This window comes from Cygnus olor, chromosome 5, assembly GCF_009769625.2.
Source record: "Cygnus olor isolate bCygOlo1 chromosome 5, bCygOlo1.pri.v2, whole genome shotgun sequence".
Taxonomy (NCBI): Eukaryota; Metazoa; Chordata; class Aves; order Anseriformes; family Anatidae; genus Cygnus; species Cygnus olor.
In genome coordinates this window covers 58,594,782-58,666,870 of record NC_049173.1, presented here as the reverse complement: position 1 = coordinate 58,666,870, position 72,089 = coordinate 58,594,782, and the positions used below count along the sequence as shown (strand labels likewise).

The following is a 72,089-nucleotide window of genomic DNA, read 5'->3' as shown; positions in this document are numbered from 1 at the left end:
GATTGCAGAGCTGATCTCACATTGAAGAGTATTTCTCATTATAAATTACCTTTTCCTCTACAGTAAGTTAATAAAATGTAAAGGTTGCATCATGTATGACTAGAATCCTTTTCTTATACAATTGCTTTTTATCATACTACAGAATCACGATACTACCATTTTGACCTTACACTCTCAGTGGCATTAACTACGGGAAGTGGGTCTTCACTTTGTTCGAGGTAATACTCCATGAATCTGCTGCTTTACAAAACACTCTAGCTCCTTCTGGAAAAACTAAATAATTGCAGATTTTTGTTTAGAAAACTTACTCATGACAAGATAAATAACCTATTGCATTATCAACAGAAACAGACATTTCTGTAGCAGCAGTAAAGAGCCTTAGAAAACCCTAAATAACAAACTCTTCCTTCTTTTGCCATCAGCCCCATTCCTCAGCCTCTCGAAAGAGTCTAACCCCATTAGACTGAGAAGAGTTCAATAAAACAACAAGTCATTACCTCACTTAATGTTCCTATTAAATATTTACATTTCTAATCTTATTCAGCTCTTGAACAAAATTAATACTAGAAATAATATGTAAAAGTTAGTTTTAGCGAGCAAAAAAGAAAATCAACTCTGGTTGTATTAAGAGAAACAAAGATGAATTTGGCTAATGAAAGTATAAAAACAAGGACAGGAAACAGAAGCTACAGTTTCCAGAAAGTAGATCTTCAGAAACAGCTTTTCCTTCCCTTTTTTTCTGCTCCTATAGCTCCTTATTGTCCTATGAAGAGCCAGCCAACAGCCTCATAAGCCAGTTAAAAGGCTTTTGGGAACTATACTACAACACAGGAGGAGGTAAGACCAAAAAAAAGAAAGCAAAAAATATTGAAGAAAGGAAAGAAATGAAACATTTTAATACTTCCAGGAGTATGAGGGTTAAAATACAAAGGGAATTTTAAAAGCTCCTTATAAATTTCTGACCCCTGTACTCACAATTTACACTGTTAAATGTCACATTAAACAACATTCAGTTGTAGTTAGGGAATATAGTTATTACTAATCTAGTCATGGAATAATGTCAGTTACACAAAGGTTCAGGAAACTAGTTTAGGCAAATGCTTCTTTTATGCGAAGCAAAAGGAAAATCTTCTATTGCATTATAAAAAATAGAGTTGCATAAACTACTGAAAAAACTAGCATAAACTTTTCCACCTGACACGCACTGTAGTGGACAGAGGAAAACCCACAGGATGCTGGCTGAGTAGCATCTGGCAGAAGGGCAGGGACAGGCAGTTCAGGGCAGTAGTCCTCAGGGGGCACAGTGACTTGCAAGATGAATACCTTTCTGCAGTCTAAGAAAGTCAACAACTGATATCCAAAACTAAGAACAGCTGAGCACAAAGCGGTTTTTGTTCTCCCTCCCTGAGATGACTGCCAGTAAACCAGTATTCCAAAACAAAGAGTACCACTAATTTTTAAATGCATTTGGATTGCCTGGTCTGAAAGAAATCTGATTTAAATATAATGCTGATCACCTAGATTCCAAAATAACTTAAGTTCCTAAAGCACTTCAGCTTCAGAACTCACTGTGGAAACTGAGGCTCAACAACCATATATATATATATTTAAAATTTATATATTATTGGACATAAATATCTGAACAAAAACTTTTGATGTGCAATGCAAGTGTTACAATCATTTTAGCTTTCCCTATCTCTAGTAGAAATACAGCAACTCTACTGCCTCAACCTTTAAAATCAGAAGCCACGAAGGATGCTATGATTATTGCTGAAGGCATGTACACTCCTTTATTTCATCAATATCACAGCAGCTTAAATAAAAATTTAATCTTATTTCAAAATTGCATAGCTGTGGTGACCAAACATTTCCAAACCCAATCCAAATAGCCACGTAAAATCTAGCTTGGATTGGATTTACTCACAATGAAAGTTGCCTTCAAGTCATCATATCTGGACTGATTGCTAATTTGGTGTTAATTAAATTTCTAATTTGAGGTTGGTTGAGTTTGGCAAGTTTCTCCATTTGCAGTAAAGAAACAATTTTGACAGTGTACCTCATAACTACTAGAACTAGATTTTTCCAGATGACTCAAGGAAATCACATGACAATAGGATCCTCTAGTCACTCAACATAACTTATTATTGATCTTTTTACCATTCGTATTTAATAAGCATTCTATACGGATGATCTCAGTCTTTATACAACATCACCATTTTGGGAAAGAATACTCAGAGATATAGATGAAAAGGTAAAATCACCACCTAGAATGGAACAGCAGCTGTAAAGGAATAATCCAACATTTGCATTACTTAAGTTTCAATACCAATATTTACCAAATATATATTGAGAGAATCCTACCAAACCTGTATTTTGCATTGCTTTTCTGTAGCAGTAGGAACTATTACTGGATTGCTGGCAAGAAGGTAGGTACCTCTTAAAAGAATAGCTCTTGTTCAGCCTCTCCTTAAAACACATACCTAGTTAATATTTAATGTTTCTTTTTATGTCACGAAAAGAAAAAAAAAATAGCTAAGATGCTGCTCAGAAAAGTTGTTCATCTTTACATTCCTTGACCATGGACATTCTTAGGTGATAAATCCAACCAATACAGACTGAATTTTCTGGTTAATGGTAACTTATTGGGATTAACAACGAAGGGTAGGTTTTTTTAAAATATCAAACTATTGATTTTTCAGCTTTGAAACATTACTTTAACATAGTGAAAAATACAGTAAATGACTGAGATTGGTTATCTAAATGACTAACAAGACTATAGCAAAAAAGCACGCCCTGGACTTTCTTACTATAATAATGCTAGCTATCCACAAAACATCGCATAAAAGGTAGAAAGTATAGAATTCATTTCTGCATCAGATCAGTTCAAATGAGTTCATGACTGCTGACCATTCGAGATTTATGAGAGGTGAGAAAGCAGACATGATCAACCAAGGCAAGGAGAAGTCAAAACATGGAAGGGTGGAGGAGTTCTTAAAACATTCAGGTCTTCTAATGCACTTCGCACATTGTACCTGCACTTAGAATAGAACAATTCAAATGGACCTTCAAAGACCACCTTGTCCAACTGGCTGACCACTTCAGGGCTAACCACAAGTTCAAGCATTTTACTGAGGGCATTATCCAAGAGCCTCCTGAACACTGGCAGGCCTGGGGCATCAATCACCTCGTTAGGAAGCTTGTCCCAGTGTTTGACCACCCTCACAGTAAAGACATTGGTTCCTCATGCCCAGTCTGGCCCTCCCCTGGCACAGTTTTGTGCTGTTCCCACGTGTCCTGTCATCAGTTAGCGGAGGAAGAGACCAGCATCTCTTTTTCCATTTCTCTTCCTCAAGAAGTTGCAGAGAGCAACAAGGTCACCTCTTGGCCTCCTCTTCTCCAGACGAGATAAACCAAGCATCTTCAGCCTCTCCCCACAAGAAATGCCTTCCAACCCTTCTACCAGCTTTGTTGCCCTCCCCTGGATGCTCTCAAGGTCCTTAACATCTGTTTTACATTGTGCAGCCCAGAACTACACACAGTATTCAAGGTGAGACCACACCGATGCTAAATATAGTGGGAGGATCACTTTTTGAGTGTGTGGCTAGGCTGTGTTTAATGCACCCCAGAGTGCAGTTTGCCCTCTTGGCTGCTTTCTGACTTTAAAGTGTTTAAAGCTGAAGAAAAAAGTGAACGTGCTGCTTTTATAAATTTCCATAATAGTTACATTACATATTTGAAACTTAAGGCAAAGGTGCACATATCATACTAATGTTTAAATGTTTGAAGTCCTATATCATACTATAAACATTTATTTTTGTTTCTGGTCAATAAAGATCACAAATTCACAAGGTGTGTGTTAGGTATTATCTAAATTATTTCAATAGCAATCTGGGAAATATCAGACCATTAAAAAAAATACTAATCACTTTTTCAGCTTCAACACAAGTATGGTCAATTTCATTTAATAGCAATAAGAAATCCTTAAATAAACACTGTTATTGCAAGGTGATGGATTCTACTATTAGCATTTATTATCCTTCAAACTCATGTTCTGGGATTATAGCTTCTTTAAATAATCGACCCAGTACTTAAAATTTCAAAAGTAGGCACTTAAATACTTGGATTTGAAAATGCTGAATATCTCGAGGTGCTCTTGCCTGTGGATGCACGTTTCAGAGTAATCAGAACATTTACTGATGTGAAAAAATTATGCCAGCCTTTTTAGCTCCCTTCTTTGTGCTTTAAACAGTATCTTTTTCTACATAATTTTTATTTCTGATTTCTCACTTAGGAAATGAGATAAAGATTACACATTGTAATACAACACTACTTCAGTGTGTCTTCATAATTGCTCATAGAATACTTGCAAATATTAAGTAAAGAAACATCTTGATGGAATTTAATATTTGCTCTTAAGATTTTGTTTTTAATCAGAATTTTAATTTTATAGTTTCTCAGGACACAGTGAACATTTATAAATATGGAACACCTAAGCAAGCACTTTTAACTAGTGATTTCTGGAACACTGAGATCCCATTATATATATATGTATATGTATTTATATATAAAAACTATTAAACATTTTTTCAAATCCCATCTCGAAAACACACCCACTTATATTTCATTAAGGTCATAAATACTAAATCAGATGTAAAGAACAGCTCAAAATGAAACTTCCCAGAGAGCCAAAAATACATTCCTTTGCACCAAACTTTGTAGCATACCTTTCTGTTTATACTGTCAAATTACAAAAATCTATTTTCTGTAACTTAGCTGAACAAGCACAAGGATCTGTGAAGTATCTCTAACAAGCATGTTGCTAATCCAAACAAATAATGACAAACCTGCAAAGTCTATTAAGAAAATAGTACACATGCTGTGTAATTTTCATTATGAAAAGTATTGTTTTGAGACTTCTAATAAAAATGAAAACATTTTGAGGTTTGTAAGACTCAGATTCTCAGCTTAAACTCAGCATGAAAAGTTCCTCAGTAGGCACATCATTTTCAGAATAACACTGAATTTAGTTTGCGACAAACTTTAAGACAATAATTATGCAAGTAGCTTTTCAACTTATATATATGACATCCTCTGCATTTCTTGTGATTGCAAAATTTAGATGTGTACATAAGATCTGATATAATACAAAAGATTTTTCTCTCTCCAGAGATAGCTGTCTTTCCTCTACACAAACTCAATGAAAATCTCTTCTTGAAATTATTTTGGTTCATTAAATTAAATTTCTATTAACATCCTTTTTTATTGTTGCTGACAGTCATTCTCACCTATGCTTAATGCTCTTTGTTTTAAAATTTTCTACTCCTTCAAACAGATTAAGGGATCATCTTAACACTTTGTATTTATATACACACACATCACCCCTTCTGATAAACAGATAATCTTTGTAACACTGTGTTAAATGGCACATTTTATTTCCTTTCCATATTAGAAATAAGAGCTTCCTGCATACTCCCTGCTCAAATTACATGGATTTTCTTTAAGATTAGGGCATACATTGTAACAGCAGCATATAATTTTCCTGCACAATAATTTTTTTTCCAGTTGAAAGGTATCCTATAATATCATCAGCATCAACAGGAACAGACACCTGATTTTCAGCTAGACAAAGCTTATGTGTTCGGTGACTTTATTCCCTGTGAAAAGCAGCTTTCAGATACGAAGCACTAACATGAAAATCTGAAAGCAATCTAGCAACTCATTCTTTGACCAGAAAATGCTAGACCAAAATGAGATGAAAAAAAACGTATCAGTAATAAGATTGTGTAATTTCTGATATTTGTTAATCTAACTTTATCCTCTGCTAATTTCACGCACACTCAGAAATGGAACATAGGAATTGCCCTTCCTGAAGGCTGTATGGATTCCCTGAAATGGTAAGTAAATGCATTCACTCAAGTATTGAGTGCATACGGTTTCATTTGTTATGGGGTTATTAACCAATTCCATCATCAACTCGTTACAATTGATAAAAACAAGTTATATTTCCAAAAGTAACCATTTTAAAGAGAATTTGTCCTTACAAACTTGAAATTCAACCATTTTTACTTGCTTACTACTTTGTATATTAAGGTCACTCCTGAGATGTAACTGCAAACGTAGTTATCTTTTGGATGACATATGGCAAGATCCCCAACTCTTTGTAGCTCTGGAAAGTTACATCTGCCTGCTCATTCAAGATGCTAAGCATACATGTGTTGACAAACACAGAAAATAGCAGATGGCAAAAAGCAAATGCTCAATGTGAAGCAGTGGGGATCATCTGAAGAAAGATTAGGCTCCGACATTTGCCATTTTATTTTTAAACATAATTCTACTGTTAAAATAAAATTCCACCATTTATTATGCTTGATGCTACTGAACATCTGTGACCAGAATACTCCCCACAACAGAACGAATGTTATATTAACTGCAATTAGTATATGAGATGTTACTTGCTTTATGAACTTTTGGACTTTTAACATAATTAGCACAGTACAATTAGGTTAACTTCTGCTGCTACACATAAGCCAGAAAGCTTTCTGCACTGACCAGATAATTTATCACAAAATCTTTAAGCAAACCGTACACGGCAGCGCTCATCACTCACCCCGGCTTTCTAAGCTGGAATTACTCTGCTAAGCCTACCTGCTCTGCTCTCACCACCATACATAAAAATGTCTGGAGCAACTGCACATGGACCTGTCCTCTGCCCCCACCAATACTACTACCTCCAGTAGCAGCTTTAGAAAAGAGTAAATGACCATTTTGTGAGTCAGAGGTGTGCAGCCACTAAGAGCTCCAAGTACAAGCTTTGCTAGAGGAGCAGGGTAATTACTTCAGATGAACAGGACACCACAGGTAAGTTGAGACATCCAGTACTACACTAACAACGAACAGGGGATGCCCAGGGAGTAGTGTCAGGATAGGATAAACATACAGTAACACTTCCCTTATATATTGCACCAATATTCAGAAGTCCACAGCTCATGGCTTTCTAGATCAGAGCCAATATTGTTGTGCTAACATACCACAGCAGACTTTTCTTTCAGGAACTAACACCTTTTTTAACCATGGAACCCTCTGGACTCAATCTCCGTGGCAATGACTTTCCTGCTGTAACTACGTATTGTAATCTCCCGTCAATCCTATAGTCAATGACTTTATTAGGTACATATAAACAATTCTTTTATTACCACCACTCAGACTGTATCTTTACAGAAAAAAGACTGACTGTGCTAGATGCTGCATCAGTAAACAGACCAACAAGTAGTCTGTAGTAGCTCTACTAAAAATAATAGGTTGAACAGAGACAGGATGTATGCTATCAACAACTGACAAGCAACAGATCTGCCTTGAAGAAAACACCTACAAGTCTGGAGCAGCATGGCTTTTTAGTCAGAAAAACAGATCCATCATTGACAGTGAAAAAATTTTGAGCCAGGCAATGTAAGAGAAAAAAGAAAAGATCTTTTTCTCTAACATTCCCCAACAACTTTTCAAAGAGCACTGGCCATTTAGTTTGGAAATTCACAGATTTTAAAGAAAAGCTTGTAGGTTAATCTTTCAATCTTCTAGAGATACAGGCAGCTGTAGTTGCAAATAGAGTGTCGTAAACACCAAGAGTTCTCACTTCATAGGCTTCCACTAACTACATGACAGTATAGTGATGTAACACTGAGGGTCAGTTTCATGTGAGAAAAGACATACATAGTTTCAGTTCTGCTCTACTTGGTGGCAAACAACTCTGAACAACACTTCATGTACAATTTTAATATCATTATTACATATATTCACAGTTAAAGAAATACATTAATTCCATTACAATATTCAGCTGAAGTTAACCACCTATCTGAACAGAAAATGTATTTTACGCTGTGGTTCCCACTATTGCTTTCATCAAGGACAAAGAGACTAATACTAATATTTTGTTCACATTTTACCAGTAACTCCATAAAACATTAGGAGGTCTGAAAAAACAACTTAGTTCTACTCGTGGCTGAAATTGAAGCTTCCAAAGCACTCTACTACATTGATTTTTCTAACATTTGATAGTGAGTACCTCTATGGGCCTGCACACATTTTGTGATATTTAGAAACCTAGGACTCTAAGTACACAGATCAGTTTCAGACAAAGTTCACAAAGAAGTCAGTATGAGTAACTGAGAAAGAATAGACGTACGGCAAGATTATTCAAGCAATTCATCTAAGAATAACAGTATCAAAATGTGTTCATTTGGAACACGTTTCCCATCGGTGAAACGACCTTTAAATACAGTTTTCACAGGGTCTAAATAAAAATAAATAAAAAGCACGAATTTATTTAAACTTTGCCAATTCAGGGGAGACCAAGTTCTGTTATTCTCTTTAGCTCACTTAAAAAGCCCAGCTTCCTACCTCACTCATTCTGACACATCAAACCAAGCATGATTAGGCATGCAATTGCACTTTAAAGCCTTGACAATAGTAATAGTCTAGTTAGCAGCTACCTAAAGGAATATAAAAAAAGTGAGTTCTGCTCACCTTCTTTCTTCTCTACCAGGTTGCCAGTTTTCATTAAGCTTAGGAATTTAATTATCTTGGGACTTCTGTTTGTCTATCAAGTTTGGTTAAAAATTGTCAACAGTATCAAAAATGCATGCCTAATCTTGCTCTTAAAGGCAAATTCAATCATCTCTGGAGCAAAAAGCTCATGAAAGACAGAAAAAGTTCATTTGAGAAAGAGTAAAACAGAGGAACCAAGAATAATATGAAGTAATCTTGTAGAGCTCTTAGATTCCTATACATGAAAACCGAGAGGACAGCAAAAATGAAAAGAATTCACAGTATACAGTCTTAATGCACGACCAAAACCATGACTCTACAAAAATGCACCAGAAGCATTCAAAGAAAACCTAAGTTGATATTCACATATTTTCCTCCTATACATTTTCTATTCCATTACTGAAGACTATCAGAAAAAGTGTTTTTGCTCTTTGAACCTGTCTTTTATATATTCAAGGTTTTCATTCGGGACACTGTAACTACAGGTGTGACAGCCATACCTGTAGTATGATAAGTACCTATAGTACCTGTAGTATGATAAGCACATTTCATGACTATGTGCTACAAACAATCACTTTTTTTTTTTTTTGACTTGCACATCCAATGTGCATTGGATGAATGAGTATTTGACTTAGTTCATTCATGACTGTTTAGGAAAGCTGGAAGACATGTCAGAATTTTGGAAACTGAGCATCTCAACCTCTGTTTGTGACATAAATTCCGGATATTTATTAAACCATCCTCGGTGAACCAGTATTACAAACTCACTCCGATTAACCACATTTATACAAAAAATAAAAATAAAAACAAAGCCTACAGTTATTATTTTATGGTTTCTGAAATTCATTTTTGTACATCTCAAATAATAAAAACATACTTACTAACAAAGCAAGTCTTTGGTACTTCCGTTTTAGTTCTCCTGGACTGTCGGATGGCTTTGCACCCAGGATTTTGTACCAGTCCTTTTGTGTTATCCTTTCAAAGGCCATACTTATGGCTTTGAAACTATTTTCTTAGTGCTGTAAAAATAAATAAATAAAATTACAGTTTGAAAAAGAAAATTAGAAGAACAAGAAAATATAACAAGTTACGTGACCATGAAACACATTACAGCTCTCAAGCACATCTACCACCTTATCTGAAAATCTGCAGTGCAAAAGCCAGCTTACTAGTTCACATGGCCCATTCCATCCCACAGGGTACATGTCATATGGAAAGTAGTTTAAATTACGCTGAGTTTCCTGTCCTAGTTTTAAGTATATCATGTTTTTAGAAGTTGTCCACAGACTCTTTTAGAATTGATTGAACTGCAAGATTAGAGTTTAATCTTGCAGTTTAACTGTCCTAACTACTTTGAACCTATCTGTGCTTCAGGTACCATACACTTTGTATTTTTAAATAATGCTGTAATTAATATATTGAAGAGTAAAGTACAGAAGAATGAGCCGTTTGTCGATCCTCGAATGAGATACATGCAAGATAAAAACATCTATGTCACATTTTGCACCAAGATGTTCACAGTATGACCCCTCCTTCATCCTGCTGCGTCAAAGTAGAAAACGTATAAAAATTAACAAACAAAAAGCCCAACACACAGAGAACGAGAGGATATCAAGCTAGACCAGGCCCCTAAACAAAACATCTCTAATTGGGCTTTTCTTTTTTTCTTTTAAGAAAGAAAAAGACTTTTTTTTTTTTGTTGTTTGTTTGTTTGTTTGTTTCCCCCTGCACTGCAGCTCCCCTAAACACCCTGCGGCACCTCCCACCACACCTCAGCCCGGCTCTCGCGGGAGAAGGGCGCACGTCCCCCAGGCCCCGGCCCCGGGCAGCGCCTCCCTGCCGGGCAGCCCCGCGCCCCCTTTCCCCCCCCCGGGACCGCCACAACACCTTTAGGAACGCGGGGCCGGGCTCTGCAGGACGCACGGAACCGGCCCCCAGCAGACGGCCGAGCCCTGCCGGAGCCTCCCCCCCACCGCCGCCGCCGCCTCAGCGCAGCCGGGCGCCGAGGACCCGGCGCGACCGTCGGGCACAAGCGGACGGCGGCGCGAGACGCCCACCCCCTCAGCGCCCGCCGCGCCGCGCCGCGCACCGACCTGCCCCGCGCCTCCGGCCCCTCCGCACCGGCTGCCGGTGCCCGGCGCCGCTCGCCCGTCAGGAAACAGCTTCTGAGCGCGGCGGGGGCGGCGCGGCGGGGCCCGCCTCGCCTTGTTTCCGCCCGGACATCGGCGGCGTAGGCACCGGCAGGAAGCGGAGCTCAGGCCGGGCCCGACGCTGTCTCCATGGCGACACTGGCGCTGCGCGGCGGGCTCAGTAAGTAGCGGCCCCGGCCGCCCCCCAGCGCCCGGCTCCGGCCCCGGCCCCGCGGGGGTGCCGGCTGCGAGCGGCCCCTGTGCCCGCCTCGCCGCCACTGTCCGCTCAGGAGCGCGCCCCGGGCGCCCGTTGCCTTCCCGCCGCCCTTGCCCCTGCCTCACGGGCTGCCTGTGGGCGCAGCGGGTGTCTTTGTGGGAAGTACCTGCCCCAACGGGAGGGATGAAGGTCCCCCGACCTCTGTTGGTGAAAAAATTCATCTCGGAAACGTACCCTTAATGACGCGAAGATGTTACCTCGTCTGTAAAAAGCTTAGGTGGAAGCTGTAGCCGTAGTGTTTGTACACCCTGCTAGCCCTGGTTAGCAAAATACCTAAATATTGGCACAAACTCAGCTCACGTGATACCTTTTATATGCATGGCGTAACTTCTTTGACAAAATTTTTCTTCACGGTATTAAAACTAAAGCAACCTTTTGTCAGTTTGCCCCTCTCGATGTTACATTTTGAGGTGTTGTGAGGGTTGGTCTTTGCTGATCATCCTGTCTGGTCTTAATGACTTTTGAAGCTCTTGACTAGTCTCCAGACAATTTGGTAATCTTTTATTGCTACAGATATCCAAATTAAGTTACTCCAAGATCTGTTAAAATCAAATTGGTATTGAGGAGAGAGCAGAGCCAAACTCCTACCTATTCCTTTTGGTAGCTACCACCTGGTAAGCCTGCATATAGCTAAACCCAGCCATAGGTTTTGTTGATTTTTTTCCCCCTTCTGTTGACAAAACAAAGCCAAGTAAGTGACATGGTAAGTGTGAGAAACTTACCGTGAAAGCCTGGGATGAAAGGAAATGGACATGGAAATTATGCAGAAGGTCTGGGACTGCTGTCCCAAAATTTGAAGGTACAGGAGATACAGGACCCAAGTCTGTAGGATGGCAAGCTTCTTTTGTTGCTTACATACGTTAAATTATTATGCAAGGAAATATTAATCTATTAATTAATCTATTCATTTCACTGGAGTGGGAGGCCTAAATGTCATTAGTTTTCTTCTCTTGTTTATTGTTAGATAATATATGTGTAGGTTCTTTTTTTTTAAGCATTTTTTTAGAATATTTAACATTTTAATAGATGCTTTTTTTCGAACTGACGTACAGTATTGTCTTTTGTTGTGATAGCAGTACAGAGAAATAATTTTTTTAAGAAATTAACTGCACTACCAATATAATAAAAGATGAGGGCAAATGATGAATGGGCCCCTTCTTACCTAATTCTTGTCAGAAACAGCTGAAACATCCAGTCTTTTTGATATTTTTTTTTTTTTTTTTTTTTTTACTTTCTGAAGACAATTGGTATTTTCCAAAATGTTGTACAGACTATTGAAGCAGGTTTTTTTGGCTTTTTTGTTTGCATTGGTTTTATATTGCTATATGTGTGTACAAAAGAGATGCATGTAAAAAAGAATAAGTTATATGAAAATCAGAAGGCGGGTTTTTCTAAAATTATTTTCCATATAGAACACTTCTTTTGCCTTACACAGTAGTGCTTTAGCATCCAACACGTACTAACACAAGCAAGCACTGAGTATATCTTTGTTTTTTGTTAAAGTCTTGCACAGATAGATGTTTTCTCTTAAGTAGCTTTTCTAGTTGTTCTTTATTTTTTCCAAATTTTTATATGGCAATTAATAAGTGCAATTAACTAATATGGCAGCTAATGATACAATATTTCCCACTGGGGTCTTGCCAATGGCCTAATGTTTTCATTCTGACCAGCTGAGTACATTCAGAAGATTTATTTATTTATTTATTCTTCCAAATGAAATTTTCTGTCAGGGCTATGGTAGGCAGCTGACTCAAATGAACAGGCTAAGCGAAGATTCCAAATTCTGTCTCTTGGAAATGATTGTTTTGTCTGTGAGAGAGAAAATAATTTGTTCAACTTTGGTAATGCTAGGCTTCTTTTTTAATCTTGATATTAAAAATCATTGGAAGAGGATCAATGTATTGATCCAAAACGGATCAATCAGGAGAGCTGAATGTTAAGTTCTTCTAGAATTTGTTTTAATTGGGTCAGATTTGTCAACAGGAAAAAGAAAAACAAAGTTTTGTCTCCTGGGAGATGTGGATATGATAGACTAAATGTCATAATGATGTGAACAAATGAGATGTAACATGCACTGAAAATATATGTTTTCCATTAAATTTCCACAAAAATGATTGAAAACGTCTTGGGAATTATTTAAGCAATTTACAATATTGTTTAAAAAGGTACATCTGGGCACACTGAGTACAGTCTTTTGTCGTTCATTAGCAATGTATTTAATGAGGGTTTTTTTAAGTGATAGATAGTTAAGGTAACAGACGAGTGACAGATTGTTTGTCTTTAACGATTTCCCTATTTCAGGCCCATTACAAAGCAATTAGAAATCTGACAGCATTTTTACTCTGCATTACTGATCATCTAAAGTGATGAGAAATGAGAGGTGATGAATATTAATTGTATATTTTCATATGATTATCATAAATTATTACCTTGTCTAGTGTGCTGCAGGTGAAGTAAACAATGGATGAAAATTCAGTCAAGTTTGATAATTTGAAAGATTTTATGACTTAGATTTTAGTTTTTGTCTTTAAAGTGTGGTGTCAATCAGTTTAAACCAGGCACTGTTACTGAGGGAAAGACAAAGATACCTTTCCTTCCTTTGCTAACATGGTCAGCATGGCGTTTACATGTCCTGTGCCCTGTTCCAAATTATTTGACTTTTTTAGCATGCCCCACTTACACTGGAGCTTTATCTATGCCTGTCTGACATTTTCCATAAATATTTATTTAATGTTCGACCATTAAAATGATATTAAAAGCCATGCACTTGACTGAACCAAGAACCAGCTATTTTCATCTTTTATCACTCACTTGGTAAATATCCCTTGTAATGTATCACTTGTTTGCGCTGTGCTTTTTGTCTTAGTGGACCTCAGCCTCCATCTCATTCCAAAAATGCGAAGCGTTCATGTGACTTGTTTGTTCAAAGTATAGACTTTTATTCAAATTTTGCTCTGAGGATTAAACCATCATTCCATAGTAAACTGACATTACAGAATCTTTCTTGCTTCTACACATTAATGAGACTTCATAACACCCTTATATCACTCATCTCGAAGGTTTAAAGGTCGTCACTGCTTTCTTTTTAGACGGGGAGAAAGGAGGCACAAAGCTTGAAGTGTGAAAGTAACAATGAATTTTTGTGTTCTGTTTTGGAATAAAGAGCTCCTATAGCTTATAGTACTTATCTTTATACTGTATCTCTTATGTTCAGTGCAATTTCAATTGCAATTAATGGAAAAACTAAAAGAACAGATCATAGATGTTCCAAATCAGCTATCTAGAAAGTGTGGCTACTAGTTGTTTTTCCTGGGAGATTTTTGTTGATATGACTTATTCAATATCACTTTAGAATTTTGAGGCAAAGACAAGAATGATATCCAATTTATCCAGGGCAGCAGACCTTAGGCAATGAGACAACTCTCTCTTTTCCTGCATCTCCCTGCATGTTTCTGGCTCGTTGAAATGAGTGAATTGGAGAATTTACACACAAAATAAAAGAGATTATACAGCTAAGTCTGTCAGAATCCGTGTACCTAAAAATGTTGGATAAGAACTGCACGTGCACAGTTATATTTTTATTGTTCTCAACTCTGCAAGCTTGCTAATTTAAACAAATTGTATTTGAAAAATTATATTAGCGTTACTAGTGTGATATTCTAGCTTCCCAAGTTGCTGTATTACTAAATAAGAATATGGACTGGATTGTTATCTTGTGGTGACAAACCTCACAAGAAGCTACTGTCTTAACTGGTTTGGTCTGTGAGCATAAGAACATAAGAGTTGCCAAACTGGGTTAAACCAAACACCTACTTTGGTTAAACCAGGCGCTGTCTCTGACAGTGGCATGCCTGTGGTGGATTGAAAAGGTAGAGCAGCAGAGCAGAGAATTCCTTCACATGTTAAATCCTTCAGTATATGATTTTTTTATATTAAAAAATTATTCCATGGGCCAACAATATGTAGTTATTAGTGGCCTACAGGAATTAAGGGTCTAGTTCATCCCTCAACTAACATTGCTTGGTTAGACATTGTCAGCGTGGTATATTCAAACCTCTATCTTCATCATGGGCTTCCTTTTAGACATCGTCATGCTGTAAAAGGCCTAATTCCAGTACTGATTGTCTGCAAATGGGAAAGACAGCACGGCTAGACTGGACAAATACAATGGTGTCCTTGCTGCTGAGGCTTCATGTTCATTTTAATCTATGTTATATGTAGCCAAGGTCCAACTTCATTCAAGTTTAAACTGCACATACCTAAAAATCTTTTTTTTCCCCCCCATTTGTGTGCCAGTAAGTGGCGTCGTAAATGTTTTCGTAGTCTGTCATTTTAATCCCATTTAGGTCATGGAGGCTCAGTAGAATTACTTAATGAAGAACTGCATCATGCTCCTTGCAGTTCTAGGACAGGCATACTTCTCTGTGGTACGCATTGCTCTCCATATCCTTCTGCAACTTGGACAGGAAAGAGAGCCATTCTGTGCCTTTCCTTTTTTCATGGCTGATACAGAACAGTTTTAACACTCATCCGCTCTCAGTATTAAAATTGCAGTTATGCCTGGTTTGCATGTGGATATTTCAAATAGAAGGACCCCTTTTCTGTTGTCCCTCTTGTACGTATGTTCGTGTTCTGCTTAATCACATGCTGCTAACCATGTACATAAAGCCACACATTATATCATTATTTCTTCTTTTTTAAAAATTCCAATAATGAAAAGACTAAGACTCTTTTTCTTGCTATAACTTGATTTTTATTCTGATATGCTTAAAACAAATGTTCAGATGTTTGAAGAGCCTTACCAGTAACAGGCATGTTTAATGTCACGTTGGTTACTTGTTAATGCAAATTGCAGTACATCTAAAGGCAATGGAGGAACAACTGTGGTGTCTATAGTGCTTGCAAACATGACAGATCGACAGTATTTCACAGTTTATGTTAACAATAGTTTCTTGAGAAATGTAATTATCAAATGAAATATTTAGCTTTGGTATTTAGATTATTCATTTTATTTTAATTGGCTTTTTCTGAGATAATTGGGTATGTTTCCACATATTTGTTAAAAAGGGGCACAGGGCTAATTGGCTCTTTGATTATATAGCTTATCATACTTTTGATTAACATTTTTCCATTACATAAATTTTTTAAAGACTAAACTACATTCCAAGTATAGTGACAAGTTATAAAATGGCTTTTAGCAGTACAGTAAAGAATATAGTTGCTGTAATTCAAATACCATTTCATTTTATATTCCTGTATTACCCAGAGGTTTTAGTCCTAGCTTAAGCAAAGCTTCTGGTGTCTTTTCAGTTTCAACTGCAAGATACAGTTTGAAGGTCCAGCTATGCTGTTCTGATGGGTAGTTGCTGCTGAAAGTTGGAGGGCAATGAAATGGCAACTATTTTGCATAACTAGTCAAAGGGATCAGTTGATATGATTAAGAGGTTTTGTAGCTGTTTTCAGGGAATGGAAACAAGGGAGCAACAGAGCAGTAGCAACAGAATCAGTAGCAACAACCTTGGTTTATCACCTACCTGACCATTATAACTTGGTATTATTCCAAGTACAATTGTGTATTGTCTTTCTTCAAAGAGGAGAGATTTGAAGCTGTATCAAGTACTTTGACAACAGTATCCAATGCAGAAGGAATTGGAGAGAAAAAGTCAAGCAGGATCTGGTAGCTGCCAAGGGTGACATAGTTGGGAAGATGAATTGTATAATGAGCTTTTTCCATTTTTACATATATAAGGCTATAGTTTATTACTAAGAAAGATAAGAAACCATCTGTAGTTTGAGTTTAGAGCAGATTATGTTAGTTTTGAGTATTTTATCAAGAAAAAAATCTTTTTCCTTGCAAAGGAGCATGGTAAAATCTCCTCTTCCTCCTCTCTTATGAGCAGACTGTCTTATGACTGTCCAGCATGGATCAAGAGCCTTTTCTTGGCTTTCTTGCCTGCTCCAATGTTGAACAGATGAGAGTATATTTTTTTCTCTGGCGCAGAGTCGAACACTCTTTTCCTCTTTACCCTCCCTCCTGCCTGTCCCAGAACAGAGTGTCTCGTCTTTTCTTTGGCAAGCGCCTACTCTCTCCAGGCGTGTAGGGGAACAGAGTTTTTCCTTCAGTGTAAATTACCTGCTAACTTGAGTACCTGCTTTCTTGGATCCAAAACTATATGAAAATACAGCAATAAATGGGACAGGAACAAACTGTTGTACAAAAGATACACAAAAGAAGAAACTTCTTTTTGAGGTGCTAAGGGAAGAATCTGCAAGAGAGTAAATGTTGTTACCTAGTGCTAAAAAGGATCATTTCAGCAGCTGTACTTTGAATTAATTTGTATACATATATGTGTATATAATCCTCTGAAATTTGAAAAACGGTAAATGCTACACCTATCTTCCAAAAAAACATTCAAAAAAAAAATTCAGGAAACAGGTTGACCAGCATCATCTCAGTACCTGCAAAGATTACGGAGCAAGTCCACACAGAAGGCATTTTGAAGCATAGGAAGGAAAAGAAGATCACAGTCCTTTATACTTGTAAAGAGCAAACAACAAAAATCTAGTGAGTGTTCAGAAAAAATACCATATGGCATGTGCCACATGGATGCACAACCTATATTGGCAAAAGATGTGTGAGTAAAGCCATTGCAAGTTTTCACTCGTCATTTGTCAAAGTAAGATGTTTAATTTGCTACCATGTGGTAAGTTGTAAAAATATAATTGAGTAAATATTTTCTTAGCATCAGTCTGAGTCTAAAGATGATGACAAGGAAAAACATTTAAGGTGTTTTTATACCTTCTAAATGTAATATACTCTCAGATTCAGTCAGATAAAGGTAAAAATATCTAAAAACCCTACAGATGTGTTGATTTTCAATTTTTGTCTTTCTCTAAAACTTCAGTCTTTTTCGTGTTTGTTAATCTTTCATACTGGATCCATCTACAGCTGACTTAGTGGTACTGGAATCTTAAAAATAATTGTCTTCTCATGTTTCTTCAGCTAGATAGTTTCTTCACTTAGATACCAGTTATACCTCATCAGTCCCATGGCAAACTGGAATTAGTTATGGTGCTAATAATTGACTTCAGTCAGGAGGGTTCACTGGATTTTTGTACCAATAGAGGTTTTACTTTCATGTTTAGTTTTGATAATTTGGCAATTAGTTTTGGTAAAGTTTGATAAAGTTTTACTTTACAAATTGCTAGATACTGCACGTGTGTGCTGAAGGGAAGAAATCTTGTTGTGCCTGGAAAGCGGCGGTCAGGGTGCAGCGAGGTCGGCTGCTGCCTGTGGGACAGGAGCTGGGCCGAGCGTGATGGCGGGCCCAGCTAGCATCCCACTCATCCGGCAGGCCTGGGTTGAGGAGGCAGGGACAAAGCCAAGCCAGGAACATGGGGCACCAGATCAGGTCTGGTGACAGGGTCTGTGGCAGCCAGTCAGCGCCAGGCCTTGCCAGAAGGCATCCCTGTGGGCTGGGGCCTGGGCCCAGGTCAGCAGGGCCCAGGGCCAGGCCGCACTGCAGTGCAGGTGGGGCTGCAGCTCAGGCCAGGCCAAGCAGTGGAGCTTCAGCTGAAAAGCAGCTCCCGCAGGCAGGGGGGTCGGCCTGGGCTGGGGCCTCCCTGCAGAGCTGTCTGGCAGCTCCCTCAGAGGGAAGGAGGAGCTTCCCTCAGCTGCGCCATCGCAAAGCTGGCCCCGAGCCCAGCCAAAATCCCAGAAGGGGGATGCAACCAGGCCCTGTGCAGACATTTAAGGTCCTGAGGTGCTGCTACCCCTTTTTCTCTGCTTCACAGAGAAGTGCAAAAGCAGATGGTAGGCATTTGAAGGTCTGCAAGTATAAGTTACACCCAACTTCCGACCTTTTACAGCTTTTTATTTAACTTATTATCTACCTAGCTAGTAAAACTGTGCTATGATGACTCGATTATCAATTTCCTTGTGAACTCTTACTTTGGTTGAGGAAATGTACACTTATTTTTCACACAGTTTTCTTTTCCTTAGCATGGAAACTTAATTCCTCATAGAGTATGTTTTCCCTGTTCCGCATACTGAGAGAAAATCCCATTTCTCTGGTGTTTGAGGTGTGACGTGAAGTATACTGGGTGCTGTCTAGTTTTCATGGATAAGAGAGATGAGACAGTGAATGCTGTCAGATTCTTGTGGTATCCAAAAAGTATTGTATAAACATTTTTTTTCTGCATTAGGCATGAGTTGCCTAGTCGAGCAGTGTCGTTTTCTTTCTTCTCCTTGGGGTACTGGAGGAAAATATTTCATGGCTTTCATGGTCTGGGATGACAGGGTTTCAGTGGGGGAGGTGAAAGAGAAAGGAGGAGCAGTTTCTTTCTATGCATCAATTCAGAGATCTGGGATAAAATTTTCATTCAAGCCTTTGGCAAAATTCCCAACAATTTTAGTGAGATATGAGTTTCACACACAGCACGTATTTATTCTGTTGTTACTTGGGATGTGCTCCTTTGAGAACAGGTTGTAGTTTTCTAATAAACTGTTATTGGAAACATTACTGCAAGAGGAGATTTGGCTTTCCTAATAAAAGGAAAACAATCGTCACTTTCTATTGCCAGCTCTTGTATGAGTTGAGAACAGTTTCGTTTACTTGGCACCACTCAGGCAGACGTGAGGTTTGCAGCATTATTTCCTGAAGAAGGTCCTTCCCAAAGTGATACAGAGTATGTATATAAAGCTAGCCCTTAATGGGTGAATGATTGTGAAGCCAGTTTCCTACACATATTAAATGTACAAAACTGTTAGGCTTTGCTTTGCATCATATACACAATATATACTGTGGTACAATAAATTTGCATTTAGAATTTTCACAAGTTTTATCATGATGTTAATACAAGCCTGTACCAGCAAATGTTTCAGGATTGTAATACTTGAAACATCACATTTTCATATGTCAATATAAATAAATATTAATATGGTTATCTGGAGCATACATGCATGTAATGGAACAATAATGTAAGTGCAAACAAATGTGAAATATGGCTGGAGAAAAATACTGTAACGATGCAAACAAATAATGAATAAATATAAGATATCCTTAACCCCTCCATTATGGTCAAGATCTGATATTACTATTATTTTCATTTTTAATACCTTGTAGATAAGTAAAATGCCTTTGCCATGTAGGTAGTGCTTTTCTTGAGAAATCTAACACAAAGTGCAATTACAAAAATAAAAATAATAAGGTAAATTTACATATGTAAATTTTAATGGGAGAATATTAAAGTAAATAACTATATCTTTTGAACAACTACTGAAAAAAATATAAAGCAAAAAAAATGCTTGTCAAATATGCAGTATAAATAAATAATTTAGGTGAAAATGGATGACTAGATATAACAAAGAGACAACCAAATAATGAAGGGCTAAAGGGTGGTTGTTACATCTGATGTACTTCATTGTATATTGTAAGTAATTGCTATCCATAAAAAATTCCATGCCTTCTGTATAAGAAAAAGAGACAATTTGACAGGCAACACTAGTACTAAGCGACAGCAAGTACAAATCCTTGGCAACTGTCATTATCCTGCTGTTGAATTCACATCCAAAACCGTGTGATAACTTTGACCTGTATAGCTGTTACTGAACCAACGTCTGTTAAACTGACTATGGTTTTGACTTAGGCAAAGAATATTTGCCATGTCCAGATTTATGTCTTAGAAAAACTGTATGGGCTATTTACTTTTCTTTAGTATACTGTTGTTTCCTCTCTAAAGAAGAAATACTGAGAAATGTGCGTTATTTAGGTAATAATGAATAATTAGAAAATTTCACCAGAGTAGAATAAAAATTTTGATCTCTTGTGTACATATATATATATATATATATATAAAATCAGCACGTAGGACTAACTGAAAGTAAAATTTCCTTTTTTAGTCGTCACAGAAAGACTGTAGTGGTTTGTCCATGAGTAAGCATCAGTTTAATTGCTTTTAGATGGGAAAGAAAATAGTTGTTAGAGCTCTTTAGGTTTTTAGTTTTCTTTACATTTCTTATCCTGCTTAAATTTTTGGTATCTTTATCTGGGCATCTTTACTTTGCCATAAAAATAAGATCACAATACTTTTGTGTTAGCAGCTAGCTAAATTTACCATTGACTGAATAGAAATTTTGCTTTAATAAGGAGTACCAAGCTGTTTTTCCTGACTATTAAGCACCATTTCATAATAGGTCTTTTATGAGGTTTCCACACATTAATACCTTAATTTTGTGGTGTTTAATATCCAGAAGTATGGGTACCAGGGTTACATCTAAACTTGAGTTTTCTCAAAGTATAAAACAGTTGTGCACTGCAAGAGTAAGATTACTCTTGGTAACTGCATGCTTTCATTTTCTCTCTGAAGCCATTTCTCTTAAGGAGTTGGAGAGTATGTACAAGTACCCTAAGGTTTACATACACTGTATGTATAAATAGTAGATGGTGGTAAATTTTAAGAAAAAAGTTGAACAAGGACTGAGGATCAATAGTAATAGTAGTCCTGTAGATATGTAGCCCTACATAATATGTTCGGTCGTAATACTAAGAAGAATTTTTTGATTAAAGTCCAACCTTTAGTATTCCAGTGTTCATAGTATTTTAGCATAAGGATTTCCTAGGTATACATACTGCAGTTCATGCAGATAAATTTTGAATTTCATGTTTGTTGTGACCTCATTTTTGTAATTTATAATGGGAGTATTTTGACACTTAACAATTACTTGAATATGAAAGAAAAATGAGGACTTGACCTCATCCAATTCCTTTCTGTCTTCTTGATCTTTGATGCTGCTGTTGGCACAGTTATACTAGTGGTGATTCAGGTCATCCAAAGATAGGATAAAATAAGATTGTATGATCTTCATATGGGTCAATATTCCATCCATGTTTTTGACCTGTGTATAAAGTAATTTTGAGCCATTAGTAGTAACCTCAAACTAAAAGTTGAAGGCTTCTGTTTTCATTATTTTAATGTTTGAATCTTTTTTGTTTTGTTTTGTTTTAGCTCTATCAGACAATTTTACATTGGTTTTATATGAAGGAAGACTTGCTAGCACAGACAATGCTAGTGTAGTATAGTATAGATGAAATACCTACCATACCTCCCCATAATTCTGTCCAACAGCACTGTATACAATTCCCAGTATGGCCCTATCTTATGCAAAGATTAATTGAAATAACTGAATTGAGCTGAATTTGAAGAAACAAGAATCAGGGTGAAACTATGAACACAGTTTGGTAAGGTATTTTCCAACTTCAATTAAGTTGTTGTATGCTTTTCAACTCCTTAAAGCTGATCATTAATAATGTAAACTAGTTGAAAGACCAGATTAAAAAAAAAAAAAAAGATTTTAAGTATATTTATCATATTTCTGTTTCATAAAATGTTTCTCTTTCTATGCAAAAGCAGTTCTTGAAAATACTGAAGGGAAGGAAAGCTCTAGACAACTTCTATTTGCCCATAACATGTCTGCAATCAGCAATGGTATCAAGAAGGTCAAGGCTTGAAGATTGTTCTACACATCAAACAAAATAAGTTCAGAGCTGTGATGGAGTATCAGACATATAGACAGCTACAAATCAAGCAGTACAGACAATTTCTTATTATCACCATTGAAGAGAAACAGACCTGAAAGTGTTCCCGCAGGTCAACTAAGGTAATCAAAGCTCTTCTCTGTTGCTTTTAATCGTGTCTGATGCAGTTCAGTCACCTTGTAATGATGATTTAGTTAATATTCTCAAACAGACCTTGCTAACTTTTATTAAGATTTCTTGACCTAACACGTTCTTAGAGTGTATCCATTTAAAAACTGTATTGCTTTTAATCAAACATTTCTGAAAGACAAATAAAATGATAATAAAACAGGCATCCCAGTTTGCCTTGCAAATTTTTAGTATGCCTAGCAATGGGTGGGTGATATCCATCAGGTTGATTCTCTTTAAAGAAGAGTTTGATTCTCTATAATTAAGCCAAAAATTAAATGGTCCCTTACGGAAAAAGCCAAAAGAACAATTGGATTTTGCAATGTACCGTAAAGGTGGCTAAAGTGAAGACCTGTTGAATAAAAGTGTATTTTAGTGTGTTTGATTTAGAAGTCATCATCAAAAGCTTTTTGTTGTTAGTGTGTTCTATTCTGAGTTGCAAAATTGGTGTTAACTTAGACAAAGCTTGATGCTTATATTTTTGCTGATTTCCCCTCATTTGTGTGCAGACATGACCTCAGATACAGTATAAATAGCTCTAATTTTGTGTGTGTGTGTTTTTTTATAGGGCTGAATCCAAAGCCAGTGAGATATTCATAATAGCTAATTTTGTATGATAAGATACATAGCTTAATATGCTTGTCCCCCAGTGTATGAAAATCTTAAACTCCAATAAATAAATAAATTTATGATTACTTTTTAAGGGGGCCACATTCTGGCTTCCATTCATATGGTTGAGCACTCAACACAGAAGTAGCTATTCTGATATGATAGCACGACTTGCTTTAGAAACGCTAAAAAGAAGACAAAAAGGCTAGAATTCTTACGTGATCATTTTGTCATTTAAGAAATGTGGAAACTGTAAAATATGTAAGATTGCCACAGACCAGTATGCTTTAAGTGAAGTATCAGTTCAGCATTCACTGAAATGAATGGAAGTATTGCAAAGGATTTTCATGAATTTTTCATGGAATGGAAATTAAAATCTTGGGCCTCAAACCAATTTTGAGTTTTGCACTCAACCTCTTGTTGCAGACTAGGATGGAGAGCATATATCACAAATGTTCTTGCTGAAGTATGACATTTCATTATAAAACTATCCCCCCGCCCTTTTTTTTTTCTTAAAATAGCCTTGCTGTAGTATTATACAGATGTTGTTTGTGGTATGAGCATTTAAGAAGTGTAATGATTTTTTTTTTTTTAACTGAGTATCAGTTTATTTAACTTTATTCTGCCAGCTATATTGAATATATCGTGCTATCTGGGAAACAGAAACAATTAACAATAAGCCCCAATCTGCAGTCACTGTAGAGGCATAATTGCTGTCAATTTGATTGAAATTTTGCCTGAGAAGAGACTGATGTCAGTTCTTACTTTTTAAACTAGAAGCAATAGCCTACACGGTATGTCTTGAAAACACTTTTTAATTATATTTTCTTCAAATCAATTAAATTTTATTCATTGTTTACTTGCGCTGATAGATTTTGAGAAATACTTTTAAAATTAGTTAAGTGATTTTCTTGTGAAATTCCTAAGATACTTCATAAAAGGACTTCATGGTAGGGTTATAGAACTTCTTTGAGTGTTCTAGAAAGTTCCAAATAAGCTCATTTGGGGATAGCCTAAATTTATTTTGCTTAAAACAACAATTTATCTGTAGTTTCTGTTTTTTCAACTCATATGCTAGGAGATAAATTCTTATACTATGAATAATTTTTATGACAATACATCCAGACTGTCTTTTTGCACAATTATAAAAGTTCCAAAAAAAAAGTTTACAAAAAAAATAAAAAGGGTCAAAAATATTGGATTCTTTTTTAATATCCTAACCTGAATTTTTTCAACAGAATTAGCAGTGCTGTCTGCTTCTCTGTTTCAAAATTCTGGCATGTCCAGAAGGCGTTTGAAGTATCTGAAGTTATTAAACAGCAGCCAAATGTAATCAAAGTCATAGCTTACAAGAATGGCGCAGGAAAGATCTTTGCTGAAGTTTCTCTGTGCTTAATTAATTCAGGAACCTCTAATAAAAGTTTTCTTACATGCACAATTATACCTTTTGCTCCAAATCCTAACAAAAATTCTTTTTTCCTGTAAAGTAAACTTACATAAAACTCTTCCTTTTTATGCTGTTCCTAAAATGTGACTTGTTAAAAATTCTTATGAGCACTAAGTGAAATTGCAGAAATACAGAAGTGAAAAATGTACAATGTTACTTGTCATTAAAAGGCAAGAGCACAACACTTTTAAACCAATCCTTTTAAGGGTATATGTTTTTCTCATCTTGTTATCCCATGACTTCTGGTAGTAATCACTAAAACACTGAAGGACCTATAATGCTATTAATTGATTGGTAAATTAGTTGAGAATGGATTTCTGGTTTCCCTTTTTTTTTTCCTGACTAAATATTGATCATAAAATAAATATGTTTGTAATCAGCATTCCTTACCTCTTGTATTCATTTAGCTGCTGGAGGAGTGCACTGAAAAGCTGAACCTGAACATGGCTGCACAATGAGTGTGCCTTGGCAGGCGACACTGAAGCGCTAGAACCTAAAGATGTACCCCATGATGCTGACATTTATATTTCAGTGGAAGAGACCTTTATAGATCCATTCAAAAAAAATTAAAGGTAAAAAACAAAAACAAAACTGAGAACCCCCAGGAAATGGCTTAAGGGTTGCAATTAAAAATGATTTTCATCCTATCTTTTTGCATGGTTTAACAAAACTAATGTTTACTCATTTACAGCTCAGTAAGAGGATAATGTGCTTAATGAAAGAAAAATCTACTGACAGCCACGTTTATTGCCCTTCATTAGCATTGGTACTTAATTTAATATAGATCTGAATAGACATTAGGGAGCCTGCAGGAGGTTAAATGGTGAAAATGTAAAGAGATTATTGAATTTACTGTTTAGTTTCAGTGACATCAAACAGATATAATTAATTAAGCATATTCCACTAGTAAAAATAATCCAGAATGTAAGATTGGATTCATTAATATCATTGTTTTAAATTTTTTGGAAGTATAATCCATCAATATGGAATATCTACTTTACCATGCTTTATTAATTTTTAATTGTTCAGTGAGACCATTATTAACAATTCTCTTTTCTTCTCTTCTCATTCCTTTACCAATCTGGTAATTATGTTATATTTTTTACAAGGGGAAAACTATTTCTGAATCATTCACATTTTAAATGTGAATGTAAATTGTTTTCTTTTCACATGTTAAGATCATGAAGAGATTTTTGAGATTTCTGCAACAAATTTGTGACAACATTTTAGAACATTAACTTAAATAGAGTTTGGTATCAAATTGAAGATGCCAATGATTAGTTCAACTGGAATTTGTGATAAAGAACCTTTCATTGATGTAAGCTAATATATTATAAAAACCAAAATTATTATTAGGATAGGTATGTGTAGGTAGAAGCAATTACAGCGAAATGTCTACCATTATATGAAACAGTCCAATTTGTATAATCTTGGATTAGTAAAATGAGTGCTGTATTTTTTTAAATGTTAGGGACAGCAAAGAAGAAAATCAGAAGAGAAATAATTCAGCGAGTGAGCTTATTTTATATGGACATTATATATGTTATATATACTCTTTATACTTTCGGGCATGCTTATTTTTCTTACGTACTTTCTTTAGATACGAATCTTTGGTTTTATTTTTCTACGTAATTTTTAAATAGCATTTGTCACCTTGGGAAGTATTATGAGACGTTAGCGTTAAATATTCCATTCTGAATTTGTCAATATTGAAACAATGACTGTTCTTTAATTCTTTCACATATATTAATATTACTTAATGCAGATAACATTTCAAAATATCTAGATAGTACTCATAACTGGCTATTAGCCTAAGAAAATGACTACTACGTATATCCATAAAAATCTAATATTAATTAGTAGAGCTTTTATTATCTAAGTCCTGTAATTAAAGGCATGTTTGCATATTTGTGGAGGTATTCATGGATGAAACTTATGTAAGTAAACCTGTGTCTTACATCATCAATTTTACATGTGATAAGCTGTTGTTGATAGCATGAAAATTATTGTGAGTATGATACAGATGATCCATTCACTAGAATGGCTATAGTGAATGACCTATATATTCAGTAAAAGGCACAAATCTTTGTATTTATTCTTGCAAAAGCGTGTGATAAAATTGCTATTTGTGTTGTACAAATTACTGAAATAATGCTATTATTGTAGCATTTTTATATGGGTACCACTATAATTTGTTACTATAGTTTCTTCCTGCGTATATCTGAATGTTATGATAGATTTTCAAATTCATTAACTGAGTCTTTTTTTTCTTTCTCTCATTCTTCCTCTCATTTTCCTTTTTCAAGCCAAGTTCAAAACAAAACTTCTGTGCTTTGTCTGCATATCTTTGGCTGTGTTTCATTGTGACATGCACTGCTGTTCTTTTAGCACCAAAATGTTGGCACATGTTACTGAAAATTTCACACCATCTCTTGCTGGATCAGCAAGCTTAACCTACCAAAATCTGGTGTTGTTGAATGGTTTTTGACTGATAATCAATCTTTTTGCTGCTCGACAGTTGTTGCTGGGACACAGACTAGAGCAGGTGGCAGATGTGCCTTGTCTTTTGAGAAAAGAAAGAGTAGGTGAGTTTGGGCACAAAGTAGCATATTGTGTGTCCATTAAAAGGGTAAGTATAACACGAAAAAGTCACTGCTTTAAGTAGAAAAGACACCAATACCAAAAAATAGGCCTTTTAATACTCCTGTTTACAAGTTTAATAGAACTAGAAAATGACAGTTAATAACGTAGAATTCCATGTGCTCAAAAATCAGAACTGATGTTCATTAATTCTCTATATGACATTCCATAGTACTTTTTTTGCTTATATTTTTCTTATTTGTACATATATGGTAATATGGGTCAAAAATATATATACTTTAAATTAGTTTCAATATATTGAAGATAGATTTTAGAGATGTAGGAGTATACATAGGGGAATACAGTATGTATTTTATATTTTCTTTCTTCAGCCCAAGACTGGGAATACAGCATGGAGTAGTATGACTTGTCAGTATAAACATACTGATTGCTGCATTTAAATTCTTAACACATAGATAACAAGGTCAAACAGCAGTATCAAATCCTTTTGCGTGGGAATGGGAGATCAGTGATAAATTGTAAAGTCCCAGCCCTGCAAATATGTACATGTGATCACATAGAAATGAGACTTTTTATGTATATAGTTATACATAAATGTTTACAAGGTATTTACAACCTTTGTTGAAATCTGTATTTCAAATACTGAACCAGTCACAATGTGGTGGTTCAAGAGTATAACGTCTTGTGTGTACCTTCATTGCTTCAAGTGGTATAAATACCTGGATAAATTGACATTCCCAGAGATGTTGATAGCTTCGTCCAGCTTATTTGGATTTATTCACTTTCTCATCTTTCTGATATATTAAATTGACATTTGGGTGAAGTTAATGAGGATACAGAGATAATTTGTTAAATTTTGTCATCTGAGATAAAAAAAATTAGAGCTGTCACTTTTTTTGATTTAATTATCAATCTTTATAATAAGTACATGTGACATATCAGTTAAGGTCTTATTCCAATAGAAGTTTAGTAAACAAGAAGGTACCAAGTCTCAAGCATTTAAAACATATTTGGGGGGACTATTGTGAACTAGTAGGTTGCAGAACTGTGCCAAAGATGTAATGTGGTATGTTGTTCTTCCATATAATTTATATATAGTGAAGGTCAATGATCATGTTTAATTAATTGTTCATTGGAAATATATGGAATATCATGTACTTGAGTGTTTGTTTGCAGACAATTGTATATCTAACAGTTACTGAACTTGAAAAAATATTGGTTGTTCTTATTTCTTCTTTTTAATTCCTCTTGTTTATCCTGTCAGTTCTTATAGTACTCCCACACCTCTTTGTAATTGAATTTCAGGTGTCTCAGCAGTGTACAGCTTCGTTTTTTCTTAGCTAGCAATTTCTTAAACTGAAACTAAGTTCTTTCAATTGAATTTAATTCATTTAAATTAGCATTTAGCAACCTTGAGTGATAAAATAATTACTTGGCTATTGTTCTTTCCTAAAGGGTTTGTGCATTTAATCAGTCATGCTATTATGTAAGCCATGGCCACTTGTAAGCTTCCATTCAATAATTTTTAAGTTTCTGTGTTAGCTGTTCAAGTTGATCATGCTTCAGAGTTACTAAGTTGGAGATAAAGGAGCTTCAGGTGATTGGTCAGTTATGGATTTAGACTGCAATACAAAACCATTATGTTCAGGTCTCATTCACTCTGTACTACTGAGAGTAACATCAGTGATTTCTGCAGGTGTCTTCAGAGTAGTGAAGTTAAGCATTTATATATTTATATGACTATACTGACTAGACCTTCACTGCTTATAATGGGAGTTAAGATGTGCAGACCACATATAGGTAATTTACATGTAGTAGACAGCTAATTTAGCTGTGTTAATCTTAAACTGAATCAGGTCCTAAAGACAGCATTTTGGCCAAAATACTTTTGTTGATATGCCATGTTCTTGTATTTTTTGTAAGTCATAGTGACAAGGCTTCTTTGCATGAAGCATGGTCCACTTTGCAGACCACATAGGCACTTCGTCTGATTAATCCATTTTATTACCAGGGTGCAGAGTGTTGTTTATGACCAATCTTCAGGTCTCTTTCTATGGATCACCGTATTAAAGGAAGTGTTGTGTGTCCTGTGGTTTGTGCACCATAAGTGAAAAGGTACTCATGTTCTATTACACAGCTTGCTATGCTAGTTTGGTGGCTGGATTAAAGCACACTGTATCCTGTACTGTTCCTTTAAGAGTGTTGGAAAGCATGCTTCTATCGAATTTTTGTCCCAATATAGCAAAGTGAAAGAATCATTCTAGAACTATAACTTAAAAAAAATCAACAGTACAGTACATTTTATTTTAGGTATTGAGATTTTCTTGTCTCAAATTAAAATAAATTCACTATTATAGATTTTAAAAATTATTTTTATGAATATTTTTAAAATAGTGAAGAACTAAAATAGATAGTGTATTCTATATTAATTTACTGCATTTAATAGTGGATGAGTGTACCTTTTATTTTCTATTCAACAGTAAGTTTTATAAACATTTAAACCTTGTTTAGCATGATCTAACAATTCTGACATCGTGTTGCTACTGTCTATGAACACTAGATGTGGAAACAATTAGTAAATAAAAGTTCACATTTTTACTACTTTGCCTAAATATCTGTAATCCTCCCTTTAGATTTATAATTGTAAGATGTATATGTTTGCATTATTGTATGTTAAAAGTGAAACCAAACATAATAAGACTTTGTGTCTTTTATTGATATACTGTCAAAAAGGGGACATTAAAAAAATAATTCATGTTTAGTGTTCTTAGTGCTGCATTTCAGGTTTGTATTTAAATGAAGAGAGAATTTTTTTTCTGTTTAAGATGCCGTATGATCTACACCATTTAATAGTTTACCAAGACAGCTTCCAATTGACAAGAATCGTTGTGAGTCCATTTAAAATAAGACTTCCTTTTCTGTAAGGAGTAAGTGTCAGTTAAACGATTGATTCTCCCCATTCTGATTATTGATTAATTTGGAAATGTTTCACTTCCAAGCATAAAAATAATATAGTGCTTTTTCTTATCAATATGTAAAAACTGAAGTTGTCATGTTACATTTCATTTTCAGAAAAAAACACCTATGAGTTCCTACATTGTATTACAATTTTGCTTGTAATTACTGTATTATATACTATTATTTAAATGCATATGTACTGGAATTTTGATCTGAAAAAGGAATATGCTATATTTCTGTAAAATATTCCTAAAAGTTTATGTATGTCATCATATACTATGAGCTCAACTGACTTATAGGATAAGAAGATCTGAACAGTGATTTGTTTGTTGTAAGCTATAGAAGTTTGTTCTTGATTCATCATATATCAAAATGGAATTGGATACTTTACTTAGAAATTAGCTTGATCATATCACGGATTCACAGAATCATCTAGGTTGGAAGAGACCTCTAAGATGACCTAGTCCAACCTCTGACCTAACACTAACAAGTCCTCCACTAAACCGTATCCTTAAAGCTAGAATGGTAAAAACCCTGCTCATTGAGAGAGATGCCAGTAAAACAGAGATTATTCTTATTGATGGTTCAATAACCAAAATAAATGTTTGTTGTCAGGCTTTAACTTTATTTTCCAGACTTAGACTTTAATCTCCTGTGCATTAACCTTGGTGGATTCTTAAAGAAATATGAGAAGCCTTTGTGGCATACTTTAGCTTGATGACGTTACTGGTTTGTAAGTAAATTTTCCACCATGACAGGTTGACCAGACTGATTTCTTGGAGTGTACAATAAGCTTTATGGAATGAGGATGACAACTTAACTAGAAGTTGTAAATTGATAGCCAAAAGTGATAATATGTGTGTGTGTGTGTGTGTATATATATACATATATATATATACACACATACAAACATATTGTGTGTGTGTGTATAAAAGTATTGTATGTACTATCTTTTTTATACAGACACACACACACACATATATGTATAAAACCAGGTAAGGTAAATTGGTCAGGACAGAAAAATCACCAAAGTGCTTAAAGTCAGCAATACTGTAATACAACAAGAATAATGCTATTTTCTAGACTGGAAAATTACTTTCCAAATTTAGTTTTAAAAATATATTTTGAATAAAAAATGGAAGCAGTAACGTACAGCAAACAGAATGTAATTAAATGTGAAAAGTACAGCTCTGTTTAATCAGTAGTTGAATTTGACCTAAAACCTCCCCAGAGGTATCCCAGAAGACAGATCCAGTGTAAATTGAGACATCCTTATGTGTACAAAGAACCAGGGCTTGTAATAAAGTTTTGTCCATACCTTTCACATAACATCAGCTAACGATCTTGGCCTGTAGAACCTTTGTCTTAGTTCCTTTGTTTGCACTAATCAGGACTGTTAAGATGAAACATTCTTCAAGAAATGCAAAACATTGAGGTCTGTATCCCTGCTAATCTAGAGACTGCAGTAAGAATCTATTTAAAGTAATTTATAATTGAATCTCTGACCCTTGATATAACTCCCTCTAACAAAAATTGGTTGCCAGCTGTGGAGAATGGAGAAATCTTTCCAAATCCAGAATAAAACAGTCTTCCAAGCATTATCATGCTAATTCAGGAAATCTAGAAGTTCAAGGAAAAAAATGAGAGGAATGGTGACTAAGAGAAATTCTCTCACCTGTCTGCCAAACAGAAGAAAATTGTCTGCATTGTAAACTATCAATCTAGTAATTGAATTTTGGGCTAAGACAGAGACAAAGAGCCTTAACCCTTCATCCAGTCTCTAAATGTTTTTAGCATGATATGTTGTTGATGCAGTCTCTTAAGGGCTCCTTATTTATTCTGTTTCGCATTTACGCTTGCTTAATTCCCCAAATAATTTCAGCTTTACTTGAGTGTAAATAAGGGAAGAATTCATATGAAATGATATTATTTTAAACTAGCACCACCAAATTTTGGATTTCTTGAAACAATTTTCATTGCTTCTGGACTGTTCAAGTATAATCACAGGAACTTTTGCTTAACTTTTAATATTGATTCCATGTTTATCTTGTAAGATTTGTATTAGCAGTTTTAATTGCTAATCGTATGTATATTTTCAGTTATTTCACAAAGCAAAATGTACATTCATTTTTCAAGATAATTTAATTTGATTTTTGTAGATTTCAGATTTCTGTCACACAAAACATGGTGGAAAACATTCATCATTCATTGATGAAGCTAAATTTATATTTGTGCTTTGGAAAAAGTGTGTAAAAGTATTTTCACAACCTGGGGGTCTTTACTAGTTTAAATGGACACTAATACCATGACCTCTTTTTATGAAGAGTTCATAGAAAACTTCAGGGCAAGGGGATGAAATATTTGATTGGCAGAAAAGATGGGATGTTTGTAATTTTAATCAAATTTAGAATTAAGACATACTTCAAATAATATGTCAGACTTGTGTTAGTGAGTTTAAAATTTAATGACAACTGCTGTCATTATTAGTTAAATATAGCAATTGTGCCTGTGGTAATAAATGATGACACTTCAGAACATGTAGAAACAACAAAACTCTCAAGTATTTAAAGAAAAGGGAGTGACTGTAAACTTACCTAAACACAGGAATGTGACCTGGGCATAATATATTTCCCAAGTACAGAGGCATCTGTAATTTGAACAAAAGATGTAATTGAATGCAACTTTACATGTTGTTACTACTAGAATGTTTTATATTTTAGGAAACTTGGGCGTTCATTCTTATTCCATAAATATATTTTAGAGAATTTTGTATTTATTACATTAAAACAATTGTATTAGTATATAAGATGAATTGCAGATTCACTTCTCCATTACCCTCCCTTTAAAATGTACCACTCAATTTTCAGAATTTTATAAAATGTTAGCAAAGAAAATTATGTCCTTTTTTAATAGATTAAAATTTTTTTTTTGCAGACTAAGTTTTTTATTCATGAGGTTATCAAAGTTGTATTGGGTATCTGTTAGTATTTATTTCTGTCAAGGTGAGAGGAACGGGAAAGAAGTTAAAGTAAGATGTGTGTGTATATATAAATAATACAGTTCATAGCATAAAATAGTGCCGTATTTGGAATACCATTTGGTAGTCCCTTTAAGCCTATAAGTCTATTCCGTTTTATTATAATTTGAAGAAAGTTTCTTATAACTCTGTAAATCTTGTTATGCAATGATGGTATAAAGTGGTCATGAATGAAGGAGATAGGTGTTGGGAAGACAAGAAAACTGAATTAGTGTATTTTGAAATAAGTTCATTGTAATAGGAAATATATGTAACATAAACCTGGATTTAGACCATGAATGGTCTGGTCAGTACTTAGGGAATTTCAGATTAAAATTTATGTGCTTTATGAATCTATATTTGTTATTCTGAAAGTGGTATTCTTCATACTTATTAGCAAGCTTCTATGTCATCATATCGTTAAGAAGCCTTTTGCTGCAGGAAGCGATTCCATGGCATAAGAATTTTTGAACTGTAACTCTGCCATCTTGAGATGGTTAAAGATTTGCAACCACTTTAACTAGCAGTAGCAGTGTTACCGTGTGTTTTGGCAGAGTTACTACTATTTAGGTAATATATTCTGCTTGTCCACAGTTCTAACTGTAATTTTAATTTGCTGAGTTCTGTAGTTCCACTTTCTGTAGTGAATTGTTTGCAGGGTTGCTGATCTTGTTTATACCATTTCAACAGCTAACATTAAGCATAATACCAATCATATAAATTATTTTTTGAAAATTATGGTACATTCTGGCATTAAAATATATGTAAATTATGTGTAGAAAAAGCTAGATTAAGATTTGTAAATTTGCAGTATCAAGTGCTTAGTGGTTAGGACCTAACAAATTAAGGTATATTATGGTTGGCAGTAGCTTTTACAACTATTTGCTGCACAGTGGCAGATTACTGAGAACTACAGAATAATTTAGATTGAAAGGGACCCCTGCAGGTCATCTGGTGCAGTCTGCTCAAAGCAGGGCTAACTTCAACAGTAGGACAGATTGCTGGGGGCATTGTCCAGTCAAGTTTTGAAAATTTCCAAAGATGGAAATTCCTCTACCTCTCTGGGCAAGCCATTCCACTGCTTAATTACTGTGATTTATTTCCCCTTATATTTAGTTAAATTTTCCCATGCTGCAGCTGTGACTGCTTTCTCATGTACTTTTATTGTTCCCCTGAAAGAAGCCTATCTCTTTTCTCTTTTCTATATCTGTATAGAGGATTCCTGGTTTATGAGTCCCAAAAGATAACTGCCAAGCTTCTCAGATCAGATAGGATCATGGTGGCTTAAGGGCGTGCAGCAACATTAGTGTTCAGACAATTCCAGGTAGAAAAAGTAATTTGTTGAAAATAAGGGACCACAAAGACACTCAAGTGCCTAATTTTATGTCTACATGGTTCTGAAGTGGCAGAAGTATATTAATTGCCTTGTAGTGACTGCCCTCTGTGTACGTAACAACCGCATTAACATCTTGTTCAGTCAAGGCTGGGAAGAAATGGTCATGTTTAGCATTTTTTGGCCATTGAGATTCCCAGAAGGCTTATTCCTATTGTGCTTGAAGCCTCCTCGCAGGCTTATACTGTAGAATATAGACAAGCTTGTCTTTCAGAGCAATTCTCCAGCCAGCCTTAAGGGATATTGTAGATGTAACCTTAAAGGGTAGGCAAATTTTTTCTTCATCACATTCTTTGGCTTAAGCAGACGTAATCTTCTTAAATTTGCCTGAAGGCATCTACTAGCTCTTACCATTCAATGCCAAGTAATCTCTATGTTTCACCTTCTGTCATCTTTCATTATAATCTAAATCAGCTGCCACTTCTTTTCCAAGTACTGCTCTGCACAGGAAGAAATTAAACTACACTTAGTTTCGATACCTAAACAGAAAAACATTCTTTTGCTGTTATCCCAGCCAACTTGTAACACTTGCTTGGATATGAAATAGCACATAATGTGTGTCCAATAACTATATAAATTAATACCCCATCAAATTTAATCATGGGACAGCCTTAGATTAAACTTTTCAATGCATGTTAGAACTCCCTCATCCAAGGCTGGGCCGTCTGCAAATTCTGTGAAAACACACCTATTTGAAAAATTCGCAAATGATAGTCAATCCATGTTTTTACTCGCTGGCATTGCTTAGTTGAAATCTTAAGATCTGTTCCCCAATGTTAGTAGAGATGTTTTTCTCCCAGTAGGTAAACTGGTCTTGCAACCACCTCTTTATTCCAAAATCAGTTTTCTGGATAGGTCACATGTAGGTGTGATTCAAGATATGCTGTTCATGTGAATCTTTTTCATTACTACAGTCTCTTACCACTTGGAATGTGGATTGATGGAGGTACCAAGAGATAGTCAGGCTGTCCTATATGCTGTGTGGACAGGGTATCCTACATAGTTAACCAAAATAATCTTTTTACACAAGTGGGAGTATAAAGTAAAAAAATAATGTCCATAAGAAAAATGTCTTCACAAACTGTTGCTGTTCATGAAGTTTAAAAGTAACCTTTCTGTATGGGTAAGTGGTTTATATCCTTGGTTATAAGCCTTGATGGCTGAGCATGTCCTTTTACAGAGATGTTTATTTTAAGCTCTTCTGTGCAATCCTCTGCAAGTTTTTAAGGGTCCCATTTCTAAGACAGTAGCAAAAAATTCATGCTTCCTGCATGATTAACAAATCAATAATGATGAACACTTCCTAGTTGTTTAATAAAGACTGAAATGCACAGATTGTTAATGCTATTCAGTGAACTCTTCCTGCTTTTCTCGATCTAGCGTTGTTACTTTAAGCTGTTGGAGGTTAGAACCCAATGTGTTCTGGTTTTATATATGCTATATAAAAGGCTACTTGTACCCTAAGAGTCTGCTTAGTACAACTGGCATTGGCAAAGTCCTTTGATGCTGGAACCTGATCAATGACAGAGGGAATGTTTTGAGTTTTAGCAGCAGATTCCTAACAAGTTCGTATGATGTGCTCATGCCAAACTGGATTTCACAGCAACTACAGAATACCTTCCTGACAACTGCAAGTGCATGTGTGCTGTTTGAAAAATAAAATTAAAGCAAAGTTAAGAAATTTACAAGGAACAGGAAGAGCTCTGGAGAAAAGATCAGGAAAATGAAGTTACAACTTTTTAACACAGATGTAGAGCACATGAAAAACAGATCTGTGGGATGAAGCAGTTAGTACAAAGGAACTTCTGTCCATACTGCACACATTGTGAGAGATTTTACTGCAAGCTAACTCTTTTCTGTGCAGTGGACTTACGGAAGGGCTTTAGGTACACTTCTGGAGCACATCCATTGGTTTAGTTTCATGCAAAAAACATCAATTTGCATACTCTGAAACTGCTCTGTGAAGTGAATCAAAATACATTAAGTGGAAGCTATAGCTTCCTCGCTTAAAAATTGCAGTATTTGTTTGAACTAGGATGTTAATGTAGATGTATCCTTGTGGAGGAAGACAAACTTCACAGTTCTGTAAATGCCTCAAAATTAAATTCAGTTACTTACTGAGAAGTAACTTTGATTACAAAGTTACCCCTACTAGCTTAATAGATTTATAAATAAACATTCTCAGTCGTGGTAAATTACTGTAGTTGAAATTAATTCAATAATGTTTGCTAATATACATTCACTGAGGATCTGATCCATGGACTTTAGAATCTAGTGTGAACCTCTATAGGTTGACAGTCAATAAGGATATTTAATTGGTATACTAATCCATGGTTTAATGATTTTTTTTTCACATTAATTGCCAATATCAATGTTGATGGCACAATAAATTATCTTTTTTCTCAGACCTTCAAATCACTATGTAAAGCCCAGCCGCTTATGTTTTTGTGGTTTAGAGAAGACACATCTATTAATGTAATCACTATATGCTTTGTATTTCATAATAAAGTAGCCTCATGATATAAAGATTTGTGACTTGAAACCAGTTTTTCACAGGAGCTGTCATGTGTCTGCATAGTCTCACTGTAATAATAGCAGTATGAGGCTTACATTTTTGAAAAGGTGTGTATAGACACATCCCATTAACATCAATTGCAGTTACAAGTCTAAGGATCAGATTTTTAACTGAGCTAATCATCTAACTCCCACTGATTTTAGTGACCTTACATTAGTAAATAATTTTTATAGACCTTCAGCCCCTAAGTTTTGAATATATTCAGCTCTAACCAAATTATTACCAGTACGATGATTATTGCCACAGTTTGGTCTATAGCTAGGTAGTTCCTGTTTATATTTTGCATGCAATATACAATGATATTCTAAAGATTTAATTGTAACCGCATTTTGTGCAGAAGCGCTACACCATTTAGAGGTCATTTTCTAGTGTTTGGAAAAGAAGAAAACTAACAGTTGAAGTGAAATAAAAATGTCATTTCTATGATGCAGTGTCAGATATGAAACTCAAGCAATGTACAAAAGGTTCAGGCTTAATTTTCCTGAAGCAGAAGAAATGAGAGGCATTTCATTTTTGTAGGTGAGAAGTGAAATGTTCCTCTCTGCTCACTGATAGAGGCATGCTAAGGTGAATTTTAATTATGACTAAATTGTGGTATTACTCTTTCATACCCTGAACATCTGTTCCCTTCAGGAATGATGATTTATGCAGGCTATCACTGCAGACAGCTTGCTACAGCTTATGTCACGGTTAGTAGGAAGCTGGTGGTAGTATTTCAGACAATACGAGCTCAAAGTGGAGGCAGGCCAGTGTGTATTTTTAAGGTAATAGGGAAAGGTGAGCATGATGTGTCCGTTTTTAATTTTGAATTTTAATTTTGAAATATTGACTTTTTTTTTTCTTTTTCTTTCAGACCATCTGTCATTAATGAGGAAAGTAACTTGGACAGTGAATGGCCTGGTTCTTCATAATGGTGTCAAGAAAAAGAAAACCAAATCTGTCATTTCCAACTGCATGTAAAAAATTGTTGAGAAGAAATCTGACAGATGTATAGTGTTTAAGAACTGCACAGGGCAGGATAACTATGTTGCATCACCAAATCAAATTGAAAAGGTAACCTTTGTTTATTAGCATGTCTATATGCACCTCCAGATTACCTTCATTGCTACCACTGATTTTTTGCTTTCATATAACTATAGATTATTCTTTAAAAAATCAACCAAAAACCCTTTAAATTACAAAGCTGTGGGATTCAACAGATCTGGGCTATTAAGTACATTCATGTTCCATGAGGAGAATTTTACCTCAGTGCACCTTTTCCCCTGATCACCCCCTTGCTCTTTCATCTGCTTGTTTTTGCCCAGTAGTCACCTTGCTTCAGATTATGCCTATTTCTTCTCCTAGTTTTGTGAGTGCTGTCTAACAATACATCTTATCTGAGGTTTTATTATCAATTAATGTTATTTTTAAGATTATCTGAGGTTATATGTTTGAAAATATTTTCTTTTATTTTTTAAAGAATTAATTATAAATATTCAGTAGCTAAAATATTTCTCTTAAAATCTATGGCACTGTAACCATGTAGCAACCTATTTTAAAGTTACGCTATATGCAAGAATCTTTTTTCTTCTTTAGTACCTTCTTGGCAATTCAATTGGTTTTACAGCAATACGCTTTCTTTGTTGTCAGGTAAATCTATAACATTATATGTAATTGTCCTAAAACAAGTATGGCTCATACACTTTTTATCACCTCGTTTCTATTATTACTCTGTGATATATTTGAAATAAGTATTTAAAAATTATTTTTAGATACTTTTCAACATAAGTCTGATTGACAACATGAAATACTTTGCAAAGATTCCACTACATGTAAGGCATTTTGAATGCCTGGAGTATTTGAAATCCACTTTCTTTGAATTGTGTAATCCAGAGTTTTTCAAGTCTGTAGGACTATTACAATTTTAATACACAAAAATAATACCTGAGAGAACTGTGTCTCAGTTAAGGAAAGATCATTTATCTGTCTTCTAATATGGCTTGTGATATGTACCCCATATTTTGCAATATAAAACTACTTTTGTTATTCTCAGCATTGGTGTTAAAATATATCAAGAAATTGCATGCAACTGAATAATAACACTTCTACGTTTGACATGATAAGGATAATCAAAATACAGAGATCCAATTTGTCTGTACATTTGAGCAAAATGGTTCAGCAGTGAATTTTGAACATCACAACAAATTAGTAGCATGAAAAAATGTTAATCAATCTTTGTCTATTTTTTTTTAATGGGGATATTTTGCCATAGACCATTATCTATGAGGCCTTAGAGATGTATGGACTGCTTGTAAAAGGTATCCAAAAGCAACAGAGGCCACAGTTTTGAGTACATTTCAAATCAGTGTGTTCCAGCACTATCGCTAAAAGAAGCAGTCCTGGCCACCACCATTTGTGCCCAATCATTGTAGCTCTTCTGCAGCTCCATTGACAGCACAAGGGTTTTGTTCCATCATTCAGTGAACCACATAGGGAGTTGATGTAGGTCAAAAATAAACCAGTTAAAATTGTCAATTTTAATCGGGAATAGTTTCTAGAATCTGGTTCACTGCACAGCCCCCTAAATGCATTTGCCAGCACAAGAAAAAAGGTTGTATGGGAATGGAAAGAAACAAATGAGTCTGAAAGAGAAAAACTGTTGGGAAAATTCTAGCCTGTACTTAGTGCTTGGTACGGGGGAAGGAGAACTAAAGCCAAAGAAAAAGTTATATGTTTATGTGCAATTCACATTTGCGTTTTATCTGATCCTCCAATGAAAGATGAATGTATCAAAATACACACGTTTAAAATAAATTGAAAATCTATGTCTCTGGTATTCAATACAACAGTAAGTATGAAATAGAAATACTTTTAAATCTTCAGAATAGTATTTCATGCAGTCTAGTGATTTAAAAGGCAAACATATTTGTTGTTTATAAGTTGACAACAAAAACAAAAGACCATAAAATTGCAATACTGTGTTAGACTAGAATTTCATCTAGCCCAATATCCTGTCTTTTAGTGGATGTCTAAAGAAAAATGGAAGAATAAAGGCAGTATACAGTACATATGGTGCATATGATGATAATTTCCTGTCATACCATCCTCATTTTGGACATCCCAAGTCATAGTGTAGTCAAATCAAAAAGAGTATTTCAGAAGCACATCATTTTCCCTTTCCTTGAAAGAAATAATATTTGTTATTTGACTGGGACATGAGTCTTTCCCTTTGCAGTTCTTTTGCAGTTTCATTCACCTAGCATGGTTAAAAAAAAGCAATTGAAATGTGTTGTGTTTTTTTTTTAAATGTATAGTTAGCAAAAAGCTCAGCAGATTGATCCTGCTTTGCAAAAAAAAAAAATAAAAAAGGCACTTTTGCTTCTCTGTAGTCAGTAACTATTTCTTTCCAGACTTTTACCTGTTAGTGGAAAAAGTGGACCAATTAAGCAAAGAATGATGTGAATTCACCAAATAATGGTGGTATCTTGACAGGAAGAAAGGTCTCAAATGCATCTGAAGGAAGTAGAATGTTTGATTCTTTTTGTTCTGAAACCCTGACAAAAGTGGTAACACCCTCACTTCAGATATGCTAGATCCATCTCACTGGATGAATGAGGAAAAGCAACACAGTCAACAGTTGCTGGCTCTGTTTCAATTCTCAAAAAGACAGATTTGCCAGACTACAATCTTCATAGTCGTATATCTCCATTTAGTCACTGTACAGGCTTCTGATGGTAGAACTGCACACCTAGCATATAGCCCTCAATATACTGATGGAGGATATCAAATAGGATTCATAATTCATTGAAGAAAAGTTCTTTTTTTTTTATGCTGAAAATGTCTATAATTATGCAGTTAGAACTAGAAAAAATAATAGTTATGTTTATAAAATTTGAACAAGGAGGCAAGATAAATAGAGAATTCTTTTCTATTTGTTACATATTTGAACTGGTATGAAACAATTTTCCTGTTCTGTCAAAATTTAGAAAATTTCTAAAATTTCTAAAGTAATACCTCTAATAAATTTTCAAACCTTTTTTTTTATTATTTTTTAAGGCTGAATGATCAGAATTTGATATGGGAGACCGAAATACAGTTCCACATTCTGTTTGGTTCTGATTAGACTTGAACCTGGTTCCACCAAATCTATTTGAAATGAGTATTTGCAGTTAAACTGCCTAGAAAGCTAAGGGCTATTCACTGTAAAGAGTGAGAAACTACAGCTATTGGAGGACCTTGAGTCCACTGTAAGAAATTGTAATATGTTTTACATTTTCCTGTCTTCTCCCTTGCCAGAAAACAAATCTGAGTTACATTAGAACTAGGTCAGAAATACGGCATTTGGGCCTATATATGTACAAAAATGGGCAGGGGGGAGGAAATACATTGTATTTTAGGAATCCTTTAGTGGTATGCAACATCTTCAGGAGAGTTGCATGTTTGCGCATGTTAGAATGGCATTGAAGCTATTGTAATTGCATTTGAAAGTGAAAAAAAGAGAGGGAAAAAAAGCAAGAAAACACAAAACTTTATTCATGGTGTGTTTTCTTTGTCTTATTTTAAATTGTATTTCTTTGGAGAGGTAGCACCTCCTGTTTGGTGTGCAACGTCAGTTGTGGAATGTAGATTCTGTTGGGGTAAGAGATGTATTTTTCACTTTTGAACATGTGCTACTGAAGTTGAGTATGGGAATTTATAACTGGAGACATTCCTCTTAAAATTTACAAGACTGATAACGTTTTTTGTCATACTTTGGCTCTGCCTTTTCTATGAGCATCTTGAAAAAGACAGTTTAAGATGTTCATGTGGCTGACCTGAAGTAGGCATGATGGATGAATAATGTCATTAGTATTTTCCACTTGCCTTTTCTTTTCAACAGTTCCATGAACAATGAATTTCTCCTGGTCAAATATTGCTATTTCTGTCATCAAAAAGTAACTTGTGTGCTGTCTATCTTAAACTTTCTTCCTGAGAATGACAGGTAATTTCTCTAGCATCCTTTCAGTGGCAGTTTCTGCTTTAATCACACAGCACCTATCCTGTTGACTTACCTCTTTCATAAAATTTGCATTGGTATTGCACAATATAAAAACAATTATTGTGTATATTCTCACGTATTATGATTTCTGTACAATCTGGACAAGAGCAATCTAAATATCCAATAAAAGTATTTTGATTTATGTATAGCAAGCAGATAGTATTTAAAAGGTTGAAATGCATGTTTTAAGTTGACTGAGCTATGTAATTTCATGTTAATCTGAAAATCCATTTGAACATAAAATCCTAACAGTGGGAGGATTCTATCTAAAACAATAGTTCTGATGCATGACTAGGAAAAATCAGAATAATGTGGAATGATTTAGAATTTGACTGTAAACACAAGAAATGGCTGGTGATATCCCCTATTGTGATGGTATGCAAAAGGCCAAAACATTATGTTTGGGTTGTGTTATTCTTCTAGCTGTTTCTAAAGCAGTTTCTATCTTTACCAGCAGAATAAAATGCTATCTATGATTAAAAATTTCAACTAATCCAAAAACATGTATTTGCATTTTCTGTAGGAATCAGAGAATAAATTAAACAATTGTTACATTTCCAGAGATTAGCTTTTTTTTTTTTTTTTTTAAATTCAAAGTATGTATTCTCTATTCAAAATAGGTAGTTAGCATAAAGGCGTAGCAGGGACAATAGAGCCCCTATTTCTCTCATGCAGTAGCTGGTGTTACTGATGTGTGCACTAGTAGGCCATACACTTTCCACTGCTAAGGAGTCTTTTGCTGAAGTCACCGAGTTACTTTGTAAGACATTGCTACCCTGTCTCATATTTCTACTATGATCATATATGGTCTATGAATGCACTTCTAAAAAAAATTACACAGGGCTTTAATCTTTTTGTGTAGCTAAGCTAATCAGAAATTAATAGCAGTTTTCATTCTATATCTTAGTATGTCTATAAGGTCTTTGAAGTAAATTTCCTGTAACACGTCCGTGTAGGGAATTTGGTAGAGGTTGATTTAATTTGCCTAAGGATCTTAATTTTTCTTTTTTAATTTCATACTATTTCACTTGGTAAAAATCACATAACATATTGTTCTATCTGCAATTACTTTTTTTTTTTTCCCCAAGGAAAACTTGGAATATTTTATTTAACATGTTTCTTATTTTTTCTTAAATTTGCTTATACAGAAAGATGTATTTGCCAATAGGTATAGTCATTACTGGAAATCAAAGGTTCAACAGCTGTACGGTGAATTTCATGTGGGGTGTAGTCTATACTGCAAAGACATTTGTTCACTGAGTGATTAATATTTCAATAGTAGCTGTTTCAAGTTATGTTACGGTGGGTTTGTTTGTTTTTCTTAACCTATCTGTTAAATAACCAGGTCTTAATTATTTGCAGTAACACCTTTCCTTTTTTTAAAGATTTTAGGTGATCGTACACTAAGAATATATTATTATCTCACTGGAGAATGGAAAGTCAACATGTGTGGGGAAAACACTGGCAATATCATAAATGGTAAGTAGCATTTGTAGGACAGGTTTTCTGTTTACTACATCAAGATTTGCTTTAGAAGAGCAAATCTAGAAGTATTTCTTTTATCCTTTCTGTATGTTGGTGCCTTTAATTTGAACTAAAAATTGCAAATAGTAATAAGCTCATGAATATAACTGTTGTTTTTGTGTGGTTTTAACATATTAATATTTGCATTACTTTTCATCCTCTTTTCAGTGATTGCACTGTTTTCCTGTAGATAGTTCTTCAGTCTGAGAGCTTTTTCTTGCTTTTTCAGTGGGGTAACACATGCTGTTTCTCTCTTCTACCCTTGTATATGGCCTATAAATAAGACATTGCTCCAACTCTGCGATTTAAGAGCGCTCAAAAATGTTTTCTCTTTGAGCTTTCCTTCAGGGATGTTTTCTAACAAATAGTTATATCTGTGTACTATAAATTTAATTAGGCATTGAAGTATATATCCCTATGGCATTTTTTCCTTATCTTTGATATTCAGACCAAAGATTTTTAGTACAAGGTTTTAAATAAATAAGTGCAAGAACTTCAGATTTCAGAGGTGCCTGGGTCTATAAATAATCCTTCTATGGTGAGGGAAGTATCCAAGGAAAACATAATCCTTGTAAATCATTAAAAGGAGACTTAAAATCTACGGGTTGTGTGCCTGAACATATATCTACCTAAGTGGTGTACTTACTCCTTTTCTATTCCTAACCACTTTGAGAGAAGCAAATCAGATTTCATCCTGGCTAGTAGTAGGGCTTTCGTGTTTTTTTGTATCCCCTCACAAACCGGGTACCATTCCTTGGCCTCATTATAAGCAATTTCTTGTTATTTCAAAGTTTACAACTACTTTCAGATCGAAGATATAATCAATAATCCTTTTTAAATATTAAAAGAAATGGGACACAGTAATGCTGTAGAGAATGATCCTGAAAGTTGTTGCAGTAAGAAGAGTGTGAGAGCCTCAGCTAAATATTCCCCATAACTGTCTGAGGAGAAACTGGAAATATACCATGTCAGTACCGTCAAAACAAGAACCCACTGATATATTCAGGAATTCCTACTCCATGTGACAGAATTATTGATCTCTTTGGTGGCACTTACAATTTATCATAGCGATGGCATCAGTAGCACTTAAAAATAATAGATATGCGTGAATCCTTTGTATGCTTCATTTTCTCTAATCACAGACTATGTAACTGTATTTGCAGCACTGGTAGAATTTGTATAAGCATAAGTTACTACTGAAATATTTACTTCAAAACTAGAATTTACATTTAACTCAGTCACGATGAAACACTCAACTCTGCCTTGATTGCGAAATCCAGTACTGTGATGAAGATAACTTTAATGCCAATTACACGGCCTGTCTAGGAATCAAGCCATATATTTCTTTTCTGCACTTCATCCTAACGTTTAACTTCAGATTCAGTCTATAACATTTTTATCCTCGGATGTGGAATTCAGCATATATATCTTGTTTGACAAATCCAGAAGTAAACTGGCATTGATCCCATGGCTTCAGAAATGCTTTTATTCTTAACCTAGCTAAGATAGTAATTATGAATTTAGAAGCACATCTCTGTGGAGCTTGTATCTTTCTCTTTCTTATCGAGGTACAAATCTTGCTCTATGCCTATTATCAGGTATTGTGTGCTACATAGTATTTTTCTTCTTTTATGCCTCTATTGCCTATTCTTAAGGGAGTGTGTATATTCAACAGTTTCTCAGACCAGTAAGAATTGGCATCAACAGATGCAGCTAATTAGCTGGTCTATTCAGACCGATTTATAGTTATATATATAATGTAATGTAGTATAATGCTATATAAGCTATACGTTATTCTATGCATTTTATTATTATAGTAAATGATGCCTTCTAATATGTGTGAAATGTATTATGTAATATATATACTTATATATAATGTAATACTAATAGAAGGAGTATATATTTTACATGAAAATTTTATAATTAAATAAAACTAAGTGCTCAGTCCTAAGTTCCACTCACCTTTTTGAAGTTCTAAAACTCCATTGGAAGGCACAACTGAATCTATTGAATTTATTTTGACATGCAGAACATACCCCCTGTAAAGACCTTATTCTGTTTAGTATAGAAGGCACAGTATGAGCAGGGAAAATAAAAAGATGATTGAACTGGTCTGGCAAATGTGTAGCTGCTGACATCATGGGTTGTAATCAAGAGAGCACTGACACAACGTTAAGTTCCATTATAAGGCGTCTTTACCTGACTCAGTAAATTAAAGTGCATAAAAACTATATGAGATCAATTTTTCCTCCTTCTGGCATACTTTCTGGCATTATATATGTCTGATTGAATGGAGAACAGCATCTTTGGTTCTTAAGTAATAGTTTTGAGAATAATATCTGGAGTTGTGTGCTATGAAATCTATTTATAACCCTTCCTAGGAAGCATTTTTAAAAAACTTTAGTCCATTAGGAGTAAGCCTTTTATAAAATAAAGATCTTCTAGGTCATAGTTATAAACATTTACCCTCGTTTTCTCCAGGACCTCTCTCTACCCTCTCCATAGATCACGTGCTTACTGAGTTAGGCGGTATGTATTGTTTCTTTTCTTCTTGTAAGTCTTAAAGAACTTTTGCACATTAGAACTGCAGGAGAAAGGATGGATAACAACTAGGCAAACAGGAATCCCATCAAGTTCAACAAAAGGAAATGCGAAGTCCTGCAGCTGGAAAGGTGTAATTCCATCTACCAGTATGGTCTGGGAGCCAGTCAACTGGTAAGCAGCTCTGCAGGAAAGGATTTGGGGTCCTGGTGAATACCAAATTGGCCATGAGCCAGCAATGCACGCTTGCAGCAAAGGCTAACAGCTTCCTGGGCTGCATTACAAGAGCATCGTGAGCTGGTCAAGGGAGATGATTCTTCCCCTCTGCTCATCAATGGTGAGGCACAGCTGGAAAGCTGTGTCCAGCACTAGGCTTCTGAATACAAGAAGATGCAGACACACTTGAGTGGGTCTAGTGAGGGGCCATGAAGATTATTAAAGGATAGGAGCATCTGGCTTACGAGGAAAGGCTGATGGAGCTGCCTGTGGCTGTTTAACCTGTTAAGAGAAAGTTCAGGGATGATTTTAGCAGTGTGTATAAATGTCTGATAGGGGGAGACTAAAGAAGAATAGATCCAGGTTCTCATCAATAGCAGTCAATGAATGGTTAAGCAGAAATGGGCATAAATTGAAGTGCAGGAAATTCCATTTAAACATAAGAAAATGAATTTTTACTGCGAGGGTGGTCAACCACTATTTGGCCAGAGAAAATGTGGGAAATAATGAGTTATGAAAAAAGAAGCTTTTTCATTCATGATTGCTTCTTGTGTTCCTCCAATGTTGTGTCAATTCAAGTCTCCCAGAAGGTCTTAATGAAAAGATTTGCACATCAGCTAGATTGTTGCAGACTCGCACTATACTCACATTCATAAGTATAAATATTAAACAAAGAAGAGATATTAAAAATCACATATGACCTGGATTGAAATTGAACTGAACTAAAGCATCTGTCTTTTTGTCTTAATATGACTATAATCATCACACATATACACAGGTGTGTAAAAGCAGAACACTTCTTTAGTAACAGCAGTCAATTTTTACTCTGTATTTCTCTTCTAGTCTTAAATTGATCTCACTTTTAGTTTTGTGTCTAAACTTCAACACAAGCGTGGATGGAAAACCTGGTTGCAAGCTTTATTTGACTAGAGTCATTCATTCATTCCAAGGTAAACATTCGCACATAATTAGTTTTCATAAGTTGTTTATAACATTGGAAACAAATTCTTGTGTTTTATTCTGAATTGATGAAATTTAACCAGAGGAGATAATATGGTATGTATAGTGAGATTTCTGTTGCACAAACAGAGCATTGTGAGTGTTGCAGTAAGTTTGATACTGACATACATTACCTTTCTTGTTCTGTGGAGATACTGTAATGTGAATACTCTCCTTCAGGCCATCACAGGTTGTCACTTCTGGTTGCTGTTGGCTTGTGTTGCTGTGGTCCCACACACTGCTGGTTGTAAGGTCACAAGCAATGTTGTAGTGTTTGGAAATGTGTGTCATTCCTGCACGTGAATAGACAGAGGAGTAAAATTAAGGCTATAGTAACTCTTTTTTTCTGCCTGGAAAGATATTTTCTACCATAATTTAAAAAAAAATAGGAGATTATGATTCTGAATTCTGAAACTTTGCTGAGTTCTTTATAGCCTGAGTCATACAAATGACTTAATATTTACACAGTATCATTAATTAGGAGGACAGTCATTTCAGTCCTACGCTATTTTTACTTTTACGTAGCAAGATATTTAAATTATTACTTTTCTCTGCTGACCAGTTATAAGCTATTCTAGTTTAAAAAAAAAAAAGAGAGAAAAGAAAAAAAAAAAGTGCAGGGTGGTAGAAGTGGAGAAAGAGGCATAAAGTGTATTGGAAAACTACCAAATGTCCCCTGCAAATGGACCCTATTCAGAATCAGTAAGCGTATGATGAGTGAAGTGGTTTTGAATATCGCCTTTAGATTCCATGCTGTTACAAGGCCAGCCCCGAACATGGCAACTCTTATTTCCACACACAGTACCTCTTCACTCTCAATTTAACCCAAAAATCTGATGAACCCATTACTCCATACTTGATTTCATGGAACAAGGAGTAGATATAGTTACAAATGATCAATCACAAGCCGTGAACCAAAGCAGCAAGGCATTAACAATTCACACCATTTCGGTCCACTTGCTCAAGCAGAAGATGTGCCAGCATATTTAATGCACAGCTACTTCGTTCAGTTCAAGAAAAGGCATGACTCATGCTCATTTTAGGAACCAAGGAGACTTCATAGGTTTTCATGCCTACTAACCACTGAGTGTTAGAGTTTGCACTTCTAAACAATTAATATAACCAGGTGTCCAGTAGAGGTCACAGAGAGAGAGAAGTTTTCAAATTAAATTTTGCTCTGGTTAAAAATAAATAGAAGGATGACCTGGGAAATGGTTCCCACAATAAAGCCAAGTTCTATTGTAGAAATTTGTATTGTACAATCCACATCTTGTTCAGCAGTATTGTAACATTGTAGACCCCACAGGCATATGCCGTCAATTTAATGGGATCACTGAAAAAGCAAAGCAGCTGTGAAAGATTGCTTTAAGTACAGCAATCGTGTGCTTGTCATTCTGTTCAATGGTGGAAAAATCCAAATTCGGATAGGCATCAGTATTTAAGAAAATGACTGCTAAAGCATCTCTCATAAGTACCTTAGGGACAATACGATTTGACATATAGCATGTAAACAAAAGTACACAGCAGCTGTTAGATTAGTTTTTGTTTGAGTAAAAATACACTGACATAATTTAAACAGCACAGGAAACCACATGTTCTCCATCATTCAGCTTCCCTATTTAAACTGCAATTTTGGATAGTACATGCGAGTTGCCCTGGACAGAGTCATGTAGTGTTTGCTGAATGTAAGGAACAGTGAAGAACAGTGTATGGCAGCACGATCTCATGCCCTCCGTCTGATACATATTATCATTTACAGTACATATTGGAAATACCTTCAGGAAAAGCCTTTTGCCAAAGAAGTGTGAAAAAAAAAATCTGGTATTTTGATGATATTGAAACATTTTTTCTAATAGCAGAAAAAATATTAATGTTTTCTTTCCTGTTGTTCTGATATCACTATTTTTGAAAAAAAAAATCCTTTTATAAATTGTTTGCTAAGAGAAATGATGTAAAGAAGAACTCAGCATAATACTAATGTTCATATTCCGATAATGTCATGAGTTTTAAGAAGAAAGTTAATAAACTGAATTATTGGGTATTAGTGTTTTTTTTTTTTTCTTCTTGCAATCTTCTTGTGAAGATTCCAAATTGCCAGAGGGTGGTTTTCCCATTCCCTTACAAATATGCTGATTACTTTTTGTGAATACCCTACTGGCCTTTGGTTTTCATGCTTCCTGTCATTCCATTTAATAAATTCTGCACTCATCATTTTCCAGAAGTTTAAAGACAAGACAAAGAAGAAAGCATTTTTTTTTTCTCTCCTGTTTGTCCCAGTGACTTCATGCCATTAACTGCATCAATTTAAAATCTCTGGGTTTTGTTTCAGGGAAAGTTTTTCACCCTTGTTCTTCAGGAGAGTGTAAAACTACACTGTAAAACAATTATTTTTAAGGTAATTCAATGTTTGTCATATGATATAAACTCAATCAAGATCAAAATAAAAGCAATAAAGGTATACATTTCAACTTAGATGAAGAGCAGAGTTCCCAGGATAATCTCCTCTTATCCAAGGATGAATATTTAGCAGCTAAGACTGGTACAATGAGAAAATTTAGTCAATTAAAAAGAAAAAAATGTAGACAGGTACTCATGCAGTACTTTGAACTATGTATAAATTGGGCTTGAAAACATGAAAAAATTGCAAAGGAAAGGGGAAAGGGATTTTCATTTAAAATATTTTCTCTAATTTGTGATTACGTTCCTTTCCACGGCTTCCCGTGAAAGGAGGTTTCCTTCCTTCACAATCTATTTCATTTTCTGATGAAGGACTCAATTTGTCTTATCACTCTCTCTCAGGATTTGCATAAGTACCTCATAATACTATCTCTAGCTTCCTGAGAGAGACACATCATGGTGAGTCATTCCTAAACCTTCCCAGATAGCTCATGCACTTTCTTTCCGAGGGTTAGCCTTTATATTGTTTTGCTATGGGTAATACAGTTTTACTGAATGTCATAATCCTGTTTAATAGTTCAATGTTTGCAATGTTTCATCAGCTATAATGTTGAATGGACTATGCAAAGCTTGAGAAGAGACTTGCAAATCTTTGGGAATTTTTGCCTATAAATTCTTTTTGCCTTGCTGTGTAGACTGTTGTTTGTTTAAAGCCATAATATCAAAGCAGTCTAGTGGGGTTGGGAAGTATTTTATGAACTCACTATTAATACTCTTTTAGTTTTCAAAAGATTATTAATTCAGACTAATAGTTTCTTTGTTTTAAATGAGTCACCAAGATGGCCGGAAACCTGGAAGTGGTACATCTGCATATTATTGGCTGGTGTCAATATTAGGCACAGGTAGCAGATGAGATATTTTGATGTCTAGTCATGTCTAGTCTAGTCATCAATCACAGCTAGCTCTTCATTTAAAATTATTAGTTTTGCATATCTCCATGAGTATCAAATGTGAACAACATAATCATTCCTAAAGTAGGAACAGTTTTTGAGCAACAGTGGTTTTTTTGGAGTGCTAAGGATATCTTCCGGAACTACAAACCTGATACCCAGAGCAATAAATTTACGGACTATTTAGTAACAGTATAATGTTCTGATATGACTAACTTGCTATTCAAACTTTAATGCTTTCCCTTTCTAGGGACACAGTTTTCTACTTCAGTGAATGATTAGTAACTTAAGTATAGTTTATTATAGTTTATTTCTTGATTTTTTTAAAAGAAGGTCAAAAGAATGTGAAAAAGTTAAAAAAAAAACAAAACAAAACAAAACAAAAAAAAAAACAAGCTGTTTGAGATTATAAATCTAGCAACATAAAGGTTGAGCATGGAATGAAGCAAACATTATGGATAGAATCAGCTGATATTTATGGAAATGATTATTGCTTATGCAAAATGAATTGGGTCTGCTACTCAGTGTGACTGACTAAAAGGCAATTTGGGTGTTAGGCGTGTCCGAAAGAGGTGACAGTTTGGGTCTTTTCACTTCTGAGTCATTCCAGCAGGTTCTGGAGCTATCCCCTCTCTGGTTTGGAAGTATGCAGTATCTTCAGAGAAGGTGAATCAGCACGGCTTTATTATATTTATCTTGAAATTATTTGTGGTAAAATAATTAGTGTTATAATTAGCCTTCAAATTTAACATCCAATTCCCATATACAAACATTTTGTCACAGCTGTGTTTCAGCCTGCTTGCAGACTCAGAAATGCATCACTACTTGTGCTTATTTTATTTTTTGTTTGTAATCTTATTCTTACAGTTATGAAATTCAATGAAGTTATTTATAAAAGTTCCAGAATTTTCACTGGAAACAGATTTTCATCTTTTTATTTAGTTTGAATGAGGTATGAGTAGAACCACTCCCCATCACATAATATCAAACATGGATTTAGTTTTGATATTGCCTAATTAGTCCTCAGGTAAATTCAGTCTTGCCAGTCTTCCTGGTCAGACCTCGCTTATTACTTCACCTTTTTAATTTTATGTCTGACTACAGTCTTAGGGTGTAAGTGCATTGTTAGAATAGTCTGGAAAAAATATTAATTCACTGATTGTAATCTGAAAATCATTTTTGCAGGTTTTAATAGCAAATATTTAATCCTATATAGGATGCATTCTGGTTTGAAGTCTACTTTAACTGCATATTTTGAAAAAGTTTTGCAGTATTACTTAGGATAATCAATAAGAGTAGGTTAATATACTTATTAATCTTGTCCAGTGAATCACAGTCAGCCTTATGTTGTGAAGTCTGGTCTCTCTTTAGATAAGTGGGATTTTTGTCATTAACATAAGTACAACAGGGTTTCAACTCATTTTCTTAAGTTCCTGCAGAACATTGAACCTGTGTGTGTGTGTGTGTATATATATATATATTTCCATATCTTCTTACATTTCTTCTATTTTCATCCATCTGATATTGATACAAGCTTCTGCATACCATTTTCCACTTCTGCAACAAAGTGAAAGTACACCCGAGATGTACAGGCAATTCTAAATTACTTTGGAAGAATGATGTGATAGGCTTTCATTCAAGAGATTACTGAAATGCATGTAGTTAACCACATAGATAGTCCTTTAGATCTAAATGGATCTTCTGTAGTGCTTCTATTTATTCTTGTATTAGCATATTTTGCTTAACTGAGATCATACAGTCTTGTAAACATCACAGCAATGCTGGAACTTCAGTGGGGTTTAAATAACTAAATTTTAATGGATTTGCAGACTAATTCTGAAAGACATTTTATGCTAAGTATGCAGGATGGAAGTAGGCGCAAGGATATCTGCTGAAGAAGTAGGCATAGTGTATGGCAGCTCTCAGAACTGTTTATGTGAGCATGAATAAAACTGCTGACTAGATGATTATACCACAAAATTCTGGAAGTCAGAAGACTGGGATTTTAACATGATATTAAAAAAAAATAGTGCCTTTCCCAAAAATAAACATGGTTTTGATTAACCACATGCTAAAATCATGCATAAAATATAATGACTTTAGCAAAGAACAGCCTGTGGCATGTTTACCAATTTCTTTATTTTTGAATATGGATTTAACTGTATGTTATGTTCCTTCTGTATTTTCCCAAACTCTCCAGTTATGAGAGGACTCATGTATGGAAGTTTCTAAACTGTACTCTTAGTTTAGACTCTGCTTGTTTTTGCAGCTGAGTGACAAACTATAGAAGCTAATCCTTGTCATGTCTGAATGGAAATTTTCTCAATAAAGTTTGCAAAGTTTAATCCACCCAGTGCTGTTTTCTCTGACAAAACATGTAGTTCTTCATTAGTATGCATATACATAGGAAATTCACCATTTATAACATACGTAGATTGCAAATATGACTCTTCATGACCATAGATTGTCTAGATGTGAGAATTATACGTGTAGTTTATTTGCATTGTTCACCAATGTACCTTATACTCTTACTTATTTATTTATTTATTTTCTTGCATATTTCTAGAAAAACAGGTTCGAGGTGGGGCTTTTTTCCTCCTCCTCTCCTGCTCCTCCACCTCCTCCTTCTTCTCTTTTCATTTTAGAATATCAGGTAAATGCCTGAAATGCTAGTTAATGGTATTTTATTCTTTCACGTAAGAAAGGCCCACGTGTGCATTACACAGTACAGTAAAATAAAAAATATCTGCGAAATACATTATCTCAGTCATGCCATAAGCTAAAATAATAATGCCTTATTTGTCACAGATATTGACGTTAGGTTCCTCAAGAAGAAGGCTTTCAATCTTTACAGTGATTTGAAATCCAGGAACAGCAAGAGAAAGATCTTGTTGAGACCATCACCATGAATCAATTTTATCTATCTTTTTATTTGACCTTCCTGCATTATTAAACAGCTACACTGAGCTTTTTATTTGTTAGTGTTTTTATTTCAAGTAGTAACATTGAGAAGGTTATAATAAAATTGCTTATGAAACTGTTGATTATATTTTATGAGGACTGCATTTATAATATGTTAGGTATATGTAAGCTCCTCAACAGGAAACTGTGTGTAGAAACAACATGGATCTTGCAATTTTATCAGGACAATGCAAGTAGATTTCAGCAAGGTTGGTTCCAACTCATCTGTGATAAATGAGAAGATAAGGCAATCAGTGCACACCATGACACTCTGTGCAGCTAGTTAGGCACACTTCAGAACTATTCAGGTGTGCTCACGAAGCTTATGAGTCTTTCATGGGGGGTGTCTCAATATAAGTACATCCTTCATGGTGACCACTAGAAATGCAGGAGTTGCTTTTCCAAGACTTAACCCAGGTCAGATATAAATAATAGATATTAAGAGTTAGTTCTGAAGCTGAGGCTGTGTTAGAGACTGTATATTTCAGTTGGGTCAAAAGAATGCTTTTTTTTTTTTTTTTTTTTCCTTTTTCTTCTTGTCTTTGCATAGCTCCTCTGCTTGACAGATGCCTGCAAAATTCCATCACACCTTTGCATGGACCTGTTTGGGTCTTTAAGAGAGAAGGTTTCAGCCTCTCAGGAGCAAAGATAAATATCCCAGGACTTCTATTGGCCCTGCACCAATGATTAAAGTCTGCAAACTGTTGCAAACAGGTAAGTTGTCCCACTCTTTAAAAGTCTGCTTTTCTGTTTTCATTTTGCAATGTACTAATTCTATAAAAACAATGATTGGCACTTTGTCATAAAGAAGTGTGACGTATTGTATAAGCTGCATTACCTGTTAGGAATATGAAATATATAATCACAAAGCCAAACAATAAAGGAGCTAATCGTGTTTCTGTTTTTGGTATGGGATGTCGTAGATTTCCCGTTTTCTTGCTGCTTACTGTGCTTAGCTGTGATGCTCCTTATGTAGTTGTTCTCTAAAGCAATACTTTTTCATAGCTTGTTCTGCACATGCAGTTTTTAATGGTCTGATGGATCTTCCCATAAAACTAATTTCAGTAATTATATAGATGAAACATTTCTTTGATAAATAATATACATATAAATATAACTGGTGTTGCATTATGAAAAAATTAAATAACTATATAATATTTACAGCCCCCCACATTTAATTACTATACATGTACTGTTAAATAAATAAACCAGAAATGCATTTTAATTTGAAAAAAAAAGTAGAATACAGATCGTGAATATATTGTTTAACAGCATGGGTGCAATAGGATGATTTTTTTTCTAACCAAGTGTTTTATTTTAGGAGATAAAAGTAAAAGAAAACGATGATCTTGTTCAGGGTAGTTACTTAAGTTCCTTTTATACATGTAAGAATGTATACATTTTTAAAGATTAGGTGAGTTGTTTATAAAAAATAGTAGCCATACAGATTTTCCAGGAAAAATACTATATAGAAATTAAACAACCAGCTAGGAAACTAGGATTTAAAAATGATCTCAGGCCACAGAGTTAAGAATGGCTGTATCAGATAGATCATACTACCAGTCTATGTAGGAAGGGGGAGGAGAGGTGCAAACGAAGTGTCAGTCACACTGTTTATACAGCACCTCCTGCTGTCAGATCCATAAAGAGAAATGAGAATTGACTTTAGAAGAGACTATTGCTGTCTAGAGTTAATAGTGGTCAGCAAGAAGAAATAAAATAATAAAAACAAGCAAACAAACAAAAAAACACCAACAAACCAAAACCAAAAATGAGTGAGCATGTGAAAAAGAAAAGCTTGTTTCAAACAGTACAGTGATATATTAAAGACTGAGAAATATCTTTACACATTTTATTGATAATTCTTCACTTTTAAGACTATGTTGCCTGTCATAAAGGCCACAGAAATTAGATGTATTAATTTCCAGTGTCTTAACATATATTTACTCATCTAGGAAATATATATAAAATGCTTACAAGTATTTAGCAAGTATAATAGTAATTAGTAGAATAAAGCAGACAATGGAGCTTTTAAATGAAAATTCATATGCAAGTCATTTATTGACTAGTTTTTGCTCTTCTCTGTGAAGAACATATAAAGACATTTCAGTAAATTAACTTATGTTAATCATTCCTCTGGTGATTATGTGGCAGTATTCAGTTGGAAATTGTAAATGACAAGAAAAATATAATAATTTTAGTAGATTTGAAATCTCTTCTGAAGGCAAATGGTTCTTTTTAATGAAAGGCTTGCATATAGACATATGTGCATTATAACATTTCTGGACATTTTTAGCTTTTAATAGTCTTCAGATTACGAGGATAAATGTATGAGTTCATTTATGTATATGACAGTTAATTGTCTACAAAAAAAACTTATGATTAAAATATTTTAATAAACATTTCAAATTGGTTTAAGTGCTTAAATGAAATTTTACGTCAGAAGGATGTTAAGTGTTTTGTGCAGTTAATGTGTTGAAAGCTTGTGTTAGTTTGAATTATATTACTTCAAAGATAAGATATGACATATAATTCAGTTTGAAAGTGTCTCTGTTAATTTTGCCAACCATTTTATAACTGAAGTTGTATTAGTACTGAATATAAACGAAGTCAATACAATAACTGTAGGTTATCTTGTACTGTAAGTATAAAAATGCTTTGAAATAACTGTCTTTACTACATATTCCTTATGTTGCCCTTTGTTGTAAATAATTAAAACAAGTTTGTTTTGTAAAGAGCGTATTGTTTTATGCTATAGATACAAGGTTAGGATGCATGCTACAAAAGAACCAGGACATTTGATCAAAGTAGTGTATCACTTGGTCCTGTTGTGCCAAAGGCCTGACAGCATAATGCTATGATGACTGCATACAGCGTTCATACCGATATAACATCTAGCTGTTACTTGAGTATATTTAAAATATTTTCTTGATATCTGTTTATCTCACTGTTATTTTGACACTTTACATTATTTGTATTTACTTTGTCTTTTCATTTAGAATCATAGAATCATTTGGGTTGGAAAGGCCCTCCAAGATCATCAAGTGCAACTGTTAACCTTTTTTAAATAAAAAGGGAATGGAGGTTTAAAAAAAAAAAGGGTGGGGGGTGTTGGAGGGGGAGGGTGGATTCCTCGATCCAGTATTACTCTGCTAAGACAATATACTCAGACCCTTGAAATATAATACTGCATACAACTGATAATATGCCAATACATGTTACTTCTGTTAAAATCCGTGTGGACTTCAATTTAAAATACATGCATTGAATTAAAACAATGCATGGTTTCTGGTCCACAACGTGTAGTAGTTACACAGTTTTTGTAATCACTTTGTTGCTTCTTGCCCCAGAGGAAGGAAGCAGTGAGGAGCTACCATCTCTTTTCTGTAGTCTTTGTATTCTTTTAAAGAGGGCAATCAGTATTCTCCCATTAGCATTCCTTGAGAATAATATAAGGTGGAGTGACCTAGGTAAAACTGAGAGTACTTGGAAGTTTGGGAAATGGTTTGTGCATTACTTTTATTGAAGGAGAAGGAAGAAAAAATATAACTATAAACTATGCTACAAAAGCCTTCAAATTTTTCCTTTGAACTCTTTCTAATTGCAAATATGTATCTGTATATGATAGAAGCTTCACTAAAATCTTAATAATGCTCATATTGACATTTTAATGTCATGAATTCTGTGACAGTAAAATACAGTTTTCTAACAAAAAAAGTAAAGTTTAAACAATAGTATTGTTAGAATTATTCTGTTATTAGTACTTCAGATGGTGGTCTTATGCTTTATGATTTTCAGCGTGCTTTTGCTGTGTCTCTTGGAATTTCTGAGATTCCCAAATGAATTTAAAGGTTACATTCTGTTTATTATGTATATAATATACGTAATTGGGTACGTGCATATAAGATATTTTTAAAAGCTTTTTGCCAAGCTACTATACTTTCTATTAAAAATATTTTTACAAGAAAAACATCTACAAAATGGAATTGTGCTAAAATTTAACTCCTAACAATAGGAATAACATTATATCTGATAGTATGAGATATAGTTAACACTTTCAGAGGTGGGGGATGTCCATCTCATTAGCATTCTTCATATGTAGTGGTGCTGTTGGTGGGGGTGTTGAAGTAGGAATGCCATTGTGCTGGGTTCCAGTGTTTGGGGACAAACACTGCTGTGGAAGGAACGTGTGAAAAGGCCATAGTACTGACAGTGAATGAGGAAGGCTGTGCTTTCTGTATGCTTCAAGCAGGGAAGCTGTCATTCACAGGCCTAGCACAGCTAAACAGAGGCCAAAAGAGAAGACTCAAATACCTTTTAAAATGATATTAATGATTTTTAAACATTTTCTTGATTTAGAATTATACTTTATTGAAGCTGTTGATATGTCCTTTACTAAATGATACTAAATGTATATGAACAGGTAAATAGAAGAATAATCTCATTCATTCCCACAGTTAAAATTTACTATGGAAAGCGTATAGATATTAATATTTGAGAATCACAAGTTGCTTTAAGTACATTTAAATGGTTTTGAACGTATGTTACTTGCAATCAAAACTTGAATATGATAGTTAACAAACATACGCAGTCCTAAGGTTCTGTTCTGTGTACTTTTGTTTTTACTGCAAGTGTGTTACATGTGGGGATGAGGGGACTGAGCTGGGAAGAGAAGTGACAGGAAATTTTGATGAATGTTCATTAGCTTGATCTAGCAGAACTTACAGTAAAAGTAATTAATCATTTGAACCACAGCAAATTATATTAAAGTAATGGAGCTAGTATGCAAAATACCCACAAGAAAACAAGAGAGAATAAAGTTGTTCACTGATTCTTCTATCAAGCTATATTTCTACAGTTCGTCTATGGGAACACTAGGTTAAATGTACTGTTTCAAAACAGTATGTTGAACAGCTTTCTGTTATTACTCTAAGCCACATCCAGTAACATCATAATTCATAAGGCTTTCATAATTTTGCTATGTAGATCTGTACAAAATAATAGTATTTTTAAGTGAAATATTACAATTATTAGAACGAAGAGAGAAAAAAATATTTTTCTGTTTTCTTATGCCACTCTTTTGAAACTGCTGACTCAAGTACTGGGGTTGAATACCTCTAGGATACATGAACAAAAGCTTCACTCCATAACTTTTCATTTTGTACACTGTAAGAAGCATGACTGTCCTGACTATTCAGTTGGCTTTCCACAGATTTCAGTAATTAAATTGTGTTAATTTCTAATGATTCTTTTTGCCTTTTTTTTTCCCCTTATAAATAAAAGATAAAGTAGCTGTTATGTGGAATCACTTTTCAGGGGTTTGGGTTGGGAGAAACTAACAAAATGATATATTTTATTGGCCAAGTATTTTTAAATCAGTGTGTATTTCATATAATTTTAAATCCACATGAGTTCATAGAATTATCAGAAAATTGCATCAAAGTATACTTACCCTGTTTGTAATGCTGTTTTGAGAAAATAAGATTATATTGTAGTAAAGCAGTCATAGTAATTATTAGATAGTGTTGAAAGAAGAGGAAGAAATTCACCAAAATGTTTAAGGTGATTTCCAATTCAACCCTAGCTTCCATTTGTGCTTTTAGTGAACAGCCTCTGTTCAGTAGTACCACACCCCCAATTTTTTTAAACTTAATATTTAACTTTCTTCTTGATTGCAGCTTCTGCTCGTCTAATTTTATATGACATTGACTCACACTCTTGAAGAGGTGTTAAGTATCTTTATTTCATTCTTCATAGGTCACACAAAAATAGAATTTTTTGTCTGTTTGACCTGTGTAAGGACCACTCAAGAAATAATTCCATGTTAAAGTAAATTTTGTGTAAAGCAGGATTTTATACGGAAACTGTAATATCTCAACATAGTTTCTCATTAATGGAATATAAAAATAATGCTGCAGTAATTCTGCAACTGAAAGAGAAAACTGCCCTCTTGATAGTTCAATGTGATTCTTAGAATGTTGCATTGTTTATAGGTTTGAGTGATGGTTGAATTTTTTCCCACAACTGAACTGCATTCTACTTACCAGAAGTATTTTAAGAACCTTAAACTTGTGTCTTTTTCTAAGTGTCATGCCTTGAGCAGGCCTAACATCAGTTAAATGAAGTGAAAATTGCATTCTTGTCTTGATAGAGATGAAAATGGATTTCTGGTCATGAAATAGATGTAGTTGTCACTTTTTTAAAAAGGTGTCAGCAGTTTGCTTCAGCAAGTAAGGTGCCAATTCAGTATGACAGTAAACTTGTGATCTGAGCAATCAATAAAATGCTTCAATAACTTCTGCTTCATTACGCTTATAATAAGAGGCTATAGATCTGTGGCACATAAAATGTTGATAAAGAGGATATGTAGGGACTTAGTGTGACATTTTGTTTTAGTAATACAGTAAGTGCAATGTTGCCATCTAGAGTTTGTGCATAGGTAATTATTCTGAAAGCAAAAGCTGTAGTGACAAATAAACACTGATATTTCAAAGCCCTATTTATTTCCATCACTTAGTGGCATGTATGCCTGTCTATATGGAATAGTTCATTTGTCTTGTCACAAAATTGTTGAGGTCAGTTGAAGTAAGGCAATTTTTGCTATTTTTCTGCTTTTTTCTTTGGCAATGTGTAAAAACATGAGGAGTTGTTTTCCCTAAACCAATATTTAAATGCATTGAAGAAACAATTCTCATCTAAATAATTTAGTTGTTCCCAGCAACTTATGAAATTATAACATTACATTGATTTGATTTGACACCTGTAAGGGGGATAACCAAAGCTTTGTAATCACAGTGAGTTAATATTGTGATATTTCAGATTCTGACCAAATGTTCTTTCAGTTGATTTATGTATTATGAGACCATAAATGGCTCCTGCTGATTTTTCATAAACATACATTGTAGGAGAATTGTCTCTGAGCTATTTATCTTGTAAGAAAATTATTTTGATATGTTAACTAGTTGTTTTGTGTTTTTTTTTTTTTTCTCTTTTTAAAATGGATGGCACTTGATAGATACAACATATAAACAGTTTTTGCTATATGCCATATTACATTTCAAATTAAAAACAAAACAAAAACAAAAACAATTTAGATCTGGAGAGAATTTTACTTCCCAGGGAAATGATTGGAAATCCTAAATTCTTCTGAGATGTATTTTCAAAAGATGTGGGATCAACAGTTGAGTTTAGAAAACATGAAGGATGGGTTTGTCAAATTCAGTTATCACACAGTGTTTTACCTAGTTAAAAAGAAAAAGTGGTTGAGATTATTGAGAACTGGGTATTTATAAACTCTTGTTTTTTGTATAGAAAAGGCTAATTTGAGTACGTGCACAGATACAGCATGTTTATGAAGAAGATGACTGACTTTTCCATTTTATAAGCAGCAAGAAATATATTACTTCTGTTTTCCCTTCTACTGTGGTCTGTATGTTACAAAGAGTTTCTCTTTTGAATTTCAGAGCATTATAGTAACTTGGGTGGCTATAGTAGTCATGCTTCCTGTTTTCAATGAGGTATCTCTTGCTCTGATGAGGTAGTTTGCTAACACTGTCCTCTGCTTTTTCACCATACTTTAACTAAGAATTATTTCTGTTCAGAGAACATAGTGGTGAGAGAAAATGGTAGAAATCTGTCTCAAAATATGGGGAGGGAGTGTAATGAATACTTTAAAAATGTTTCTGGATTGTTTGTCACCATGAATTTCCATTGTTTTTTGCTTCTCCCTGTTCAGACATGAATGTTTGCTACAGAAACATGATTCGTGTTAAAAAATTAGATAGTAGTCAAAATGTAAACCACAGACGGGCGATGGTTTGTTTGGTTGGTTTTGAAAATTAGAAATTAAGCAACCATTTGGGACTAATGAAGTTATAATAGCAAATTCCAATGTCTTTGTCCAATGCATTTGCCACTCATATTTGGTTAGGACTCAATGACCACAAACCAGCTCACCTTTTGAAGATGTGATGCTCTGAGTGCCTCCTGCATAACCAAGTGAATCCAAATGGAACGTGGGTTCTTTGGTGATGACCGGGAAGGAAAGGGAAAAGGAATTTGCTACTTCCCATTTTATTGCCAGTCTTGCAATTGCATTATCACAAAATGATACCTGAACCTGTTTGAAAGTAAAACATCTCTGCACAGAACTATGAATTTGACTTTTCTGAGCATTCAGCAGTCATAGACTCAAAAGTCTTGCGATTTGATGGCATATAAGGTAATATTGATCACCTGAGTCTGGGTTCTAAGGATTTACCAAATGATTGAATTCCTGGATTTTAGGTGTCTTTACATGCTGTTAGATTCTATCAGTAGTTCATCTTGGACTACCTTTCTTTCCTTAGGGATTTTACAAGGTTAAATTACATCAGGTTTACCACAGACTAAAGGTGAATACAAGTTCACTCATTTGGCTCAGTTGACAAGGGTAGGTTGTTAAGCAAAGTAATTTGAATGTGTGTCTGTCTGGGGACACTAAGAAAATCCTCAAGTATTACCGGGTTTACAATAAAATTCTGAGTTTTCAATTTTGTTATATTATTTTGGATTAAGAAATGTTAAATATATCTACCGGGTAGGTGAAAGATACATTGTTCATAAATATTCTGTAAACCTATGTATTTTTGCACAGAAAAGATTGAATCAAGGTTTATTTCGGATGTGTCGTATTAGAGTTATGTAAGGAGACAACTAAATGTGGACTGCCTTCCTGCATGAAGATGGGACTGTATTTGCAATAATGTCATATCTTACTTAAGTGCAGCACTGACATTTTCCCCTTATTGTGAGTTAAATGAATGCTGTACGATTGTTAGATCTACTCTTTGAGTTAGTTCTTCAACTAAGCTTATTAGAAGTCATTCAAATAAAAAATAGAAGCTCAATTTCGAACTTTCTGAATATACTGAAAATAAATCATTGCATCTTACAACTTCAAAAGTAATTACAGAATTCTAGTGCTAAAGTCAGTGGAAGTAGGTTTGACAGATTTTCTCTAAATTACTCAACCACCTACAGGTATTATTGCCAAGATTCTTTTGAAATAAGAATAAATTTTATAGAGTTACAACAGCAAAGTGAAAGAGTATGTTTGATAGATTCCCTGAACAGTTTCAACACCCACAGGTATTATTTGTAAGAAAACAATCATGCAGAGTCTTCAGCTGGTTAGAGAGGGCACAGCTTTCCATCTTCACCTGACATCCTATCTGTTCTCCCCACATCCTGTGCCCCCTGCCTACCACCCACTCCTCCTAAAACAATGCTCACCAAGAGAGTTTTGTGTGAACGGACAAGAATATGAATGTTTTTTCAAAGAATCTGAACAGTATAGAAAACACATTGTTTGTGGGTGACGAAAAGGCTTGAGGTGGGAGAAGAAAAACTGTCTTTAGGATTGATTAGTACTCTTCACTTTCTTTCCTAATTAATCAATGTTATTCTTTAATTGTTGGAAACTCTTGAAGGTAATTATTCACTGGCTTAAAAGCTGAGCATGAGAAAAAAGACCCAAAATACAAAATTGAATATTTTATTTGCTTTATTTTTCTCTTTTTAATTTGATTTGCATATGCCATTTTCTGTGGTGGATTGTTTTTGTTTGTTTTCAATTATTGTAAATAATTGAGTCCTGAAATATTCCACATGGGTTCTTTAGAAACATTACATAGGCTTCAGCTAGTTAAGCTTTAACATGAGGCCCTTGACTCTGTAAAAACAAAACATTATGTAGTTGTGCATTGCTCATAGATGCTTTTTTTGTACTATAACTTCCATAAATTCATATTCATTTTTTCCAGTAATGCCCAAAAGAGCCCAAAAGACCAGATCTGTTTACAGTGCATACACTAGATTTATTGCATGTCACACAGATGTAGTTTTCTGTAGCTTGTAGTGTAATTGTATTAGCTTACTATTTTATACTTTCATATTTGTCCTTTTCTACAAAGCTGTTTTCTTTTAGCTTGTTTCCATTCTTTACCTTTTTATAGTTTTCTGTATCTATTGTTTTGAATCCTGATTATTTACTTAAAATCAGTATTAATAAAATAAAAATTACCATTTAAAAACTAAACTAACTCAGTTTCTTAGAATAAATTAGGGGAGGAAGTCAAAATTGTCTAATCAATTGACTATGACTTGCCAGTTTGAAGGACATTAAACAAATTAATTTTCTTCTCTTTCAATTTAGCAGCTGGTGCTAAATCTTTTTTTTTTTCTGAACAGTTTTTTTCGTAACCCTTACACTGAAAAATAGAGCAACACTTTATTTAAGTTTGTACATCTGAAAATAGTTAAGTGTTAGACTGCCAGACTGTGCTGACTTAAGCAAACCTTTTCTTGAGTGCATCCAGAACATCAGAGAATTCTGTTCTCCTGTCTCAGAGAGCTGCAGCCATGTGGTGTTCAGGTCTCATTTATAAGCTGCAGTCTTTTGTCCAGAATTAGTCATAAACATGTGTATGCTGGCACTGTTCAGGCATAGCCACCAGCCTCATTTTCTCTTCCAGCTTGGTCTTCTCTGCATGTTATCTTTTGCTCAGAGACACTGAAAATTTCAGTATTCCTATCTACTCCAGTATATCATTCCAACAACTGTAGAGATTCCTCATCTGACATATTCTGTAGGTTTCACTTTACTGAGTGGCAGCTAGTGTGTTGTTAGTTCTGTACTTTTCTCATAAATTCATCTTTCAGGAATCAAAGAAGGATTTTACCTTATTGGACTTCCCCTGAACAGATCTCAGTGTTCAGATAACAGTCAGAAGACTGTGAAACAAAAACATGTTGCGGCTTGTGCCATGAATTAAAGGGTTATTTTGCTATGGTTGTGACTCCTTTTCTACCATCATAGGAAAGAAACCACATGCAGGTATTTGTCATTGTAAATTTTTGCCCTGAGCCAGCACAAGTCTGTTTCATATAGCTAAGTCATCTGAGTTCTGTGCCGTCCATCAAGTTGTCACAATCTTGTGTCTTGTATTCAAAAAATGATTTCACATAATCTCTAGGTAAGTGGGATTTTTTTCCTTCCCAGTTTATGCCCTTGAGTCTTAAAGACAACAACTGTTCAAAGTAAAAGTGAGGTTCCATTTGGCTAACTGGCAGAATATATGGATATTATCTAACAGTATTTCTATATATTGATTGCAAACCTGAGCTGGCCTCTTTTTCAAAGTTGCCAACTATTCACTTGTGCAGAAGTAAACTTTCTCCTTAGCACAGCCTGATGTGATTGCCAAGGCACTTCAGAAGAGGAGTGAAGGAACTTCAGCTTGCCGTGCCCATTTGGACAAACCCAAATATACACCTCTTCCTAGTGTGCAATGATTGGGTATGTACTGTTACTCTGCTGTGACTATGTCACATCTCCACAGAACCATCTTCACCCATGTCCTGGTATTGTTTGCCAGTAAGAAGGGTCAATTATGTTAGTTACCAGAATTCTCACAGTCCTTATTTGTGCAGGTAACCCAAAATACAGGTGTTCTGCAAGAAGTCAAATGAATGTATAGAGTAAGATCAGAAGCATGTCATGTTTTAGTCTGTTTCCCAGAATGAGCCATGAACAATTGTTTAACTACAGCGTGGATGCCAGCAAATATCCTTAAATTTATATACGTCAACATTTTTGTGTTAAAGTTTGCTTGCAGTCCATTATGACTACTGATCCTGATATCTCTGGTGTCAGAAGGGGAAGGACTATGTAGAAGGAGGAAATGCTATGTAAAGAAGGAAAAAATGATCCTCTAAGTGTATAATCTTTTATATTGTGCAAAGTTTAAGCTTCAATATATAAAATTACTCAAATATTTTCTGGGGGTGGAGAATGAGAGAAAAAAACACGGGGGGAAGCTAACAACAATGGACGTTCACATTAATTGTTTTGACATTTATGAATATGCAATTTAGAGAACTATATTTAAAAGGTAAACTTTTTGGCTACACTGGGTCAGTGAAACACCTACTTGGCATCTGTTTCAATGCATCCAATTAACCAGCTAAGAAGTGAAGTTAGAAAGCTTAAGTGAGAATTAAATTTGAGAGATTGACTGCAGTTAGTTCAGTTTCAAAATCTGTTTTTATTCATAGTTTGGATTATAATTGTAATTGTGTTATAGAATTGTGCTCTTTGATCTAATATGGAAAATGACAGGTGAAAATACAGTGTAATATATATATTACTATAAGGGAACAATTTTCCTGTTATAAATGAACTAACTACCTAGTTATGGAATCAGCAATGTAAATCAATGTCCTGGCAAATACAAAAATATTACATGAATTCTATCTACTAGAACTGCAACAGAAAGAGATAATGTTTCTTCTCATTCTCTCCCCACTTTTTCAAACTCCTCAGCTTTCTGGAAAAGCTAAATAGGTACCACACTGACCAACTGCTTGAAAGCAGCATATTTTTTTGGAAAACTTGTCAAAAAGTGCTTATCAAAAATAGAATAAGTCACTGACAAGATAACAGTCAATTGTGAATTACTGAAGTAGTTTTTAAAATGTTGTCAGTGAAGTACAGCAATGGAATTCTACTGGTAAAACTAAGTGGTTTAAATTCAGTAGTGTAATTAGTCACTTCAGTTAAGCATGTACATCACTGATTTGCTAAATTGTGTTTATATGTATAACACTGGAAAGTATGACAATCCATTCTTGCTGTTTGTATTAAATATTTATTCAATATTTACTTATTTTTTATTTTAATATAGATTAAATGATTATAGATTAAATTATTAAATATAAAGGTGATCAGGTAGAAAAAGAAAAGAAATATCTTATAAGCAGTTTCTTCCACTCTTTAATGACTTATAGAAGGAAAAATAGTCTTGAAGATCTGATGCAACCATCACTCTTTAAAAGGCACAAAATGGTCTAATGTCTTATTTTTCAAGTTCTCTGCAAGAGGACAACTGAACCTATCTTGCTTAAAAACTCAAAGAATTTAGATAATTCACAACAAGCATGTTAAATCCTGCACTAACCTGGTTTTACCCTGCCACTTGCATATAGCACAGATATTTATGGAAACAAGTTTGTATAGGCAACCAAGTGTCTGTTGAATGCTTTATGGATAAGCACGTATCTTCCAAGAACCAGAAAATACCATTAACAAGTCGGTAAAATAAGGAAACAGGCAATCAGAGCTGCTTCTATTTGACATAACTGACAAAAATCTTTTGTTGATTAAATAGGAATGTGACTCTAAGTCTTCCAAATAACTGCAGACAAATAAAAACTAGGATCACTGTTGTATTTATCTGCCAGAGATACTTTTAAAAAGTCTGGTCTGAACTGAGGCTTTGAAAATACAGAACTGAAAAGGACCATAATGTCAGCATCAGTCTTGTGCTACAACCAGGAACCATATTATATGACACTTATTTGATCAAACTCTTCTTAAAAAAGCTAAGTGGGATTCCTACTTTCAGTTTTTCTATAGTGAGGCTGTATGAGAGGTTCAGTCCTCCAACGGTTAAAAGTTTTCTTTTAATTTCCTTTCTGAAAGTTTTCATGTCCGTTTAATATCCATCCATTTCTTTCTGTTTTGCTGATCATTACTCTGAAAAAGCTCTGAATCCTCCTTGTTGTTTACCTCCTTTCCATATATTTTTAAACAGCTTTCATATCTGTTTTCAGCCTTTCTTTTTTCTTTTTTTTTCCTTTTTTTTTTTTTGCTAGGCTAAGCCAAATTCTTACTTTTTGCTTCCTCTTGTGTTTTATACTCTTCAGTGCTGCAATGATGACAGTACTCCTTATCTACATCCATCTTGAGTCTTACTAGAACATAAGGAAAAGATGCATATTATTTCAAACTATTTCATGGCTTCTTAGGGTGCTCTGTAATATCATGGATTTTTTTTTGTTGTTTTTTAAACATAAATTATATTCATTATTCTTTAGTCATGCGACGGTCCCTCTGCCTTTAAAAGCCTGTTAAAAGTATGTGTTAATGGATATTTGAGTACACACAGCAGTTGGTTCAAAATTCTAAAATGAAGGGTTTTTTTTTTATTGTCCTCAATGTATTAAATATCTTGAGTTTTACTTCTAGGTCAGACTGTGTAATATTTCATCATTAATGTACAGTGCTACCTTACCATATTTATTCTTCTGTCTTTTCTGAGAAACTCATGCCTTTTAATTTTTGCATGTCAGTTCTAATCTTCCACTGTGGTTGCAACCTCTGTAATGTAGAATTTCATATTGTGTGCTAATTCATCATGTTTTTGTTTTGTATATCAGGCTTGATGTTAGTATCAACCACTGGGATTTTTACAGGTCACATGCAGTTTTCTAGTCAAATAAGACTTTAATAGTTCTTTCAATATCCACTTAACCTTTTAGATTAATATCTTCTAAAATGTTATCTATTCCTCTGTCTATTAAAACTAAATGTAAAAATAATAAAAAACACTTTTCCCATTTTCCAGTTCTTAACAGTCATATTTACAAGTAAAATGTGAGTGGATGTCAGATTATATGATTTTTTTGAATGAGTTCTGGGAGACTAAATATGATAGGACTTCCCTTTGAAGCTCTGCATAAGTTTATTACTATAATTATTTATAGTAATAAAATTAATACCATGTCTGTTATCCAAAAAGTTATATTTATGACATAAAATTCATATATTATTTAATATACATTAATGAATATGAAAATATTTGGAAGGATCTGTGTAATAACAGAGTTAGGCTTTCATGTGTAGATCCTTCAAAAGTTCAAAATATAAGAAAGCTTAGTTGTTCCTCATTCTTTATTTCTCAATTCCTTGCCAACTTTGTCAATCCTATTTTTTTTCCTGAATTTACTTTAAAAAAATCTTTTTACTTTTTAGAATTTATTTATTTATTTATTTTACTTCGTGGCACGTTTGTATTTGTTTGAACTTGACAAATATGGATGCGTTGCATGTATGGTACTCACCGATAAGGGAATTATAATCTGTTTTGTCGAAATTCCAACTGATAGGTAATTAAGCATGCAAGTAGTTATGCTGCGAACAAGACTGAAAAACTGAAAGGTGTATGTTGCTTACTGCTTGTTTAAAGGGCAGAGTTATTTTCATAGATTGCTTCAGTACTCATGGTATTGGGAATTGCAGTATCTGCTGTCCCAAAGTTTGTCCCGTCTTGCCACTGAGATAGAAGACCTAAACAGTTTTGCTTCTTCACAGGGTACTCATTTGCCTATAGAAAGTTAATTTGTTAACTGTATATAAGCCATTGATTAATTTGGGCAGTCTTCTGATTATATATGTTAGTCATACCGACTTAATTGATTCTAGCTTGTTAAAAGAGTTTATAATTCATTCTCCCAAGTGAACGTAGGTTGCGTATCTTATTAGCATTGAACATGAGTGTTTAAGAATACTATTTTCCTCAGAGAAACAAAGAATTGCATAGCAGAGAAATTCCTATATACATCGGACAAGGCTTGTATTTGTTACATGAACCCTTTTGCTTTTGTGAGCAAAACCAGAAAATGAAACCAGTGCCTACATCTTTTTTATCCTAGGCTAATAGACAGCCCCTGCAGCCTTATGTAAACCACAAAAAAGCAGCAGTTGTAGTGTTTATGATACTTCAAAACCTTAAAGAACACAGATTTTTACTTTGAAATCACAGTAGATATCAGCTGCTCTGTTTTCTCTGTGATCATTGAAGTTAATTTTGTAGTTGTAGTCTTATCTAGAATAAGTGTTACATCAGATGAAGTAATGCTGTAATGCAACTAAGCGCTATTTTTTTGATACTTCCAGAATGCAGAACAGGGGCCATGGTCAAAGACATTTATGAAGGTATTTCAAGTTAAGAATAGATTCCTCCGGGCCTTGGCTGTGAGTGGAAACAGACTCCAGCTATGAGGTCCCACTGCAAATGGCAAGGGAGATTCTCAGGCCTGGTTAGGAAGATGCTATTTTGAAATGCTTCCAACTCCTTCTGTGTGAGATGTTTTTTTATATGATCAAAGTTCCATCAGGTATTCTGTTGCCTAGTTATCACCAGTCCCTTGGACAGTTTAGGTTGTAGTCAGCACTTTGTCCAGGTGAAGGGCTTGGACAATATACAATCAATCAGATGCCCTGAAAATCTTCAGTGGATCAGATCTGTAAGAAACTGTATGTTGAAGTTTTAACTCTTTCAGATTTGTTAAACCACCTGCCTAACCCACATTACTGTATTCAGTATTGTATTTTCTCTCCTCTTCTCCTGTTTCTCTTGAGTTTTCTCTAAATAAAATTATGTATTTCTTATGTCACACAAACTAAAATTTAGTTTTGAAGATTACTGCAAATGTCACTGAACAGTGGACATTACATGCAGGAAAACAACCTGATGTCAGGAGATATAACAATCAAGGGACTATTTTCCAATGCCAATAGCATTTACATTGTTTCTAAATTATGTGAATTTTTGTCTGTAGAAAACCTACCATCTTTTAAGGAAATGTGTAAATAAAGATGATTCAGGCCTTAATTATTTTTTAAAACTATGTTCACTATAGAAAGCAGATTTTGTGGAGAGAATTACTTCTGTTTATCTTACAGATGTATATTACTGCTCAGCTTACTTTGTAAAATATGTGCAGTATTCTTCTACAGGAAGTAATTTCCCTAAAAACTTCTTTTCACAAAATTTAAAACACAAATACATTGGTATGGTCACTAGTTTATTTGCCACATTTGGCTCACTGTCAGAATAATATAGTTGAATTTTACAACACTTAACTTTTTTTTCTTTTTTTTTTTTTTTTTTTTTTTTTTGCCTGTATGGGGTTATACATAGCTCTTTCTCAGAAAACTTGAGGAGGTGCACACTTCTTATCAGCATCATTTACTTTATCCTTAAAGGAAAAATCATACTACACATAGTGAGAATATATGCAAGTATTACAATTCTATTCAGCCTCAAACATTGGACCAGTCTTATGGCTTCTCTTTGAATGCAAGTCACAGGCTGCAGATACCATGCAATAATGCAATAATAATCATTTATTTTTCTAGGGCTGGCATCTGGCTGCTCTGTAAGCAGTCAGCAGATTCCTGAGGCAGTTCTGTTAGCACTGTTGAGATGCCTCCAGGTCTACCATGTGATTAAGTTGCAGATGGAGTACTTGTGCAATGCCACTTTTCTTTTGCCTATGTTGATCATAGCAGAGAGCCTGTGATACTTCTTCGTGAGATAGGGTATTTGTACATGCTTTAAAAGCAGCTATTTGCCTCTTTTTTTTTTTTTTTTTAAGAGACAATAAAAATAAGTTAATAAGCTTAAATTTTTGTAGAGAATCTTCATACCTTTGCTGACAATGCTTTAATATGACTCTTTACAGTGAGTCTTTCCAAAGCATTATATCTGACTGTTAGATTTTTGAGGCTATATAAATCTGTTTTGAATGATTGTTTATCAAAATTCATCTCCGATGTTTAGATTCTAGCTGAGAAAAAATCAGTTGTCAATTTGACAATTATTGAGCAAGTACCTGATTTGGAATATCTCTATTCAGTAATGTTAAAAAACTGAAAAGAATTACATAGGAAAAATAGCGTAATTTCTGAAGTGCAAAAATACACTGTTTCTATACAAATATTTCTCATATATTTGTGGTATGAAATTAAGTAGTTTCAGATTATCCAAATGTTGATATTTCTATACATTCTGTAATTTAAAATGATGTAAGCGCATATTGTGTACATCATCTACTGAAGTCTAGATTTAGATGAAAGTATGGTTTATGGTTAACTTGGGCATTTAGAAGGCCATTTCTGATCCTTACTAATGAAAAGTAGTAAAATGTTCTAGCTTTCATTCTTAGAAAAACCTTTTCAGCATAGATTTTTTTTTCATTTCTGCATAAGTATGTGTAGCTAATCCTTTACTAAAATTGCAAACATTTCCTGAGCATATCCTCACTACATTTCATCATAGTGTTTAAGAACTATTAATTCTTTGTCTTCATAACAGTCTCAAATTAATATTTGCATATTCTTCAGATCGTTTCATAATTTTGTTTAATAGGGTTCCTGTTTTAAGATTACAGCCTTTTCCAATAAATTGCAAATTATGCAAACAAAGTACGCCTACTTAAGTTTGGCAGTTTTTCATTGCCAAATGACAATTGTTTCACTGTTCATTTGTTCAAAGGCTTACTTCTTAAATTAGTGAACTAAAATGAAAAAGTGCATGTTTCTGTTCTCTTATTTATAACCCATAATT

General features: G+C 34.6%; 1 protein-coding gene and 1 long non-coding RNA gene across 3 annotated transcripts in view; one reads left to right on the top strand and one right to left on the bottom strand.

Annotated features, from left to right (window-relative positions):
- DNAJC24 (DnaJ heat shock protein family (Hsp40) member C24) overlaps window positions 1-10,822 on the bottom strand; it is a 38,213-nt gene extending 27,391 nt beyond the window's left edge. The window contains 2 exon segments of the mRNA XM_040560496.1: window positions 9,423-9,560; window positions 10,635-10,822. Coding sequence (XP_040416430.1) covers window positions 9,423-9,530 — 108 coding nt within the window. The 5' untranslated portion in view covers window positions 9,531-9,560; window positions 10,635-10,822.
- An 11,514-nt stretch (window positions 10,823-22,336) lies between these two features.
- LOC121071524 lies at window positions 22,337-56,137 on the top strand. Of its 2 annotated transcripts, none has more exons than XR_005820668.1 (5): window positions 22,337-22,606; window positions 25,116-25,280; window positions 38,105-38,304; window positions 43,654-43,747; window positions 54,407-56,137. It is a non-coding gene; the product is annotated as an uncharacterized LOC121071524 (long non-coding RNA). The 2 variants fall into 2 exon arrangements; XR_005820669.1 differs by lacking the exon at window positions 54,407-56,137 and adding an exon at window positions 53,704-53,847.
- Window positions 56,138-72,089: the final 15,952 nt, after the last annotated feature.